This window comes from Dysidea avara, chromosome 5 (genome assembly GCF_963678975.1).
Source record: "Dysidea avara chromosome 5, odDysAvar1.4, whole genome shotgun sequence".
Lineage (NCBI taxonomy): Eukaryota > Metazoa > Porifera > Demospongiae > Dictyoceratida > Dysideidae > Dysidea > Dysidea avara.
In genome coordinates this window covers 905,494-977,582 of record NC_089276.1, presented here as the reverse complement: position 1 = coordinate 977,582, position 72,089 = coordinate 905,494, and the positions used below count along the sequence as shown (strand labels likewise).

Genomic DNA, 72,089 nt, shown 5'->3' with positions numbered 1-72,089 from the left:
ATTGCTTCTGAATTTCCCATATACATATACGATGGAACCTGTCTAAGCTGGTCACCTTCGGGCCAAAATTTCTTGGTCTTAATATATAGGCAAGTGGCTGCTTTTGACAGGTGAATCAGTGTATAAATGTCCCTTTTGTGGAATTTATAGTTGTCCCTTATAGAGAGGTGGCCTTTCTATACAGGTGGCCGTAAGGCAGGTTCCACTGTAGCATGTCTGATCAAGAGCCCAAGGACAATTGTATACATGTAATATACATCAGATAAAACATTTGTGTAACTTCTGTATTCGCCTCGCACTATAACATCTTTTCTAAGTTTGTATATCTTTTGGTATATAATTATTTCGAATACCATGATATCTGTAGTATAATATGTTAATACAACATCTCGTCTCCCACTTGGAAGCAGTAATAGCAATTTCTCATGTTTTTACATCATTATTAGACTATGATATAGCTCATTTAGAGGGTTACTAAATCACTTAGTCACCTGACATGCTCAACATGCTACTGTTGTACCTGTTTTTAAAAAGGGAGATCGTAAATTACCATCTAACTACCGCCCAATATCCTTAACATCAATCTGTTGTAAAGTTCTAGAGCACATCATCTATTCTTCCATCAGCTCTCATTTGGAAAATCATCAACTTATTCGAGAAGAACAGCATGGTTTTCAGAAAAATAAGTCCTGTGAAACACAACTGATCTACACAATTCATGAATTTGCAACAATACTTAATGATGGTGGAGAAGTGGATGCTTTATTTCTTGACTTTAGCAAAGCTTTCGATAAAGTTCCACATGTAAGACTTCTTCAAAAACTTGAGCATTACAGAATTTGTCCACAACTTGTCAATTGGATAAAAGATTTTCTTGGACAAAGACAACAGCAAGTAATTCTGAATGGTGTAACTAGTGAGAAGTGTGAAGTTATCTCTGGCGTACCACAAGGTACAGTACTTGGCCCTTTACTATTTACTTGTTTTATTAACGACCTACCAGCTCTAGTGAACTCTCAGATACGACTCTACGCAGATGATATACTTATTTTTAGACCGATTTACTCAAATGAAGACACTTTAGTATTGCAGAGAGACCTTGATGCCATAGTGAGGTGGAGTGAAGACTGGCAAATGTTTTTCAACCTTAGCAAATGTGTACACCTCAAGATTACTAACAGGATATTAACAACTAACTCAACATATTTTCTGAAACAACATCAAATTTGTAGATCTACCAGTGCCACTTACCTGGGAGTAACAATAGATGAACACCTCAAATGGACAAACCATATCCAACATGTTACCTGTAAAGCAAACTCAGCCAATGCCTTTTTGCGTCGTAATATTAGCTCTTGCACTCAACAAACTAAGAAGCTGTGTTATCTAGCAATGGTACGTCCTATCTTAGAGTATGCATCAACTGTCTGGTCTCCATACACTAACAGTAACATCTACAAGTTAGAAATGGTCCAACGAAGAGCTGCAAGGTTTATTACAAACAATTATTCACCCTGGGCTAGTGTAACTGAGATACTAGATCACCTGAATCTACCAACTCTTGAACAGCGACGGAACAATTTGAAGCTAGTTATGATGTATAAAATGGTGCATAGACAAGTTCACATCGATAATGGAACCTATTTAATCCCAACAGCAAGCCAAACACGAGGTCACGATCAACGATTTTTGCAGCCACACTCCAGAATTGATTCTTACCTTTACTCTTATTACCCCTCTACAATTAAATTATGGAATGACCTATCTAGCAGTGCTGTGGAATCACCTACCTTAAACACATTTAAACAATGTATTAATTGTAGCTAAGTACAATCACTATAATTTATTCTTAATTTAATCTGTTGTACTATATACTCCATATGGAGGTTTCTGTACAGTAAACAAATAATAATAATAAAATAATAATTTAGTCACCTACACATGTTCATTTAGTAACCCGCCCTCAGGCAATTTTGTACGTGAAAAATAATTATAACACGAAAGGTACACTGGAGTACTTGATAATACTGTAATACAATTCTTCTCCGTGTTCTGCGAATAATTCTGGAGAAATAGTAGACTAAGCGGCATATCTACTATAGCTCTAGCTGTTACTCTGGTTACCGGTCGAATAATTATTTTTGTGGGCGCTGTAAGGACTTCAGGAAGAAACCGTTCTGCTGTTCTGCATTGCTCTTTCACCCCACCCTAATGCTCTCAGTGGCTATAAAGGTATGTACTTTAAACCATAATCTAAATAAGTTAGACACCGCGACCAACGGGAACTAAGCGATTTAGTAACCCCTCTGGCCCTTAGTAGCGCCCTCGCTGCGCTCGGGACGCTACAGCCTGGGGCCATCAGGGTTACTAAATCGCTTAGTTCCCTTGGTCTTGGTGTCTAACTATTATTTAGTACTGGTAAGTAATTCCTTGTGATTAGCATGCTGAAGGAGTATGCACATGTATTTCAGCTTGCAATCTTCTTGAAAATTGGTCCAACAATCCATAGCAACTGTTGCTAGGCAACAAAATTTAAAGCTGACCTAGTTATATGCCTTTTAGTGGTTGCTTAGCAACCGTTGCTATGGTGTCAAAACATTTTTAAGAATTAGTAGTGGTTGCCTGGCAACGGTTGCTAGGCAACAATATTGCTGCCAGGTAACATGTAGTGGTTACTATGGTAGCAATAGTTGTCAAGTCGGACATACCTAACTGGTAAAACAACTAAGCACTATAAATAAATTTTAGCCAATCAGATGTGTATATCAAATGTACAAGTGATATACTGATTCTATTGGCTGGTTTGCTGTAGTATATCAAAAATATACCACAAGCTACTATTGGAGTTTTTGTACAGGACACGATATCGATGTTGTATTAGTGTTAGTAATTAGTGTTCCAGTAATACGTATAGCTATATACATCGAGTTTTACAAGCTAAAAAATTTGTAGTGAATTTCACTACTAATTTTACCACATTACTCACTGTTTTACATAGTGACATTCACTACTTTTTGTAGTGACCTTCACTACATAGTAGTTAACGTTACTACACAGTAGTGATGGTCACTACAAAATTAGTAGTAAACGTCACTACACAAAAATGGTGAGTATTATGGCAGACATTAGTAGTGACCTTCATTAGTTTGTGTTTACTGTGTATACATGGCTATTCCATTAGCATAAAGTACATTGTGTATATGCCTGTTACTTCCATGTTAGCATAAACCAATAACTGAACAGTCATGTCATGACAATTCCTTCAACTTCAAAAATCACATACAGTAAGGTCATGTTTGTACGGAGTAACTATATTGCACTAGAGTGAGAGGTATGTAGTTCTAATGTTTGCAGAAATAAAAGTTATTGAGACTAAATTGGTAGCTTCAACTTGGAGCAGCATGCATGTACATTATTGGGTGAATAAATAAAACAGTCAACTATTTAACAAGACCTCAGTACTGAAATCTTCTTCCATTACTGCATGGTGGTACATTATATAACTGGGAATAAACCGTCGATCATTTTGGATCATTATATTGCATACATTAGAGCTGGGTAGCTACGGAGGGAAATTCATAGCCATTCTATACCAGTGTCAGTTCTGACAGTCTACATGAACTACAACAATTAAGTTCAAATTAAATACAGAAAACTGAAATATTAAATTATATAGTTTTGATGGTATAACAGGAAGGTCATTAAATTATTATGACTATACTTCCTGTTTGATGAGTGGATATTACACATTCTCAGTTAAATGCCACATATGGTTGGTGCACGTTCTGTGTGGAATTTTCCTTATAGTTTAGAAACTTAAACTTGTATATTTATAAAATATTCAGTTTACAATTTTCCCTGTGACAAAATCTCACAAAAATATAATCTGCAGCTGTATGGTCATTATTTCATGTGGTGAACATGTAGCTATACCCCATAGTTACCATACACATAATCCACACTCCAGCTTTCATGCTCCTAGTTTGTTTTTTGTCATGAAGTGTATTCTTGGTTTGAGGTTCAATGCCTGGGTGGTGACGCAGACTGCTACTGTTGAACAAATAACTGTATTGTAGCAACCTGGCCACATATTTTTACTGCATGCAGTGGGGCTCAGCTGAAGAACAGCCAGTTGTCTTCCTGAACAAATAAGTTGCAAAAAATAGTAATCTTTTCATTTTATATGTACCTCTGTACCTTCATATCTAATGAATCTCTATAATAGCTAATGCCATATATAGCTCCTTTGCAAATTACTATTTTAATCCTCTAAAGACCTTGTTGTGTTACATATTGAGTAGCTAGCTAGTTCATGTCATATTATGTACTTCAGTCCTTCTTAGTGTATCAACTTGTTTACTACTGGAAGTTATTTCTGAGATATTCCGGATCATCACAGTTTCCCTACCTGTTTTTAAGTTGCAACTTTATATGTCCTGTTTTTAATGTTTACTGCATTTGATGTTTACTGCACATACAGTTCGATCCCTTTAATTATAGGTCTAGATGTGACTTGAGCAGAATTAGTGGAGTGATTTGATCAACACAGTGGTGTCATGTTAATCCACTAATCAATTCTATCATAGCCTGTAAATTATTCCACCATTGTTTTCACAATTGCAAGTTGGTTAATGGGGCACAACCAGGTATCAAAATTGGGACCTTCAACTATTCAGCCTTACAATTATCAGGCTGCATGATACAGCAATAACTGTGTTGCCTTGCACACACACACACACACACACACACACACATATACACACACACGTACAGACCAGCTGATAATTGCTTTCTGATAATTGCCAAAATGACGTAAGGAAATATAAAACAGTCCCCATTTAGTACCAGGGTAGGCTGCCTTCACATTAAGCACCAGGTCCCAGTTAGCATGCACTAGTAGACTGGAGAAATACCAGCATTCTTTAACCAGCATTGACGCTTTTCACATTGGAATGCCCTGAGGTAATGCTTATATAGTCGATGGCAGATGAGACAAACTATCATACTATTGCTGCTCCCTGCCGTACGTCTGGATCTGATGCTATCACACCTATGTCTTGAGGTCTCTTGAAATATCAACTACATTGATAAACAACTCTAGCTGCACTGGTCCAGGAAATGAAGGGGATGCCACACACAAATGACTCCATGCACTGATCTCTTTCTTGCACTACCACATACCAGTCACCTTTATTAATATGAAAATGTTTCAAATCTTGCCTCACCCTATCCCACCAATGAAGTTTAACCCCATGTGGTGGAAAACATTGAGGCAACCACCCAAATAGCAAGACGATGGTCACCCATTCTAGCTTGATGGTCCAGCCAATGAAGCCTATGATTGGAAATGATGTCTGCTAAAGACACTGGCATACCCATCCTGTCCTCATTACTAATGTGCTTTGCAATTTGCTGAGCCCTAGAAGTGCCCAAAATGTTTCTCAAACAGCAATGATGGAAAACCTCCAATGAATGTAAATCTCTCTGCTTAATAGACCACATATCCACCACATAAAGAAGAACTCCCATTACTACAGCCTGATACACAACGTTCTTAGTCAATATGGACAAAGAACCGTTGCAAAAATAGATTTATGTAAAGTTTCAAACACCACAGCAGCACAGAACACTCTAGATGGCAACTCTGCACTCACACCACCATGGCATTCCACTACAGACCCTAGCTAATGAAAGGATGTCACAGATTCAATAATACCATCACCAATATGAATAGGGTCCAAATCACACTGAGTCACATTCTTCCCAGCACAAAAAACTTGGTCTTAGTGACACTGATATTCAGTTCACGAGCTCTCATCACTTTATTCAACTCAACAGTAGCTATCTTTGTAGGTGCCATGATTTCAGCATTATCTGCAAAACAAAACTCTGCAATACAGGATGAAAAGGGCACTTTGGTTCTCTTTCCAACAAGTTTCCCACCACACTTATACAGTATAGTTTAACTCCTAGATATTGGCAACAAAGGGGGCATCTCTCGCACTCCTGGGGAACATTCCCAGCATCCCAAACACATCAAGCAGGTGCTTCAACAACTCATCAAAACAAACATTAATCATCTCCTGTTAATGCCACCACCTAGCTTATTTTCTGAAACTAAAGAACAACACAAATTTGATCTCATCCAAGGAAGGGATGTCAGCCAAATCACCATGAACAGTAGAATTAGGAAAGGAATTGACCAAATCCACAGAGAAAACACCAGATATGTTCAAAACAGATCAAAGTGATGTTGCCATCTATCCATTGCAGTATAGATCTAGAGCAAAAGTCACAATCAAGTCTCTTTATAGCTTTGTGTTTATATCAGTTGGTTGTAAGCCAGTCTTTCCTCTTTTATACACTTCCAAGCATCACTAACAGCACCCTTTATAACTTTACCTTCAATCTCCGTAGCATTCTGTTGAAACCAATCGAGGACAGCCTTCACTGCAGTTATAGTCTTACTGTTGTAAAGAGACCATTCTCATGTCTCACTAGCTATATATACAATTGAATTGTCAACAACAGACACTTGATAATTTTAGAGAGGTTTAATCGTCATAGTTGATATCACAATGTTCATTATAACAGAACACCCTAATTGCTGGCAAAAAAAGATTATAATCAGTGACTATAAATTTGACAATTGTAAGCACTAATTTCAATTTAATTACAGCATCATAAACCATTGCAATATGCTATTCAATAAAGTTAATTGATTACCTCTTTCACTTTGAACGATTGTCTCCAGCACAAGCAAGCCTCTATTCAAGCATGTTTATACATGACCTCAAGCTCATGGTCAGTATATTCCTGTGATACAATTTCATATGAGTTTTCAACATATGTAAACATTGACATGCACTGACCTTGATGTGCATGGTCAGTTTCAATAATAATTAAGCTACAGCAAAACAGCTGCAGTATAATACATGATTATTTTTGTTTAGTTAATTTTGTGGTCACAATGGAACCTGAAATTTCCTTATGTTATGTTATTGTAATGTTGCATACTGTATGTGGTGAAAATTAATTTACTTTATTGGAAATTACTGTAATGGGGCACTTGGCTATGGTAAAATAAATGGAAGCATATATTGCATTTATCCGGGATGTCATCGGCCACCCCAGGTGTAAACTGTAGCAATGTTCCCTGGGCCCCACAAGATGCAGTGTCTCCTTGCCACCTATTACTGTAGGCCGGACTTCTATTCTGCCTCTGAACAGCCCTACATGGGATTTCTGTTTAAGAAGAAGCAAGATTTTACACCTATACCTAGCTATATTGGAGAACATTGATCATACAGCTAATACGACTCATCATTGTATATCTGTACACAACATTTCGTTCAGTCTTGCTGGACTTATTCTGGTAACTAAAGAAATATGTAGCATGTGATCTATTCATTTCCAAAGGTCAATAGTCATGTAATATTGTCTTTGTTTGGTTTTAATGTAATCTCACAATACCTCTCCCAAATAATCCACATTGTGTACATTTGTTAGGAAATAGTATTATCATTGATCATTCATACATGCAATCCATATATGCTGAGCTACATATGTATGAAAAGCCCAAGGGACTACCATCTAGCTGCACTGCATTCCCACTGTAATGTATTAATGGTTTGTTATCCAACTACTCAGACTGTGAATTAGTCTGGTTAAAGCATTTTGATCACTTTGTGTAAACAAGCAACTGGGACCTTAGCTAGTGTACATGTACACTATAATTTTGTTTGCATGTGATATTAGACTTGTAAAGACGTGCAAACTTAGATAGTACCCTATAAGGAGGCCAGAAAACTCACTATAGAATGTCAGGAATGCATCTTTTGGGGTTGCACCAAATATCCTATATAATCCATGTTATGTTATTTTTCCATTACCACATTATGTGCACTGATATGGGACTTCAAACAGCAGTTTGAATTGTAACTGTATGTTGTTTCTTTGACCCACCAACCAAATCTACACAAAGGATGGATATACAACTAAACTTCCTGGCTTGACCCCTCTGGCTTGACCCCTATAGCTTGTGCTAACTGCCCATGCTGTAAAATTAGCTAAATAAATAAACATCTTTAGCATCATGGAACTAATTTGTGGAATGTTTTGCCAACAGTCCTTATATGACCCAACAACATTTACTTAATTTCAAAATAGTTATTTAATAACTTGCATTAATGCTAGTTTGTACATAAGTGATTACTGTATATCGTGTGTGTGTGTCTGTGTCTGTGTGTGTCTGTGTGTGTCTGTGTCTGTGTGTGTGTGTTTATATGTTGTGTGCAGGGCGTAGCTGAAGAACAGCTTTGGTTGATGCTGCCTCCCTGTTAAAATAACAATTATTGATCAAGCCGGCATATACATACCATATCATATACATAGCTAAACTTCTATAACAGTGTGAAACTTGAAGTTTTTTTGTCAACCTAAGCTACATTAGCAGTTCTGACCTTTACAAAACAAGTTCTCGACACATAACAAGTTCATGAAATGCATTCTGTAATAATAACAAGGGAATTAAGCTAAATGCATCAAACAGTTTCAGCTAAATGATCACGTCAATTAATTGAGCTAAACTATAGGATTTGCATTAAATGAAGGGGATATGTACAGCTACATCACATTAAGGACAGGATATTGCTATACACCTGTATATGTTTGGTGAGCAATAAAAAATGATAATGACACACATACGGAAAGCTGCGAAACCTGTAAACAAACTATAGCTAGCTAGCTATAAAAGAACGTGAAAATTAGTACTAGTCACTTGAAATTGAGAACCTTGATCATTTGCTGCTTAGAAGCAACAACAAGACAATGTACTCCTTCACTCTACAACTTTTCACTGCAGCCTTTCTGGCTATTACTACCATCGTGTGGTCCTCACCAGTACATAGAAGGGAAATCGAGCCCCTGCCTACCTCGCTGCCAACAGTTCCTGTTTCGTTTAAGGTATCAAAGGAAGCAATTGATCAACTCGTAGATATTGAAGATGAGTCTAATGGTTTGCTAACACTATGGAAAAAAGCACGGAGTCTTGCAGACAAATTTTGGCTAACTGCAGAGGTATGAAAATAAATCTTATGTTTGCGCATGCGTGTACGTTCACGTGAATTATTTTCAGTACCAACGATTGGAATTTAAAGTATGCAGAGGTCGCGTCTTTAACAGCAAGGCTACAGCCGAAGCGTGCAAAGGCCAAGGCTATTCCACTCTTAGCCAAACACGTTTAACTGAATACTACAACGAATTTGTCATTCAGCTAAAATTGGCGGAATACAACTACAATGAGTCCATCTCAATGGAGATCAAAGAGAATTACACCACAGCCGCGTTGGACACTGAAGCAGTTGTCATCAAAATATTAAACGAAAGCATTTTGCCAGCCCTTGAATTTATGGTAAGTTGCAGCTGATGGCTATAATTTGTACGGCTGATTTACCTGACATCATTTTCTACATAGTTACAGCTGGGCTCCACTGACACAGATTGCTCTACCACAGAAGCATTAGCTAACAGGATAATATTGCAGTATGCCAACTGTACAGCAGTCCAAACATCAAACATGGTCCTCAGCCAGACTGCACTCAGCTTGTATCAACAAATGAACTCTGTTCATGAGAAACACATCGACAACACTACTAGGTATGAAGTACAAGTACCAGACAGCACCAAGCAATGGTGTTTAGCCATGTGAACCAGGAAGCATGAGTGTCAAGTTTGTGTGTGTGTGTGTGTGTGTGTTCAGTAACTTATTTGTTCACCTAATCCGTCAACAATTTCACGACGAACGACTTATTTATTATTTATTTATTGTAATCATGTACATCAACTCTTTTCATAATTAAATTTTATTACATATTTTCTATACAAGACTTCTGAATCATTACTAGTAGATGGTTATGGCTTCTAAAGAAAGTCCCATTTCTAAAATCATATGAGAAACCAGGTGTATACTGTTTAATAACTTCATGACGTAGAGGTAGAGATTAAATATACAAATATTAATATATATGAGTCCCAGGGGCGTAGGGAGGGGGGGTTCCGGGGGGTTCAGGAACCCCCCCTGTAAAATTTAGACTTCTGCAAGCAGGATCCTAACACACCATTTAGTGTGGCAGAACAAAATGAGTGAGCAATATAGTGTAATGGCACAGCACAACAATTGATAAAACTTACATTCATCTCTCAGGGAAGGATTTACAGAGGTAACATGAGTCCTCTTCAAAACTTATTAAAAAGATCGATATACCCTAATAGAGCAGTCAGGTATATACTCTAATAGAGCAGTCAGGTATACTCTAATAGAACATGCATTTAAATATCCATGTCCATATAAAGTTTTTCCGACATTCCAACATTAAATGCAAAACTTAGCATGACCTTATACTGCTATAGCTTTGGTGTGCAGTGTTTAAAGATATAGAGCTCCAGTAATTTATCACTTGTGTTATGCAAAATGAATTCATGCTATGCATACTTGTATAGTTATATTGTTTTGATTGTCATTTGTATCAGTGGATTCATGGCTCCTATACCACAGTGAGATATAACCATCACTTACAGATTACTATATATATGTGTCTCTATGTGTTATGCTGTCTGTTTCCACTAGGTGACTTTATCTAGTACTACCTTCATCCCAGGGGCACTTAATGCATCATAATTAATGTATTTTTTGCATAAAATATAGCAATTTGCTGAGTTTTGATTATTAAATATTGAAAGTCTCTCAGCGGCTGGGGGCTGCACCCCCAGACCCCTGCTTCTAGTAACTCAATGCTGGTACTGGAACCCCCCTTCAAAAAATCCTGGCTACGCCCCTGATGACAGTTGTCTTTTATAGCTATGTAGCTCCAGTTTAGATTGCTTATCTCTTCTAGCTTATATCAATGTGTCACAATTCTGGATTATATGGTATACATTAGTTATGTATACTAGAATGACATGCATTACATAAATGTTCACCTATAGCTACAAATATTAAAATGCAGATGCACAAATTCATGCATATAGATAACATAACATCCATACATATTGTGTGGTGAAAATGATAACATCAAGTTTAAGTGTCCCATGCACTAGTTGGAGCTCTGCTACTACATACTCTCACAGTACTGAAACATGTAGTAGTTTACATCATATCATATGCAGTATAATATTTTCTTAGCATAAGTGTGTTAAATTCAACAGCTCCTCAAATTGTTCATATCTATTTCTAAACAGAAATCTTGTCACGTATCCTGCTACATGAATGAAGAGTATGACACACAAATTATATGCAACCACAAAAACACCACAAACGTGCACATCTGATGAGACTACTACATGGGTACAATTGATTGGAATGTGTACTTTGCATGGTACTAAATTACTGCCAATTATTCAGACAGATAATTATTAACACGCATATAATTCATATGTGCCTGGAGTATCAGTTTCATGATGTTAGCATGTGTAATAACAAGTAAGCCATACTATAATCACATCACTCAACTGGCCCTCTCTAGAATTATGAACTTACTATCATGCACTCTCAACATTTCAGAATTCCACCAGCCAGAATTAACTCTTACCTATTCTGTTTATTTATGTAGTTAAACAGTTTAAATATAGCTGATTGACAATATCTTCGGGCAGATTGTTCCATAATTTAATAGTGGATGGCAAGAAGGAGATACTCCTTGTCTGCAGTATGTATATGTCATAAAGATTGACATATAGAACACACAGACAGTCTAGTTAGCAGTGGCATAACTAATAGTAGAGTAGGTTAGCATCAAAATTTGAGGAAATTGTTACAAAGCGGATAAAAGTACCAATTTTTTCTGAAGGTTTGTTGAAGCATTTGGACCATTTTTAGAAGGGGTGCCACGCCCCCATTATTATTGGTCACTAAATCTAAATACTCTAATAGAGCAGTCAACCACTAACAGATATATTGTAAATATCTCCTTTAATAAGCTGTAGGCTTGTAGCTAATAGTTTATCACAATAAGAACAGTCTAAAATGTCATAACAGACCTTCTATAATCTATAATCTTTCTGGGGAAGATAACCCCAGACCTCAGAATGGCATCCAAATGTGCTGTATTATTCAAACTTCACTGTGTAATTTCATTTTCAAAGTTACCCTATCCCCACATTGCACGTTAAGAATATAGGGATAAGGAAAGCAACACTTCCTTTGGCTTCTCTTAAGTTGTTTATTAAGTGTACAGTAAGTCTAATTTTCAACCCGTTTGCCCTTATTAATAAACTTGCCAGTTTTATGGTAGGACAGCATATCGTAACAGTTTTACATCTTTGGTGTGCTTCCAACTAACGTTTATATGTGACATAATTACGTTGATGATGTAGAAACCTATCATGCTGGGGAGTCTAGTTTGTAAACATTTTTTGAGTTTTTAAAATTACATTCAGTTAGTGCATGTCATGGGGGGGATAATATCCTCCTGGAGTAGGTCCACCCTGTTATGACTATACAGAGCAATTTTACCATGCAATTTTAGATGACACAATAGAGTGTCACTTGAATAGAAAGTCTACAAGGCAACCCAAGATTCAACAAGATGCATGCAGAAACATACAGTATATCTCAGCAAACAAATCTATGTACCTGGTTATAATGGAGGTACTTGAAATGCAAAGTAGTCAACAGACTGAATTGTCCATGTGGTTACTTCAGAGCTTATGATCCTCCATGCAAACAAGTTTACTAGTGAACATTGTATCATGACAATCTATTCTAAAGTGGTGGTGGCTCTGTGGTGCTTAATATGCTACATGGTAATAATACAGCATGTAGACAGGATAGGTTTGCAGACCAATGCAAAGTAAATGCTTGAAAAGTAATATTGTAGTATAGTGCATCTAATTAGCTATGTATAGCCAATTGTGGCTCAAACATTGATATAGATTATTAGTTTACTTAGGGGCTGGTGCTGACACATTCTCTAAAATTTTAAGGCAATTTTGAAAAAGTCTATATGTTACAGACTCTTTTCCACAACCTAAAAAGCAAAGGGAAAAGCAAGAATGTATATTTGGTGGAAAGTGTAGTTATAATAGCCATCCAAAAAAGCTGTCTAAAATTTCATGCATCTCTCCCAGCACCTTTTAAAGTTTTCAACAATGTGAAATATTTAGTATTGTCTCTACTTCAAAATAGTCTTGCCAGCCCAGCCTGTATTTTTATTGTTTTGTCATTTGGTCAGGAAAAAAGATTTGGAATTTGGTCTTTTTTCACCCAAATGACAAAAGAAATAATACAGGCTGGCTGGCGAGACTAACTTTAAAGATGCAAGGGTAGGTTGTTCAACAAATGAACTGAAATATCTACCCTTGCATTCTTATCATAAAGACAATATTAATTATAAATCTTTTACATTGGTCGCAGCTTTAAAAGATGCTGGGAATGATGTATAAACCTAATTACGTGTGGGTTGAAAACAAAATGGCCATCAAGTAGCCCCAGTACAGTACATTACCGGTATGCCATACACTTGAAGGTGGAGTTAGTTTTCCTATCTTATTGAATTATATTTGGCATTCAATATGTACAAACTTGTTAAATGAATCAGTAAATTGTAGTGTAAGTTAATTATCTTTTGCACGTATGCAATTTGCAATGAGTAGTGTTCTCTATGGGTCTAACATTAACAGTCATCACCAAACTGCACTGTGTGTATGAGCTATACACTTTAGCTTGAGACAAAAATTGTGTATTCATAGTCCAAATGCCTGTTGATGCACTGACCACAGCACAGTTATGAACATGCATCTTAAACATTGGTATTAACTGTCACTAACTGGTCTAAGGAGGCTACTCAAATTGTACACATGCAAAATTACAGTGTCATTTGCTAATTCATTTGACAAGTCTGTACATATTGAATGCAGAATATAAAATAGGAAACTACGTAAGGCCACTCCAAGAAAATTTCTTGCTTCCCATTTCATTGACCTCAATATACATGTGGGTGGACGGTTCATTATCCATTATTCATTATAGATATTACCACTAATTTTCGAAATTCATAACTATCTTACAGGTAAGAATGCAGTAGAAATATTTAAACTAAGAACCTGAACAGTGAAAGGCTAGCTAAATGAGCTTTCTGAATGCTAAACTAGTTACTGCTATGCAATCACAGGGAATAAAATGTTCAGTTGACAGTAATAATGAATGACTATGTGGGAAGAGAATCTGCATGTGGGTGGGAAATGGGAAACAATGAAATTTTTTGGAGTGGCCTAAGTGTATTTCACTCTTTATATATACCATGAATGTACTATATTGGGGCTGCTGCTGATGGCCATTTTGTTTTCAGCCCACACATAATTAGGTTTGGTGGGCACCCCTTCTAACATTGATAAGTACACCATAAAGAACTTGTATACCAAAAATGGTGCTTGTATCCACTTCATAACAAAAAATTTGTTAAGCTGCCCAACTATAATTGGCATGCAACGCCATTTGCTAGAATACATCTCTAATAGCCTGTAAATGTTTTATGCATGGACAATCATATATCATTAAGCGTACAAAGAAAAAAAATTAAGAGTTGCTTGCATGAAAAATATAATCTATGCAGATTTATAAGCTTTGCATGCATTTTAATTAAGGTAAGCCATAATAAAATAATGTAAAGTGATTTTCAAGCACTGCATAAAATATAACCACATAACCACATATGACTGTTATGGGACATTTAAGAATACAAGCCTTGTAACCATAATTGTGTATTGGTTATTATCATGTTAGTAGTGCAAAATGGGCATTTCATGCACTTTGTGATACAGTTTTATGAAACTTTCCACACAAATTACACATCAGTATATATTTGAAACAATGCCACTGCATATTTGGCCTTTGGTGATCCAATTTTATATTGAAAATTCTGTATTTAATTCCCTGAGCTTGAGGGATTATTTTATGGTGTATAAACATGGTTTCAAATTAAAGGTGGTGACCTAAGAAACAACTTGACTTTTGTTTGAAGTGAATAGTTAGCCCATTTCATTCCAAAGTTAAGACCATTTTTATTAGTGATATAATTCCTGGAATTTGTTTACCCTTGGGGTATAAATTACCCTTGAGTAGGTAACCTTACAGTATATAATTTCATGGCTAATATAAACGGTCATAACTTTGAAACAAAATCACCTTCAAATAAAAACCAAGTTGTAAAACCATTAATTTGAAACCGATGTAAAATAATACCTCAGGAGGAGAGAGATGCCAAAAAGAATGAATTTTCAATGCAAAGAAGGCTGTAAAGGTCACCATAGGTCAAATCTGTGCTGACACTATATCAAAAAATAAATGTCATAAAGGAGTTGGAAAGTTTCAGAATTGTATCAAAAATGATGCATTGTTTGTACAACACTGCTCTACTAAACATCTAAGAGTTAAAAAGAGCATGTAGCCTTAGCCACCTTTATTGGTTTCCGGCAAATTTTGATCACATTCAAATTCTCATATCCCTTTGATGCACTTTGATGTGTGTGCATACATGTATCACGGAAAATTCAAATGCAATCAAATCCACTGTATGCTAGTCTGAAGGAATCAGTTAGTATTCAGTCAGTCAGTCAGTCAGTCAGTCAGTCAGAGAAAATTCCACTGAGTAAAGATTACTTATGTATATAGCAACCTATTGCCATTGGAAGTATTTCTGGTAGCAATGAAGGCTAGAATAGCTCTTGATTACACATATAAGATGCCATGAAGGTGTTATGAGGCTGGTTTCTGGTCAAATGTCTTTTTGTGAGCAGTGTAAACCTCCATGGTCACTAACATACAGTGTGCTACTGTGCTGTATAATTAAAATACATCATAATGAAGTCATTATATGTTTGTATAGAGCGTTTGTGTTAGATATTCATTGGTGTGTGAAGAGTGAAAGACTGAGGTAACTTACAAAACATGACAATTCCCACAATATGTAATTAGTGATAGTTGTCAACTAAATAAAATAATGTCACTACTAACCTTTTATCTCCCATAGTCAGAATGTTTTGTTGCTGTAATGCACAAATTGTAGTATTTTAATGTATGACCACCACTTAGCCTCTCTTATAGAGTAAAATGTGTCACAGATAAAACAAGTAGCTATATGCAAGAGCTAAATTGTTTTCAAATGTATAGGAACTCTCCATGCAATTACGGGTACTTGTCATATGAGGACAACCTCCCTACAAAAAGAAGTCTACCGTGACTATACAGCTGCAGGTGGACTTTTGATCTATTAATAAATTAGGTAGAATACTGTAGCTATATACAGTTTAGCATATATCGCTAGTTTAAATTATAATCAAACACGAACTTTATCAGTGTAACTATATAGTAATTTTGAATTTTTGATGTTATGTATCGTGTAGTGTGCTAACAGCAGTGTAAGGTGACAAATTAAAGTGTCACTTCCTAATCCAACATCATATATGCAAATGTTTCACATGGTCATATTGAAATTGTTAGAGCCCTAAGGGGTCACAGCATAATTTTTAGTTTCCAATGATTACTTCCCTTCCTTTACAAAACACTTTCACAATATCCTGAAAATTACTTATATATATGATTGCGTAGCTATGATATCGGTGGTGTGCATACTTGACCCAGTGCACTCACAGGATATGTAACAATGCTGACCATAATTGGCCATGATAGCAATAATGTCACTCTCGTCACATAAATTGTTGGAAAGTTTCACAACCCCTTAGTTAGGTCTAACTCCTAGCTTTAACTCATACACTGTTTACTGATTACACAATCCCTTGATAGGGTTTCTGGCTCCAACAGGAAGGTGCCTCTTTTATGTTATTTCAGGTGATTATCACATAGACTGACCTTTAAGATGAAACACAAAAAAAGTGCTAATTTATTATTGGGTTGTTTATAATTTTAACATGTGTAAATAGCCATGGTCATGCGACTAAAATTTCCATAATAGGCTAGGATATATGGACAATATAGTATAGGCTAGTTCAAAAACTAGCTAACTGCTGGCTATGAATAACTTACAGCTATAGCCTTATAGATATATAAATAATTGATATTTGGATAAATTATTATACTGAATAATATGGACGTACCTAAGATCGGAAGTATATTTAGATATTTTTTACAAGAGATCTTGGTATTTATTTGCAGCTGGCCATCCATATGTATGCACAAAATAGATGCAACGGTATTGTACTGAATGTGCCAATAGCAGATTTGGAAAGATTCAGTTAGAGTATACAGTAAATACAACAGACAGAGTCCCTTGGGATATGTGGTAATTTGTTAGAGTGGGTGAGATTCTTCCTTACCAAGAGGTTTCAAAGGGTTGTTGTGAATGGTACTTACTCTAATTGGGCTTCAGTCACTTCTGGAGTGCCGCAGGGATCTGTTTTGGGTCCACTATTGTTCTTGCTTTATGTAGATGATTTAACTACAATACCCAAGGTGTGTAAATTGAAGCTGTTTGCTGATGACGTGTTACTTTATTTTAATGTGAAATCAGTGGGGGATTGCCAGCTGCTGCAGGATGATCTTTCGGCTATATAGTGGCATGGTCTAAACGGTGGCAACTTAATCTGAGTCCCAAAAGTGTGAGGCTTTATCCATCACGAACAAGAGAAAGCCAATTTCCTTTACTTATTTTATTGACAGTCAACCAGTTTAGTGGACCAATCTTGTGAAATACCTGGGTATCCATATAAATGATAAATTGCAGTGGTCTTCCCAGTGTCAATTTGCTGCCTCAAAGGCCACCAGGGTTTTGAATGTTTTACGACGTATTATGTTGGGGTGTGATTCAGAAGCCAAATATAGAGCTTACAAATCTATTGTTAGGCCACTGTTGGAGTACACTTGCGTGGTTTGGTCTCCTCATGCCATGAAAGATGTGAACCTGTTAGAAGCTGTTCAGAGGCGTGCTGCATGGTGGGTTTGTGGCAGTCGCTGGAACCAAACTACGCACTCTTGGTCTATTCCTCATGATGTGTGCTATAGAAAACTGAGTTTACCATCCTTATCTGCCAGGCGGGACTGTTTGTCAGTGTGTGCTCTTCAAGATACTGGTTCTATTAAGTTTTCAAACTATTGTACATACAACACTATGCCTATGCGTAGCCATCATCTTACCCTCATACCCCCACCTTCATCAATCAATGCTAGACGATACTCTTATTTTGTTCGTATTTGTTTTGTGTGGAACAGAGTACCAATCAGTATTCTGGGAATTGAGAGCCGTTCTGTTTCTCGCCACGCTATTTACAGACATTTCTGTTGTAATTTTTAAATGTAAATGAAGGTTAATAGCTCAACCGTGGTTAGCACACAAAGAATCACGCATGCCTCCAGCCAATCACGCACGTGATGCAGAATGCACCTCACCAGCTACGCATTTATACCTGATAAACTACATAAAAATCCTTACATAGCTCGCTGCACACTGCTCTAATAAAGTGACTGCTTTATTAGAGTGACTGCTCTATTAGAGTATCTCGATATTTATCGCGGTTTTCAGCCCCACTCCAAGAAGGATAATTTCGGGGTGATATTTTTCTGAGGGGGGCTAAGCCCCCCCCCCCCCCCCCCCCCCCCCCTTTTTCGCCGCCTATGGTGGCCATTAACTTCTAACAGGTCTTCCAGTACTTAAAAGGCTTCTTAATCTGATTGGCTAATTATCATCACATGTCAGCAATTCTAATTGGCTACTCAAAGCAACACTTTTGCACTTAAAAGGCTTCTATTGTCAGTTTACTTGACTGGCTATTCAATATGTCACTTTCTCTTGTTGTACTTTAAAGGCTTCTGTAATTCTGTTATTTTATTGGCTACTTTACAGTGTAATTACAGAAACAACCCATGTGTTTGCTAGAACAGATCATTATAAATTCAGCTATTACCCCAAATCTATCCGCGATTGGAACAATTTACCAACTGACACAATAGAATCCCAATCTCTACAAGTATTTTTAGATAAATTATAGCTGACTCTTATCTATGTGATATGTAATGTTTTTTCCTTACCTGAACATATCAGTTTGTAACTGTGTTTTCAGTAATCATAATCATAAATGCACTCCTACTATTGAGACTAACATATTATGGCAAACTAAATCACTATGTGATTAATACAAAAATTGCTGAACAAGTAGGCATTAGTGGCTGCAGCTGGTCATAGGACATCTGCATGTGAACAATAATTAATACATTCCTTGAAATGTATTCTCCTTGAAGTATCATGTGTGACAGTATGTACAGGCAGGCATTAGCTACATATACAAAACAGCTAATGCATAATAATTTAAGTTAATATATACTTGTGTAAAAGAACATTTTATCCAGCTAGTGTACTACAGGAATGTAGTTACTCAAGTACACAAGCTAATAATACATTCTGTCTACAACTACACTGTGTTACAGATCTCCCAAAATATTCATATACCAGCACGGCAGTGACTCAGAACTCTTGCTGTACATGTTTATTCTGATGCAAACCATGACAGGTTATGTGACATGCATTAATTGTCTTTACAACACCACAAACACATCTAATGGGATCACTGCATGGGTACCACATTGGAATGTGTACTCTTGTACATACATACAAATTATTACAATACTGAATTGACTATTTACTGAGATTCTATAGTTGTGTATTGTGAAACATAATTACATCCTGGTTGATACAAAGGGACTTCCTGTATTCTGTAGCTACAGTATGTATTACATGTATAGTGGCCAGGTGAACACAGTTATAAGGTAATGCTCACAACTGACTTCAACATTACTACATTTTTCCCACATGGTTTAAAAGTTACAAAGAAATTTGTTAAACTGAACAATACTATAATGATTTAACATAAAAACTGTGACATAATGAATAAAATTCAGGTAAGCTGTAATAAACTATTTCACATATAGGCATATGTAGCTAAATGACTAAAATTGCACAGATAGCTATAGTTACCACAAAAGTAATAATATTACTTACTTAACTCAATACGTATGTAATGTGGTACCCCCCAACACTGCACACATGCAGTTTTATACTTCGTGTATATGCATGTGCATATCTTTAAACACCACAGTAGCTGTATATCTCTTACCAGGCCGACATTTGTAAAACATGTTACAGTGTTGTTTATATTATTCAGCAGTACCAGGGAAGGAAACTATCACAGGATGTGCTAACCAAGTTTCTTGGATATAAGACTACTCAATGTATCAGTTCTTGCTAAGAGTTTATAGAGATGTTTTAGTTTGATTTTTTGGGCCATGAAAGAACTAATCAAAAATGATAAGGCCTTAGTGCTCAGCACTTCAAAATAGTCAAGTTAATAATTTTGTGGTAGTTCACTAATTGACACCTACTTAGTGCAAGGACATGCCAAAGGTCCCCCCACGTGTGGATTTGTTGATGTACAATGGTTATGAATACAGCTACTGCAAACTTCAACACTTGAAGAATAAGTACACAAGCAAATACACAACTATACCTATTCTTACTACAACTACTACATACAAGGGAATGCTATAGTGGCTTGCATATTTATGACATTATTTCTTGATATGACACACAGTAATAAATTTTGTGTCCGAGGTTGTGTCACACATGCTTTTTGTAACACTGTACATATCCTACCATCTGGAATATCTGTAATTAACACTCACAGTAGTGAGTCGCAAGGCCAAGTGAAGCAGAAACACATGCCATAAGCAATAAATTATGTGACCACTACATGTGAGGCCACCATTAACCAACTTGTGAAAACAATGGTGGGATTATTTACAGGTTATGATTAAATTGATTGGTGGGATTAACATGACACCACTGTGTTAGCCAAATCACTCCACTAATTCCGCTCATGTCACATCTAGAACTATAAATGAAGGGATAAAATTGTATGTGCTGTAAACATCAAAAACAGTCTGACATGAAGTTGCAACTTAAGGTAGGGAGACTGTGATAAATGGATAATCTGTGTAATATCTCAGAAATAACTTCCGAAGTTGTTTCTGAGATTACACTTTCCAGTAGTAAACAAGTTCATACACTAAGAAGGACTGAAGTACATATATCAACAGAATGACATGATTTACTAACTAGCTACTCAATATGTAACACAACAAGGTCTTTAGTGGATTAAGATAATAATGTGCAAAGGAGCTATATATCATGATGTTAGCTATCATAGAGAACAACTAGATGCATAAGATATGAAGGTACAGAGGTACACACGATATATTATATGAAAACATTATTAATCTTTTGCAACTTATTTGTTCAGGAAGACAACTGGCTGTTCTTCAGCTGATCTGCCCCAATACAATATGTGGCCAGTTTTACAGTTGTCTAGAATACAGTTATTTGCTCAACAGTAGCAGTCTGCAGTCACCACCCAGGCATTGAACCTCAAACCAAGAATACACTTCATGACAAAACACAAGCTAGGAACATGAAAGCTGGAGTGTGGATTATGTGTATGGTAACTATGGGGTATAGCTACATGTTCACCAGATGAAATAATGACCATACAGCTGCAGATTATATTTTTGTGAGATTTTGTCATAGGGCAACTTTTAAACTGAATATTTTATAAATACAGACAGTTCTCTAAATAATTATAAGGAAAATTCCACACAGAACATACACCGACCATATATTATAATGGAGAATGTGTGGTTAATATCCACTCATCAAACAGGAAGTAAAGTTATAATAAATTAATTACTCAGAATCACCTTCCTGTTATACTATTAAAACTACTATATGATTTAATATTTCAGTTTCCTGTATTTAATTTTAATTGTTGTAGTTCATGTAGACTGTCAGAACTGACACTGGTATAGAATGGTTATTAACTTCCCTCCTTATCTATCCAACTCTAATGTACGTAATTAAAATAATCCAAAATGATGACAGTTTATTCCCAGCTTTATAGTGTACCACCAGTAATGGAAGAAGATTTCAGTATTGAGGTGTTGTAAAATAGTTGACTGTTTTATTTATTCACCCAATAATGTACATGCATGCAGCTCCAAGTTGAGGCTACCAATTCTCAACAACTTTCAGTCCTACAAACATTAGAACAACATACTAGTGCAAGTATAGTTATCTGTACAAACATGACCTCATTATATGTGATTAGCTAAAGTTGAACGAATTGTCATAACATGACTGTTTGTTGGTTTATGCCATCATGGAAGTAACAGGCATATATGCACAATATCTAAAGGAATATCCATGCATACACAGTAACAATGAACTAATGAAAGTCACTGCTAAATGTAGTGAAGGTCACTACTAATGTCTGCCACAATAATCACTATTTTTGTGTAGTGACATTTTGTAGTGACCCTCACTACTGTGTAGTGACATTCACTACACAGGTCACTACAAAAAAGTAGTGAAGGTCACTACAAAAAAGTAGTGAAGGTCACTACAAAAAAGTAGTGAAGGTCACTACAAAAAGTAGTGAATGTCACTATGTAAAATAGTGAGTAATGTGGCAGCAATTAGTAATGAAATTGACTACTATTTTTACAGTATAAAACTCAATGTATATAGCTACATATTACTGGAACATTTATTGCTAACACACACATACAGAAGTTACACACTTGTTTTGTCTGATGTATATTACATGTATATTACATGTATACAATTGTCCTTGGGCCCTTGATCAGACATGGTATATGTATTTGGAAAATTAAGAAGCAATTACACTGTATGAGCAGTGATTGTTATGGAGACAATGGTTTGACACTATAAATACAATTATTGTAAATGACAAGTCATTTCCAACAATCTTAATTCATTCTGGTAAAAGTGGACACATAGCTAAAAGAGTGTAGAAGTAAACCTCCTGACAAGAAGGTGCAGTGTTAAATCATGCAACAATGTGAATCAGGATTTGGACACTGCATATCAACTGTTTGACTCTGATTTTCAACTTTTTGTTGCTAATACTGCCAACAGAAATTTCCTGAAGACTACCCTGCTTGTAGGTCATCTTAATAATCTTTACAGTCCTCCAATCTATAGCTAACTATATATGTAACACATATATGTACTATTAGTACCAAGTTATTGTAAGAGAGGAAGACAATGATTGAATGAATACATAACAGTGACCATATTAACATTAAAACACATCCATATTATGGCAGTAGTTAATTAACAGCCATACCCTGTGGCAAAATCAGATCAATCAATTTAGTTTTAAATGTAAATCAGTGTACCCTGCTCAGGAGCCATTACTTGATTGTAGTCTGGTGCGATGATGTTTCCCTCAGCTCTTCCTGCATAAAGAATGCTAATTATTATTATACTGAAGTTTTTATCAACTCACCTATGGTATATCACTGGTTCCTACTGTGACATACCGAGGAAGATTTTTATATCAATCAACCTACTCAAGAACATACTCATATGTACAGTCACAGAATTTGGAGTTGCCATTGCATGTATCAGTAATTAGCTATAGGTTGTGTTATATATGGGACTTGAAATTATTCTCAACTTATTTCAAGGGTGCGTGAAGGATTTGGAGATGATTTTGCTATGAGTCTTCGGTGGCAAAACATTGTCATACATCTAGCAGAAGTAGTGCACAAATACTTCATGTCTCTCGTGCACTGTAAAATGTAGGCACCTATATTCAGCTGTGAGAGTTTTATGCTAAGTGTTGTCAATGCTTAGTTTATTCACGAACCTGGTAGACAATCACTTAACTAATTCAGTGACCTCCCTTGTTCCATTACTCTGATCCCTTAAAATTCATAATTTCCTTCTATTTCAGTGTACAATTGTATGGGAATTGCACAAAACAATAAAACTATGGTTGCTACTAAATTGTATCTATACCAAAAACATCTAAGCTGTGAAAAAGGGTGTGGCTCTCATAAAAACCAGGATAAAAAGTTGTGAAATCAAATGTGGCAGCCAGCAAATTGTTGCAATGTTGTTAGCCATAACAATGACGATGTAATCACATCATTCCAGCCTATTTTTGGCTGCCACCTCAGATTTCACAACTCCTTCCACCCAGGCCATGATGACCCTATACTTGTGTGTTATACATATAATCTGAAAATACGACATGTTTGGGCAATTGTATATTATATTCCATGCAAGCAAATAGGCTGCAATACGTTGTTTGAAGATTGTCATGAACAGACAGCTGTACTATATCTCATGGGAAAGGGTTTGGAAACTTTTAAGTTACATCTGAATCTTACCCATTATGTGAAACATGCATGGACAGTTGACATGTCCTTCCCCAGTTAACACCATGGCTGCTTCCCATTTGGGCAGGCTTCTTCCACCAGTAGACTAGAGAAATGTAAGTAGAGTTAATATATTTCTTGCTTTAGGAAATAACAGCAACTAGGCACAACCAGGTACCAACATTGGGACCTTCAGCCTTTCAACTGTTCAATCTTACAATTATCAGGCTGCATACTACAATGATAACTGTATTGCCTTGCACACATACATACGCACCAATGTACAGACCAGCTGAATCAAATTATAATTGCTTCTGATTGCCAAAATGACATAAGGAAATAAAAAAAAAACAGTCCCCAGTTAGTACCAGGGTAGACTGCCTTCACAGTAAGCACCCAGTAGACTGGAGAAATGTTAGTAAAGTTTCTAAACTTGAGTTTCTTGCTTTAGGAAACAACTTTAACCTTAAGGCTGCTCTCTCTCACACACACACACACACACACACACACACACACACACACACACACACACACACACACACACACACACACACACACACACACACACACATGTACACACACACACACACACACACACACACACACACACACACACACACACACACACACACACACACACACACACACACACACACACACACACACATGTACACACACACACACACACACACACACACACACACACACACACACACACACACACACACACACACATACACACACACACACACACACACACACACACACACACACACACACACACACACACACACACACACACACACCTGGATTGCAGACCACCTTGACAGATGATGTCTTTCTGCTACCATAGTAGAAGGCAAGTACTGCCACCAATTTCATGATGTGGATACCTGTGCATTGACGTGCCCTGGCAACACTTATATGTTCAATGGCAGATGGGACAAACTATCATAATTATTGTTGCTGCTCCCTGCTGTATCTGAAGCTATCACACCTATGTCTAACTTTATCCTGAGGTCTCTTGAAATATCATTCTACAGTACAGTGTATATTAACAGTGATCACAAAATAACTATGACTGCACTGGTCCAGATAATAAAAGGGATGCCACACACAACTGACTTCACTGATCTCTTTCTTATGCTACCACATACCAGTCACCTTAATTAATATGAAAATGCTTCAAATCTTGCCTCACCCTCTACCGGCAACAAAGTTTAACCCCATGTGGTGGACAATGTTGAGACAACCAGCATCTGACATCCTATGTTACCCAGGGTTTGTAGTGGAATGTATTGTGGTGCCTGAAGCTTTACGTTATTGTAGATCTGTTTTTGTGACATTTCTTTGTCCATATTGAACATATTGATTAAGATTATTGTGTATCATCAGGCTGCAGCAATGGGAGTTCTTTATGTGGTGGAGACATGGCCTATTAAGCAGAGAGATTTACATTCATTGGAGGTTTTCATCAACATTGTTTGAGCAACATTTTGGGCATTTCTAGGGTTCAGCAAATTGATTGCACAATTGCTTGCAAGTACTGTTGGATATTCTTAGCAAACACCGTACCTAATACATCAAGCAGACTGATACCACATCAATTGTCACAAAAAAAAATCTCCCTTCTTATTATAGGTACAGGTACTAAAGAGGTATCTCTCCACTCCTGGGGAACATACCTGGCATCCCAAACACTAGTAAACACTGAGATCAAGGAGGGGATACTTCAACAACTCATCAGAACAAACTTTAATCATCTCTGGGAATATTCCATTAATGGCACCAGCCTTATTTCCTGAAACTAAAGACAACGCATTTCTGACTCATCCAAGGAAGGGACATCAGCCAAATTACCACCAAAAGCAGAATTGGAAAAGGAATTGACCAAAACCACAGAGGAAACACCTGATATTTTCAAAACAGAGTCTAAGTGTTGTTGCCATCTAATACAAGCTCTCCATTATAGAGTAGAGCAAAAGTCAATTTCCTTATGGCTTTGGTTATAAGCCTCTTTCCTCTTTGAAAATCTTTTGTATATACACTTCCAAGCATCACTAGCTAACTGCACCTTTCATAACTTTATCTTCAATCACCTTAGCCTTCTGTTGAAACCTTAGGGTAGCATTCCTCATTGTTGCAGTGACAGTCCTCTCAGCAGATTGGAGCCACTCAGCAAACAGAGCATTATGAGATGTTATCAATGGCTGTAGAGTACTAGCACTATGCTTATACCAGTCTGGTAGTCTCTACCAAGTAGTTCCTTCCCAGCATCCACTAATCCATCATGCAAAACATTCCACATATCCACAACAGACATATCCTTGTCCCACAGAGGAACAATTCTCTCAATAATGAGCTATAGCGAGCTCAATAATATTCTCATTATAAGCAGTACATATATTAGCATCAAAAACGGTACCTCCACTCCTTGGATACTTGCAACACAATTTTGCCCTTAAAAGTTTGTTATCAGTCCAACAATCTGCCCGACAGGTAACAGAAACATCACAATAAAATTTTCTTTGTGTCTGACGCATTAAGATGTAATCAATGCAATGCCATTTCTTACTACCAGGGTGTTGCCAGGGTGTTGCCAGGGTGTTGCCAGGTATGTTTGTACATGTCCTTTTTCACAAACCAGGTGTTCATTACAGTGAGTAAAGCATAAAATGTTTACAAAGATGTACCTGCCTCATACGTAGTTCTTGCCAATTCCATAAAACCTCTTACCCTATTCCACTTGGATTCCTCCAAATTCGAAACACCTGTCCTCACTCTAACTAGTACTAAAGTCCCCTAACACAATAGATCATTCTCACTCACTGAATTGATGGTACAGTACAAATCACATATCCTTTTGTTCTTGTGGTGAGTGGTAGATGGGAGCATGCATGCACACTAATTACAGACAAACAAAAGTCCCGTTTACCTCTTCTGCCTCTGTGATAACTACTTTGAGTCGAGCATACACAATTCTGGAACTTATAGCCTTCCAGCACTCACCAGAATTCCTCCAGGCTGCAGCAACAACAGAACTTATGACAATACCAACAAACCAATTACTCTTACACACATTACATCCATCTACCATGACCTTCCTGGCCATTGCACCATCAAAGCTATAGTGAAATGCCTTTGCTATTTAATTGGAACCATATTACATTTAATGCTCAGCATAGTGTTCACAATTGTTATTGGTATAGAATGATTATGTCTTTATATATAGTCCAATCAACTTTGCTAAAGTGTATGTCATAAATTTTACAACATTTTTATATCCACCTGTCCACAGTAAAGCAATGAAATAGTCTAAAATGACTAGCCTGGACAGCCTTCACTGCAGTTATAGTCTTATTGTTGTAAAGAGATTATTCTCATGTCTCAGTATACATACATTTGAATTGTCAAGAGGTTCAGTTAAATTTCTGTTGATAGAACACTCCTAGCTATGGGAAATTGCTGGCAATAAAACATTATATCAGTGACTAAATTTGACAATTGTAACTGAAAACAATAAAGCTAACTGATTACCTCTTTCACTTTGGAGAAACTAAACGATTGTCTCCATCCTCTATTCAAGCATGTTTACACATGACCTCAAACTCATGGTCAGTATATAAATTCCTGCATGTAGTACAATTGAATCATCAACATACATAAACATTGACATGTGCTGAGGGTCCTTGGCTATGGTAAAATAAATGGAAACATATATGCTGCATTTATCTGGGATGTTATGGGCCACCCTTATAGGTGTCAACTGGAGTAAAATTCTCTGGGACCCACCACCATGCAGTGTCTCTTTGCCATATATTATTATACAGTATGCTGGACATATATTCTGCCTTGATAGTTTCAGGACAGCCCTGCATGAGTTTTCTTATTTAGAAGAAGCAAGATTTTGCACCTATATAAATACCTATATATATTGGAGAATATTGGTCATGCAGCTCATCATATATACCTGTATATAGCTATACACAACATTTTGTTCAGTCTTGCTTGAAACTAAAGAAGATGTATAGCATGTGATCTATTCATTTCCAAAGGTCAATGGCCATATATATTGTCTTTGCTTGATTTTAATATATAATCACACAATATCTCTCCCAAATAATTTGTATTGTATACATTTGTCAGGAAATAGTGTAATATCATTGATCATCCATACATGCAGTCCATATATGCTGAGCTACATATGTACTTGCATGGAAAACCAAAGGGACTCACAGTCTGTTACACATTGTTCTGGTGGTTCTTGTGACAAGTGACCCTTTCATAACCAATTTAGCTATGTAACTTGTTTGTACCATCTAGCTGCACTGCATTCCCTCTGTAATGTATTAATGGCTTGTAATCCAACTACTCAGACTGTGAATTAAGCATTTTAATCATTCTGCGTAAACAAACAACTTGTAACCGTTTTTGTGTATATAATTTGTTTGTATACTTGTGATATTATAGACTTGTAAAGACAAACAGATTGTTGATTATAGCTATAGTACCCTAAGGAGTCCAGAGAACTTGCCGGAGTGCCAGGAATGCATCTTATCAAATATCCTATATAGTCCATGCTATGTTACTGTCCATTTCCAAGTCATCCTATGCAGACTTGTGTAGGCACTGATGAGACTTCAAACAGCAGCTTACATTGTAATTATATGTTGTTTCTTTGACCTACTGGCCAAAAGCTATGGAAAGGATGCATGGATATAGCATGGCTACATACTCCTATATGTTGTAAATTGTCTTTTTTTTCCTGGCTTGACCCCTTGTGCTGAATGCCCAGTGTAACTAAATTATTAAACTTAATTCCTTAGCATGCACATGCACATGTACGTACCATAATAGCTAGCTAGCTAAAGTATGAAATTTGACACCTTCATGTAGTTAGGCTAAATCAACAGTTTGACCTTTATTGCATGAAATACATCCTGTAATAACAAGGGAATAGTGAGCTAAATGCATCTAACAGATGCAGCTATATGATCACATGTAATTCAGCTAAACCTCTAGGATTTGTATTAAATAAAGGGGACATGTACAACTACATCACATTAAGGAAAGGATATTGCTATACACCTATATATGTTTGGTGGGATATTATAGCTTTAAAAACGATAATGACAAACGCGGAAAACTACAAAACCGCGGTATTTATTCTCGGGGTTCCCCTTCGATATTACGCAGTATTATTATAATTTCATAAGAGAACCGTTTTACTACAAACTAGCTAGCCATATAAAAGAACGTGAAGATTAGCAACAGTATAGATTGTAAATTTACTACTCACTTGAACTGAGAAACTTGACTTGAAGCACCGAGGGGAGCACCAAACAAGACGATGTACTCCTTCAGTCTACAACTTTTCACTGCAGCTTTTCTGGCTACTACCACCATCGTGTGGTCCTTACCAGTACAAAGAAGGCAAACTGAGCCCCTGCCTACCTCGCTGCAGACAGCTCCCGCCTCGACTCCTGCAACGTTTAAGGTGTCAAAGGAAGCAATTGATCAACTGAAAGATATTAAAGATAAGTCTAATGGTTTGCTAACACTATGGAAAAAAGCACTGAGTCTTACAAACGAATCCTGGCTAACTGCAGAGGTACGAAACATAATTCTATATTGTTGCGCATGCGTATAATATTAACCGCATGCGAATTATTTTCAGTACCAACGGTTGGAATTTAAAGTATGCAGAGGTCGTGTCTTCAACAGCAAGGCTGCAGCCGAAGTGTGCAAAGGCCAAGGCTATTCCACTCTTAGCCAAACACATTTAACTGAATACTACAACGAATTTGTCATTCAGCTAAAATTGGCGGAATACAACTACAACGAGACCATCTCAACGGAGATCAAGCAGAATTACACAACAGCCGCGTTGGACAATGAAAGAATTGTCATTAAAATATTAAATGAAAGCATCTTGCCAGCCCTTGAATTTATGGTAAGTTGCAACCTATGGCCATAATTTGCACAGCTGATTTACCTGACATCATTTTCTACATAGTTACAGCTGGGCTCCACTGACACAGATTGCTCTACCACAGAAGCATTAGCTAACAAGATAATATTGCAGTATGCCAACTGTACAGCAGTCCAAACATCAAACATGTTCCTTGGCCAGATTGCACTCAGCTTATACCAACAACTGATCTCTGCTCATGAGAAACACATTGACAACACTTCTGAGTATGAAGCACAAGTTCCGGACAACACCAAACAATGGTGCTTAGCCCTGTGAATCAGGAAGCATGAGTGTCAAGTGTGTGTGTATGTGCATGTGCGTGTTCACTAACTTATTTGTTCACCTAATCCATCAACAATGACTTATTTATTATTAATTGTAATCATGTACATCAACTCTTTTTATAATTTTATTACATATTTCTATACATGACTCCTGAATCATTACCAGTAGATGGGTATGGCTTCTAAAGAAAGTCCCATTTCTAAAATCATATGAGAAACCAGGTGTATACTGTTTTAATAACTTCATGACATAGAGGTAGAGATTAAATATACAAATATATACATGACGTATACTGTAGATATTCAAATCACAGCTGTGCACGTTATATATTTCTTAGACACTTTCTTAAACTGCAGGTTGTCAGGGGGTATTTCCACATTTAATAGAGTTTCATTTCTGGCTCCCTGCTATACACACTATCAGCTGTGTTTATAGATGGGATACTTAAATCAATGACGATGATAAGGTATTCAGGTGGACATAACTTGCCAAACTGTCACATAACACTATGGTTACATGTTCCTGCAGTGGTTGGTTGCATGATTGACTAATTCATATGATTGATCATGCTTGGCTACACTCATATCCTCTTGCCATACAGAAAAGATAAAAAACATAACACACATGTGTATATTATTTAATGCAGCATGCACAAAGTTACATTAAACTATAGCTATATAAGACATCCTACGTATATACATGTAGCCAGTTGCATGTTCACTTAGCATTGCATGGTTGCCATTTATAGCTATACGTAGCTCTGTTTTAGATTGCTTTTATCTCATCATGCTTATATCGTGTCACAAGTCTGGTACAATAGGTCTGTATTAGTATAGCAACGTAGCACCCAAAATTGGCAATATTGTGCACTTTTTCATAAAACCATGAAACTTTCCACATAAATAGTACTCCTCATGACATGTAATTTTAGATATAGTGCCATCACTGAGTTGACTGTTGGTGACTTTTACGGCCATTTTTGTGCAGAAATTTGATCATTTTTGTCTTTAACTCCCTGAGGCAGTAATTAACTTGTTAAAAACACGGTACCAAACAAAAGATCTTGCTGATAGAAACAATGTGGGTTTTATTTGAAGTCAATAGATGATTTCATTATTAAGTTATGAGTATTTTTAATAGCTGCAAAATTTGATTAATTTATGCCGGCATAATTATCTGCCAACAGGTAATTCACACCTGGAGGGTAGGTAAATTTATCAAATTTTGCAACTAGTAAAAAATTATATAACTTTGTAATAAAATCACCCATTGACTTCAAATAAAAACCAAGTTGTTTCTATCAACAAAATCTTTTGTTTGGTACCATGTTTTAACAAGTTAATTACTGCCTCAGGGAGTTAAAGACAAAAATGATCAATTTTCTGTACAAAAATGGCAGTAAAGGTCACCAAAGGTCAAATCAGCGATGGCACTATATCTAAAAATACATTTATTGAGGACTACTATTTATGTGGCAAGTTTCATGGCTCTATGAAAAAGTGCACAATTTTTTGGTTGTGCCGCTATACTATATACCAGAGTAACATTCATTACACAAATGTTCACCTATAGCTACAAATATTAGATTGCAGATGCACAAATTCATACATATAGCTAGCAAAACATTCATGCACATTGTGTGATGAAAATGATAACATCATATTTAAGTGTCCCATGTACTAGTTGGAGCTCTGCTACTACATACTCTCACAGTACTGTAACATGTAATAATTTACATCAAATCATATGCAGTATAATATTTTCTTACCATAAGTATATGTTAAACAGCTCCTGAAGTTGTTCATATCTATTTCTAAATGGAACTCTTGTCACGTGTCCTGCATGATGTAAAACATGAATGAAGAGTATGACACACAAATTATATACAACCACAAAAACACCACAAACGTGCACATCTGATGAGACTACTACATGGGTACAATTGATTGGAATGTGTACTTTGCATGGTACTAAATTACTGCCAATTATTCAGACAGATAATTATTAGTGTGCATAATTTGTAGGTGTCTGGAGTATCAGTTACATGATGTTAGCATGTATAATAGTAAGTAAGCCATACTATATTCCTTGTCTGTAATATGTATGTTGAGCACGCAGGCAGTCTAGTAGGTTATTGGAATGCAAGGCCATTTGCTAGAATGTATCTCTAAGCCTGCCAAATGTTTTATGCATGGACAACCATATTTTTAAGACAGGTATGCCTTCAAGCACTGTATAGCATGCAGGTAGGAACAACATTAATAGGAAGTTAGACCGGTGATAGTAATTTAAGTATTTATCTGTATACAATAACCATGCATGCATGACTGTTATTGGGACATTAAGAATGCAAACCTTGCAAGCCATTATTGTGTATTGGTTGTTCTTTTTTATACAAAATCATTGTTTCAAAAGTGTTGATATAGTGGGTGTCTTAAGCTAAAATAGTTTGTAGAAATAATATTAACCTTTTATGTTAAATATCAACTTTTCTATAGCATTTTGGAACATTGCTGTCATTGTAATAAATATTATATAACGCAGAAAATCCCAGGACTGATTGTATGTTTCACTATACACAACCATAGACTCTAACTACTGAATATATACATAGAAGGTTACCATGAGCCTCTGAAACAAGTAGCCTGCATGGAGTTCGAATCATGTGTAGGAGGTATGTTTTCCTTTCTTTGTCCCGTTTTCTGTTTCACTTGATTGTAGCTACTGTAGATTAAGTAATGTTTAAGTCTCTCAGTTCCTGTTTGTTAGGTTAGGTAATCCAAAGGCTGCAACACATGTTGCTGTCAGACCTTCAGTGCTGGTCACTATAAAGCTGTAATAACGATAACAAACCTGCAATACTTGGCTACACTGTGTTATAATTATATATCTGCAAGTGTATAGCTACAGGAGGCATTACTTGTTTTTGTTATACAGAGTGGTAGCATTACAAATGAAGAAAAGCATGAGAAGTGCCTCTACAATCAATTCATTCACTACGGAAAATATGAATGATCCTCATTTTTAAACATGATATAGTCAGCACAGGGAAGCCATTACATGTTACCACGAATCAATATCTCGTGCTGTGTCTGCAAAAAGAAATGGGACACAAAGGTAAGTCCAAGGTGCATGCATTGTACTGACGTACTGCAATTTTCTAAAAGGCACCTGTCAGTCTGAAACAACATGAAACAACTTGAAACAGGCTGTAGGACCTGGTGTCCTTCAGTACTTGTGCTGTAAAGCCTTAAATTTTTTTAAAAATATATAAACATCTATTATATAAGAGTGAAAAATAAAACATGTATAGCCTTAGTATTTATTTAGTTACAGCAAATTTTGATCACATTCAAATTCTCCATAATTATTCCATGTCCCTTTGATGTGTGTGCACATCCACATATCATGGAAATTCAAATGCAATCAAAATCCATGTACTGTGTGGTAGTCTGAAGGAATCAGTTAGTAGTCAGTCAGTCAGTCAGTCAGAGAAAATTCCACTGAGTAAACATATTAAAATTTTGTAGCAACCCGTTGCCATTGGAAGCATGTCTGGTAGCACTAAAGGCTAGAATAGCTCTTGAGATTACACCTATAAGATGCCATGAAGGAATTATGAGGCTGGTTTCTGGTCAAATGTCTTTGTGAGCAGTGCAAACCTCCATGGTCACTAATATACAGTGCTACTGTGCTGTATGATCATAATGAGGTCATTATATGTTTGTACAGAGTGTTTGTGTTAGAGCATAGGCAGTCGGGGTAATTATTCATTGGTGTGTGAAGAATGAAAGACTGAGGTAACTTACAAAACATGATAATTCCCACAATATGTAATTAGTGACAGCTGTCAACAACATTATCCATTTCAATAGTTCATGGTGTTATAAATAAAAAGAACAACTTTTGTCACTGCTGACCCTTTACTTCCCATAGTAAGCTAAGGTGTTTTGTTGCTGTAATGCACAATATTGTGATGTCTTAAGTACGACCACTAAAGCCTCTCTTAGAGTAAAACATGCATGTCTCAAATAAAACAAGTAGCTATATATGCAAGAGCCTTGTTTTCAAGTGTGTGGTGGGAAATCTGCAAATACAGGCACTTATTACATGAGAACAACCTCCCTCATACAACAAGTTAGAATTAAGTCTACTATACAGCTGCAGGTGAGCTTTTGATCTGTTACAATAGGTGGAATAGTGTAGCTATACAGTTTAGCATATATCACTAGTTTATATTATAATCAAACACCAATATAATAATTGTGAAATTTTTGATGTTATGTGCTGTGTAGTATGCTAACAACATGCAGTGTAAGGTGACAAAGTGTGTAAGAGGTTGGAAGTGTTTTGCAATTTCCTGTATTTTTACCTTCCTGTAACAGAAAGCCACTTCTTAATCCAACACCACAATATATTATATGCAATTGTTTTACATGGTAATATTGAAATTGCCGGGTTAGAACTTTTGTATATTTCCCTTAATCACAAATACATTGTATAGTTTAATTAGTTTTATTTCCCTTCCTATACTAAATATGTACACTTTCTCACAATATCCTGAACATTTGAGATGTATGTATATCTTTAAGTATGTGGTATGCATGCTTGACCCAGTGCACTCACAGGATGTCTATAACAATGCTGATCTTAATTGACCTTGAGTCACCTGAGCTTGATTTGTCATTGTATGTTGTGTACAAGACAATCATCCATATAGGCCATTGTCCTTACTTCTCCATGTTGTATGACCCAACTTTTGTAACCTTCTACAACCCCTTAGACAGCACAAAGTTAATTATCTATGTTCTACCAATCCTTCAAAATTTACCAGAAGTGACAAGACTTCTCTTTAAATTTCTTTTATGTGTTGCACCATAACAAAAGGATGTTTGTATATGCTAAAATACATATACAACAGCAGCACAGTACAGTCCACACTTTTTACCATCACCATGCATGCACTGTTTACTGTTTACACAATCCCCTAATAGGGTTTCTGACTAAGGTGCCTCTTTCATTTGATTATCACATAGACTGACCTTTAAGATTAGACACAAAAAAGGTTATTGGATTGTTTGTAGCATTTTATATCAGTATAATTTAATATGTGTCCAAAAATGGTCATGTGACTAAAAATCAGACTAGGGTTTTCACTGCAAAATAGGAAGATACCTCTTTTCATTGTTTCTGGTGATTTTCACACAGATTGACCTTTAAAATAACAAGTGCTACATATGTCATTATTACATTATCTATTGCTTTAAATGTCTGTGTAGTTTTATCACAAATAAATATCCCAAAAGTGGTCACATGACCAAAAATCCCGCAGCAGCTATATCGGATGTGCTCATGCATACTATCTAGTAATACAAGATGTAGAAGCCTTCATTAAGGTAATTTTGCCTTAGATCACCCGAAAATACAATTTTTGAATAGGCTGTCAAATCTAACTATTATGGGACTTTTGGTCATTAGAACACTTTTTGATGTTTACGTGTGTTAAAATTATGTTGATATCGAATGCTACAAACAATTCAATAATAAATTACACTTGTTTGTTTATCTTAAAGGTCAGTCTGTGTGAAAATTGTCAGAAAGAACAGAAATAAGCACCTTCCAATTTTGAGTGGAAGCCTTACCTTTAAGGAAACTAGAAACACATAAATAGATAAAAACGCAGGGAAAACTGCTTTCCAAATAAGGAATCTCTATCTATTCAACTTTAATTCAATGCTGATATCTCAATAATTGAACAGGTATGTTTCCAGTGTGATTAATAGCCTTGTCATGCATTGGCTATTGTTCTAGGTGTTACAGGGAATATATTTGTGGGTGCCAAACACATTAATCTTGTCACTCTATTGAACTCTATGTGGCTCACATAAGGTTGACAATGTCAATTTCACTTCATAAGCTGCTGTGTAGATTCTCTTTGTTGCCCACGGTTCATTACATCTGTTATTTACATATAAACTGCTAATTCTATTATACCATAGGAGCTAGGATCTGACAAGTGGGCCATTGCCCCCCATTCCCTGGCCTTTCTTTTGGACTTACAGGACTAGTTACGTACATTCACATAATCACATTGAATATTCACAGGTAAAGAAAGCCAATGAACAAATGGAAGACAACAGTTATAAATGCGGCACTTTACAATTATAAACTGTACGTTGTGAAGAAAGTAAGGCAAATAAGTTTGCATCAAACTTTGTTGCTTAGCCACTCTACTGTTAGAGAGTGTACTCTCTTTATTTATTCATGCAGCTATACCAAATAAAGTTATAATATACAAATCAACATAACAGAGTTTGCATTCTGGAAAACACTGTTTTATCCCACAACTTCTTTCCTATCACCTGAAATGCAAGTTAAGAGTCACGATCTTAACACTAAAGCTCTGCGTATAATCCCAGGCTCATGCAGTAGTGACTTGATCCTCTGATAATATGCAGCATATAGCTAGACATACACCAAATGACTGAACCATAATACCTGGTCTGTGACTTCCTGACCTACAACCCAAACTTAAACATATTGACTTCTCAACGGTTAAAGGTTTTATTAAAATTGTTATATCCTGCAGTGAAAGTCAAAACCTTATCATGAGGGGCAGATCCAAGGTGTCCACAAGAAGCAAGTGCACTCCTCTCCTAACCTTACAATACAGAACTAATCACAATACTATGGAGAATATACTATCTATGTCAGTGGTGTATCAAAAAGGGGGCACAGGACCGTCTCCCTTCTCCATCCTTGAATCAAAGAAATTTATTTATTTATTTAAAGCTTTATGGTGTAATCACACCAAGGGTCTGAAGGTAACAGGTACCAACAGCCACTATCTACATTACACTCTATACACTACTTATTTACATGCATATACGTACAGTTGAGATTACTTACTACTTAGTTACGTACATTATAAATGTTTCAAGTTGAGGTGGTAGGTACTGGTGTTGCTGGGGTCATCACATAGGAAGAGCCACTAGATCTGTTGATTCTGCCAAATAGCTTACTATTGATGTAAATGTTGTTTCCTTTCAGTTTGACACATTTCTTGTTGGTTCCTTTCTGAGCTAATTCCCATCTAGTTTGTAAATACACTGGTTCAATTTCTTTTTCCTCTCTGGACAGGTAGGGTTTGATTATGATGTCTTTAGGTGCCAAGGATCTGTTAGACAAAATTGATGTTACATCAAAGGTATGTAGGAATTTAACTAGTAATGGTCTAGGCTTAGGATTGGTGGCATTAAACTTTCCCAGACGGTGGAGATCTTGGATGTATGATCTAGACAGAGTAGAATCGACATTAGAAAGAACAGTTAACACAGCATCTAGGTCATGCTTCTGTCTGGTGACCCTGGGAGTATTGGGCTGAGATTCATTGATTCCATAAATAACAATACTTAAAATTTTATTAGGCATTTCCTGTGAATACTTGGAAAGACATTGATAATTAGTTTCCTTAGATCTTGGAGTTTCAGGAATTGAGCTGGTCTTAACAGCATTAGCTTCTAAACTAGAAATTCTTGAATTGAAAGATTCCACAAGGCTTGGAGTTTCAGAAATTATGCTGGTCTTAGCTTCTAGGCTAGAGATTCGTGCAGTTAAAGGTTCAACAAGGCTTGGAGTTTCAGGAATTGTGCTGGTCTTAATGGTTAGATTCTAAAATAGAAATTCTTTCGGTTAAAGATTCCACAAGTGCTTTCAGAGTGTTTATTTCAATTGTTCGTTGTGCAAGCAAGCAGTGGCAACAACGGAAGGGTTCCTCTGACTTAGAGCTGATGAAGTCAAACAGTGTAGATGTCAGACCACTGCACTTACGATGAATCCAAGCATTACATTGGCCCTCGCAGAATACAGCTTCTTCTCCTTCGCTGGTGGCTAAATATTCTTTAATTGGGTCCTCTCAAACCTGACAAATATCTTCAGTAACAAGTTCTTCATTCTTATCTTTCTGTTTCTTGTTGGAGCTAGGTGGAGTAAAGTTAAAGGGTCTTTTCCTCTCCCGTAAGCCTTTCTGGTTTCTTGGAGAAGCAGCTTTCTTTGTAGACGTTGTATCCATGGCTTGAACAGAAGAAAGTTCTAAATGACGCCTGCAAGGCTAGCTGAATCAAACAAAAGTACAATGTATTGCAGAAATAGGACTTGCCTCGTTCAAGTACTATCAGAATTACAATGTTCTGAAGTGCCCTTGCCTGGAATCACGAAGTTAACACGAGTGACATACTAAGGACAATCACTCCCACAATCGAAAAGTTAAATATTTCATAAAAGATTGAGATACACAAATGGAACAGTCAAATATAGACATCCCATGCAACACAGATATTCCTCCAACTGTGTGTGTCCCATTTATAAAAAAAATCCCTAGTAGACTAAGTGTATGATTGACCATGCATAGCACAGTGCTTCAAATGCAAGCTTTTTCATAAACTACTCCTATAGAACGGATGTCACTGGTGCCATTTAATGAATCCTATCGGTATACATATATATAAAGTATCAGTATTAAAATTAATGTCATACATAACTTCTGGGGTCTGTACCCCCACCCTACCCCAACCCATACTTATAAACACCTATAATATCCTAGTACACCTCTTCTTTGCAAAAAAAGGAAAGTTGGCACATATATATAATACACATTCTAACTCTATGCAGGCTATGCAGCTAGTGAAACACCAAAAGTTTGAATGTCAGGTAGTGTAGCTAACTGATCAATTTAGTAAATAAGTCACACTAGATGGATATTTCCACACAGCCAAGAAATACTCTTTAGTACACTGGAAAGTAGGACCCTTAGGTGATTATATCAGTTGTTTGCATTACCAGCTCGTGTTGTGCTCATCAGGAGCGCATAATATAAGCACCAAGAATCTACCATGACTGCATGAGCTCCCATACTGCCATCATCCTCAAAAATATTAAAACAAAAGGTTGTGAGGAACTATATTATAATGTACGAGTATTGTAAAGTCAAAGATGAATATTATTTGCACAATTTGCAGTTAGTTCTTCAATGCTGTGGAGGTGATACTACAGCATTGCATGGACAGATAGCACTAATGGCAGCTAGTGAATAATGAATCTTTTCTCACAGTACTCTCTTTATCATAATTAGTCTACTTAACCAGATCTGTTTAGGTGGGAGAGTAGTTATTGTACTGGCCACCAGTGAGTCTCATTACAGCAACAATAATGGTTATTTTGTACCATGTAGATAGTAGCATGACATTCCAGAACTCAGCTGGTATACTGGGGGAACAGTGTTGATAAAGGAAACTGGGGTAGATGTTTATATCAAATTAAATAACTTCCCCAAGGGTTGGTAACAGAAACAAGCACTTTAACGATACTTGTTTATATGCAGTGGCGTAGCCAGACTTTTCGCCATGCCTGGGCAATGGGTGGGCAAGCCATTTCCCATGCTACACACGTACACATGCCCATCTTCATATGGACATAAATATAACATTTTTAAAATGCATTATGTATCATCCTACACTACTGTATGCAAGATGACGAATATCAACCTAATAGAAGCGAACGCCTAGCTAGCTATTGGCCTTCTAACATATTACATACATCTAGCTGCATGTGTCTTAATACCAGACTACAAAGATTCTTGAATTAAAGCACGAGGCGCTCTATCACGTGATGACTATGCTCTGCCACTATAGTTAGCCTAGAAAAGTGGAAACAAAAAGAAAAGAATTACTGACTGAACAAGTACTCCATACCGTTTGAACTGAGCAGTGTCCACACGGATAGATGGGTGCTAATTTCACAAATACCTCTAGACTGCTTTGCCTCCCGAGTTTTGACCACACCAATAGCTACCGTGATCACTTAATCCAAACGTAAACCGTCCAGACCACTATAGTGAAACCAATTCTTTGTCTTTCACTCCTTGCCACAATGCTGCGTGGTTTTTTGTAATCACGTCATCTTACTTCTATTTATTGCCTCCTCTATTTGTGCACAATCAAGTTACTCGTAGGGAAAATCCCTTGGATAACCCCATCTCTGTTTAGCCAAAAAGAAGGAAACCATCGACGAAAATGGCACGGTGAGTGTTGTATAAGTTGTGCTATACTTATTCTTGTACAGTGATTAGTTAAGTAACTTTAGCAAAATCTCGAGCTATCCAGCCCACGTCTTTATAATTACTCTAGGAGCTGATGGTGGGGCAAAGAAGTCTGATGCCCGGGCAATGCCCTGGCTTGCCCGGGTTTGGCTACGCCACTGTTTATATGTAATTACCTCTCTCATCAAGTGGTAAGGATAAAATCTCCATTAAACTACCATTCAACAAATAACTAGGAAGTTACTACATTAATAATATATTGACTTTTATTTTCGTAGTTTTAAATTCTGCTATCAAAACCTCGGTCCTTGGTTTACTCTTCATACCTGTGTTAGTACTACTCACTACTCCATTACTACATATAATAAGTAGCAGTACTATTTGGATACTTATGAATACTGAACATTTTACATAATAAACACCGGTATAAGGCCAATGAAACTTGATTAGCAGTTTCTCGCTCAGATTTTTGAAAATTTGATGCGAATTCATTATTTTCCAAAAGCACAACACACATGCATCCAAACATGAAGATTTCTGCCAAAAAACAGTGAGATCTACATTGATTACTCTTGCATGAAATAGCTAGTTAAAGTACGTTACTAATCGATATCAAGCGATTTTTCCATTAGAGTGTAGCTGATTGCTCTATTAGAGTAAAAGTGACTGCTTTATTAGAGTATTTCGATCTGAAATACCAATGATGAAATATTCCATGCGGATGTATCAAAAAGTATGCGGGAGATGACGCGAAACTGCTAATCATGGTTCATTGGCCTAACAGTTTTTATTTTCATGGTAATCTGAGATGACCATGACGGACTATGGAGCAGACTCTCCTCCATTTGGCCCCTATTTGGAGATTATTAGTTTCCCATCCACCGCCCGCATCCTTCTTAAGCTACCGCATGGTAAGCCATTATTTACCCGCGCATGCTCAGAAGAACACGTGATACCAAACTTATAATTTTTGTTGATGAACGCTACAATTCGCTATATATCACCAGGAGAACTGTTTTCCTTATCAAATTGCTGCAATGCCAGTTGCAATCGTGCTCTATCGACTTCATCAACGCAGGCTTTCCAGACTGTCGAAAAACAGTTAGCGATCACGAAAAGTAGAATCAGCTGGTGAAGGAAATGTTTGTGGTAAGAAAGAGACAATTTGGACAAGGTCTGTACATCAGTGTGTTAATCTTATACAATAACGGCATAATGCCCGCAGGGGCGTAGCCAGGGTTATTTTGAAGGGGGTTCGGATTTGAAGTGGCCAGAATGTCTTAAGGGGAAGGCCTGGGTGCTTCCCCTAGACCATGTTTGAACGAAAATGCATACACAAAATGTGCCCTTAGGTAGTAACATTAAAAGGTGTTTGTGCATCTAACTAGCTAAAACCTACACACTGCTGTTTATGCAGCTTATAGAAACTATAAACCTATCGTAAAACTAACTAATCTTCACTTCCAGACAGCATACTGACAGCCAACTTCAATTTCCTAGCACACGGAAGCCCTTAACACTTGAGTCCCTTAGTTGGCAATACTTCTTTCCAGCTATATACATTATTCTCGGCCGGTCCTCCTGTTGATAGTCAACTTCAGACTTGGCTTGTACTCCAATATGTTCGAGACATCACGTGACCACAACATGTAATAAATAAACAAACAATTCATCAGGTATATATACATCAACAATTCACAGTTCGTGCTAACCTGACACCTGTATAACACGACCACTCAAGTTTAGCAGCTGCTGCCTTAAGCTTGTAATATGTCTCAACCAACCACTGAACAGTCCTTCGCCATTTCACCCGCGACATTCATCACGTGCGCAATTGATCACGTGATGCAATAGATATGATTTGCAGGGTTCAGCATTAATGTGATGTGACCCTCAAGAGTAGTACAGAGGAGCGCCAGTTGGAAAGTAACTACCGGAGAGCTTCAGGGCTGTAAGATTTGGTGTGATTTTTTAATTTTAAAAAATTCTGCTTCCCCCCCTGCCTACGCCTCTCTCTGGTATTGATGCTACTGATTGGCGGCGTATGTGTACTTCCTTCCAGTCTGCATCTGCTGATTTGTGTGATTCCCTTGCCTCTGTTGCTAGACGGATGGCATCCACTTACGTAAATCCTCATGGCCTTTCACCCCTCTTGGCTTGCCGCCTTATTGCCCTTGACAAGAATCCAGGCGTTCGTCCCATCGGTATAGGTGAGACGAGTCGTCGGATTATATCCAAAGCTATTCTTTTTATGGTGAAGACTGACATTTTGGAGGCTGCAGGCAACCTCCAACTTTGTGCTGGTCAAGAGGCTGGCTGTGAAGCTGCAGTCCATGCTATGCAAAGCCTTTTCCATTCTTCTAACACCCAGGCTGTGCTTTTGGCCGATGCCTCCAACGCTTTTAATTCCTTAAATCGGCATGTTTCTTTACACAATTTACACTTTATCTGCCCTCCACTTGCTGTTATTTATTGATGGTGAATGTCTACTCTCTGAAGAGGGGACCACTCAGGGTGATCCCTTGGCTATGGCCATGTATGCGCTCTCTACTGTTCCTCTTATACAAAAGTTGGATGGCTTGGCCACTCAAGTATGGTTTGCAGATGATGCTGCTGCTGCCGGGTCTCTTGCTGACCTGCTGGTCTGGTGGAAACAGTTGTCTGGTTTGGGTCCTGGTTATGGGTATTACATGAATCCTTCCAAGTCCTGGTTGGTCGTTAAAGAAGATTACTATGACACTGCCTGCACTTTATTTGCTGGTACTTCCCTGCGCATTACAACTGAAGGTCGTCCCTACTTGGGAGCTCCTCTTGGTTCCCCTGAATTTAAATCCATCTTTCTTCAGGAAAGGGTATGTCAATGGCGGAATGACGTTATTCAGCTTTCCAATTTTGCCTCCAGTCAGCCACATGCTGCATATTCCGCTATGATTCACGGCCTGTTATCTTGTTGGACCTTTTTAACTAGGACTGTGTGTGATTTGTCCTCTCAACTCGCTCCCCTTGAGGAGGCTATTCGTCTGCACTTTCTGCCAAAGTTATGTCTCCATGCCCCTAATGACTCTGAACGGGCTATGTTTGCTTTGCCAATCCGTCAAGGGGGCCTTGGTGTATTTGACCCTTGTAAATCTTCCCAAGACAACTATCAGTTTTCCACATCTGTTACATCCCCCCTAGCATCTGCCATCCTGAATCAGCTTTCTTGCTTTGATTCCTCCATCCTACAACAACAGCATGCTCTTAAACAAGAAGCTCTATCCATCAAATGTCAGAATCTCTCAAAGATTTTCAGAGTTTTTCTCGACTTTGTCCAACAATCTCCAACTGTCCCTGAAACTTGCTGGTGAGAAGGGTGGCTTTCCACTTTGCCTTTGGAATGTCATGGATTTGCTCTCCACAAAGGTGGCTTTTGTGATGCGTTAGCTCTCCGTTATGGTTGGTCTCCTAAGAATCTTCCTGTCAGCTGTGTCTGTGGCAGATCCAACAACATTGAACATGCTCTCAGCTGTCCGAACGGAGCCTTCCCTACCATCCGCCACAATGACATCCGAGATTTGACTGCAGAATTAATGTCAGAGGTTTGTCATGATGTATCTACTGAGCCTCCCCTTCAGCCCTTGAGTGGTGAATCTCTCTCCCTACGTACAGCTAACCAAGATGTCGGTGCTCGCTTGGACATCAAGGCTTCTGGATTCTGGGGTTCTCGGTTTGAACCTACTTTTTTTGATGTTAGAATATTTAACCCTTATGCCCCTTCAAACCGTTGTAATCCCTATCGCCAGCATGAAACTTCAAAGCGCCGTCAGTATGAGGAGAGAGTGCGAGAGGTGGAACATGGTAATTTTAGTCCTCTTGTTTTTTTCAACTTCTGGAGGCATGGGTGCCTCCACCACTGTGGCTTACAAGCGTCTGGCCTTCCTCCTATCTTGTAAGTGGAAATCACCCTACTGTAGGGTGATGAGCTGGCTTCGCTGCCGTCTTGGCTTCTCTTTATTGTACTCTGCCATCATGTGCATAAGGGGTTCTCGCTCCTCCTCTGGTCATCCCTTTAAGGGTCATGTTCCACCATCAGTTGACCTTGCACTGGGGGAGGGGCGTCTTGGGGCCGTTTAAGCCCCATTTCCTTTTTTTTTCTATTCTGTGTTCTGTAGGTTCTGTTTCAGTAGCTCTGTAGGTGTAGGAATAGGCTAAACCCATTTTATTTATTTATTATTACTTTATGGCAAGTATGCCAAAGGTCTGCAAGCAACTGGTGCTTGCAGCCTAAAACACAAGTTATACATACATTATAATTACTTTAACTAATTATAACTTAGCTATAGTGTTTGAAAGTTTGATGGTGGCGAGAGATCGTGACATTTGCTGCACGGACATAGATAATGGTAGGTACAGTGATTGTCATCGTCAAAATGAGTTACAAAATGATTCCACATAAATTTCTTTAGTTTAGCCTTGATGGTTGCAATTGATAAATTGGTATTGATTACAGGAAGAGCATTCCACAAACGAGGAAGGCGATGGAAATAAGAGTTTCTATTTAAGTTTGTACTATGGAGACGATGTTTGAGTTTATTATGTGTAGAGGATCTGGTGTGACCCTGAGTAAATGTAATGTACCTATTAATGTCAAAGTTTCTTGTGGGTGACTTAAGTGACTTAATCGCAAACAAAACATCCTGAATCTCGAGGATATACATGAATGGTAGAAGATGAAGTTCTAATAACCTGGATTTGTAGCTGATATTATAATTATTCAAGATGTGTTTGGTTGCTCGACGTTGAATACGCTCAAAACATAAGATGTCCTTGATTAGGTACGGTCGCCATAACTGAGAGCAATAGGTAAGATGAGGACGAACTAAAGTAATATACAGATGTAGCTTGACTGATGGGTAGTGATTGGAACAAAAAGTACGTCGTATCAGAGCCAACGATTTATATGCTTTAGATATTATAGAATTGTAGTGATTTGACCACTTCAGGTCACTGGAGACAATCACTCCCAGGTCTTTTTGAGTCTCCTGACAATTGATTTCTGTGCTGGAAATAAGGTATCTGGTATTGGACGTTGATTTGAAGGGAACATGTACACACTTGGTAAAGTTGATAGTTAGATTGGAAAGGAATGTTTGGTGAATAATAGAGTCAACATCTTGCTGGAGCTTGATGCGGTCCTCATCACACGAGATGGTCATAAAACATTTCATGTCATCAGCAAACTTCAATACTTGACTAACTTCTATACTGGAAGAGATATTGTTCATATAAACTAGAAATAACAGGGGACCTAAAATACTTCCCTGGGGGACACCAGATATAACTGGTAGTACACTGTCAGATAAGGTATTGTTGATAGATACCTGCTGTACTCGGTCAGTGATGTAGCATTTAAACCACGACCATAGGATACCAGTAATGCCAAAAGACCAGAGGTGATTTAGTAGGATACCATGTGAAACAGTGTCGAAGGCTTTACGTATATCCAGGTATATAGTATCAATTTGCGTTGGGCTGTTGGTCAAGAAGTCAAAGAATGTTAAAAGCTGTTGTAAGGTGGAAGCTCCTTTTATAAAGCCAAACTGGCAGGGATTAATTTGAGTTACCAGATGATTTACTATTTTATTATACACTAATCGCTCAAGTACCTTTGATGTGCTGGAAAGCAATGAGATGGGTCTGTAGTTCTTTACCGAAGTTTTATCACCAGCCTTGAAGATAGGTACAATCTTATGGATCTTCCAACTCGAGGGGATGTATGCATATTGGAGAGACATAGAAAAAAGATGGTGCAACGGCTGGCACAAAATTGGAGCACATGTCTGAAGAATTTTTGGAGAAATAAGGTCAATGCCTGGTGCTTTGGTAGGGTCCAAAGATACAAGGGCGTCATATACTTCTTCTATTGTGATTGAAATAAAATCAATGTGATCAGTAGGCTCTAAACGGTTATCAACATTGGATAGATCAGATGAGTCTGAGAAAACTGAATGAAAGTAGCGATTGAACATGTTAGCAGAATCAGTGTCAGATTCGGTGATTTCATTGTCAAACTGTAAAACAGAAGGAAAGTTCTTGGATTGGGTAAGGTTCCTGATATACTTGAAAATGTTGTTGTTGCGGTGAGATGCAAACTCTCTGATGAGGCATGTCTCATAGTTAGTTTTACTGTTAGCAATTTCCTCTTGGAGTGACTCTTGAGATAATTTGATCTTCTCTTCGAGATGTCTAGTAGGATGTTGCTTATACCTGCGGCAAAGAGTGCGCAGGCACTTGATGTGATGTCTAATATTGGCAGTGAACCAGGGTTGGTTATTACAGTGAAATTTGGTAAAAGGAATTAATAGTCTCATAGCATTGGATATAATCAGCTCTAATGTTTCCCAAATGAATTCAACATCGTGTGACAGAAAACAGCTACTCAAGTTGTGATATGACAAATGTTCATAGAGTCCTTGGTAGTCTCCTTTAGAGTAATTGTAAGAATAATAGGTAACTTGTTTGACAGGTGGTTTACTAAACGACAAGTTGAAAGTTATGTTATAATGATCAGACGGGAAAAGTAAAGGGACGGAATGAACCTTTATAGAATCGATACTATCATCCATGTTGGTTAAAAGCAAATCCAGGGTGTTGCCTTTGATATGTGTTGGAAGGTTTATGAGTTGATCAAGACCGTTGTCAAAAACTAAATCACAAAATTGTTGAGATACGTGAGATTGACCTGTTAAGGTATTCCATTCTATATCGGTGAAATTGAAGTCTCCGAGGAAGAGGAAGTGGACATTGTCGATATCTGATGGGTTGTGACAGATGTCAGCAAGAGTACTAAATAGGGAGTCATAATAAGAGGATGATGAGTTAGGGGGGATGTAGATCACACAGCAGGTAATTGGATGTTGCAGGTTCAATTTAACACAAATGATTTCGATATCTACAGGGGATGCCAATAGTTGACACGGAATACTGTTATGGATAGCAAGCATCACACCACCTCCCAGTGATGGTCTATCGTTATGGTACACTGAATAGCCATGTGGAAGAATTTCATTGCTGTATATCTCGCTGGTCAGCCAGGATTCGGACACTCCAATAATATCATACGAATTTGCATAAATCAATGATTGAAATTTGTCAAGTTTATTTACAATACTTCTAGCGTTGATGTAAAATACAGAAGCTAGTCATTGGTTATTGTTGGATGCAGATGAAGCTGCAGTGATCATGGGCTCGGGGTTATTGGAATTAGAAGTCGTTGAGTGTTGGGTATGTGTGGGTATGGAGGTGGAATTACTGTGTGTGGTATCCTGTGAGTAGGAAGGGGTGGGCAGATTGGTATCGATGATATTAACCACAAATGAACCATCTTTAGATTTGTCCAATCTGGCATAAAGTTGTTTGTTGATGTATATATTGGTGCCTCTTAGCCTGATGTACTTCTTATCTGTGCCACTCTGAATTAAGTTCCATCTAGTCTTTAAGAAGGCAGAATCAATAGCTCTTTCTTCTCGTGTCAAATCAGGTTTGACGAGAATCGAGGATGGTGGAGAGCCTCGTTTAGACAAGACCAGTGTGGCATCAAAGGCTCTCAGGAACTTGACCAATAAGGGACGAGGTTTGGAATTGGTAGCATTGAATTTTCCAAGTCTGTGAAAGTCTTGGATACACGATGTGTTAAGTGAGCTGTCCATATTGGACAAGGTATGGTGCAGATTTTCCAGGTCACAATTTAGACGAGTTGCTTTAGGTGTGTTGGGAGGAGATTCCTTGATTCCATATATCACTACATTAAATTTCCTATCAGAAACCATCTGTGGAGGCTTGGGAGGAATGATTGCGCCTTGGGGATGTGTTGGCAGTTGTTTGTTGGTACCATGAAGTGGGGAGTCATTGATAACTTCAACAAGTTTACCAGGTGTAACACTGGCACTATTATCGTCATTGGGTTGTGCTAGTTTCTTTTCAAGTTGTGCCAGCCTTGCTTCCAGTTGAGCATGTTTGTCCTGGACCCCATTAAAAAACTTCAAAGCAAGGGTGACCTTTGGCCGACAGAGACTACAGAAAAACATGATATTGGGGCAGGAGTCGTTACTGAGTAAGTCATAAACTTCCGAGGATACACCGGAGCAGTTACGATGCTCCCATTCGGAACAACATTCACAAAATAAACTATGACTATTTTCTGAAATCTGTTTTTTACATGAAACACACACCTCACTGGGTTTATCCTTCTCGGTAGGAGGGGTAGAACCACCAGCAGATGATAAGTTACGCTTCGCCATGACGATGGGGATGAAGGGCGACCATAGTACGACTCCGTGTCAAAGGTTCACGTTAAACAACGTCAGGAGAATGCTCAAATCACGAAGAACGCAGATCCCGGGTCTATCACTCAAGGAGGAAGACCCTAGCCACAACTTGCGTCACGTGATTTTTTTTTTTTTTTTTTTTATAGAACATCTTAGCGTAGAGTAGAGTGTGGTGGATGGGAGTGCCAACTTGGGCCGGTTCTTCTTTCTTTAAAAAAAAAAAAAAAAAATGCCCTTGAATGGTAATACCCTCCCGCCTGCATCATAATAATTAGAAAGGCTGGATGAGAAACTATATAATCACCGAATAGGGGCCTTAGTTAGCCTAACAGTAGTGTATCATGAAGCAAAAAAATTCCTGATATACCATATCTAATCAAAAACAGCCAAGCTGTAAAAAAAGGAGTGCGGCCCTTGAAAAGGCTATGGTGAAAAAAAGTGAAATCCAAGGTGGCAGCCAAGAAATGGCTGTGATGGTAGGTTAATGGTAAAAATTTTAATAATGACAATTCAGGTGAATTTGGTGCCGCTTGGTCTTCGCACAAAATTCACCTGAATTGTCGTTATTAAAATTTTTACCATTAACCTACCATCACAGCCATTTCTTGGCTGCCACCTTGGATTTCACATCTTTTTTCACCATAGCCTTTTCAAGGGCTGCACTCCTTTTTTTACAGCTTGGCTGTTTTTGATTATATTTCACTTCTTTTTGTATTTGTATACCCCAAAGCTGGCCATAGGGGTTTTTAACCTATATTTTTTTCTCTACCACAGGAAAAAGAAAAAGATGAAGCAGATTTTATACTTTAACTCATTCTGATTTTATCAGTAAATGTACAAATTATATGTATAATGTATAATTATATTTATTACATGTCAATTAATCCCTACAGGATAATTTGCAGTTGATCTCTCTACTGTGTGACTTGAAATGTAGCTGAACTCTCTACAGGGTGATTTGCTTGTACGTAGATGAACTCTTTACAAGATTCTTTCTGCAGGGTGACTTGACTCTAGCTGAACTCTCTGCAGGGTTATCTGTTTGTAGTTGAACTCTCTACAGGGTGATTTGTTTGCAGCTGAACTCTCTACAAGGTAACTTCTTCTAGCTGATCTGTCTACAGGGTGACTTGTTTCTAGCTGGTCTCTCTACAGGGCGATTGGTTTGTAGCTGAATCTCTACAGGGTGATTTGTTTGCAGCTGAACTCTCTACATGGTGGTTTCTTTGTAGCTGAACTCTGTAAAAGGTGACTTCTAGCTGAACTCTCTACAGGGTGATCTTTTCATAGCTGAACTCTCTACAGAGTGATTTGTTTGCAGCTGAACTCTCTACATGTAGCTGTTTGTAGCTGAACTTTCTACAAGGTACAGTATTCTTCTAGCTGATCTCTCTACAGGGTGAATTGTTTGTATCTGAACTCTCTACAGGGTGATCTGTTTGTAGCTGACCTCTCTACAGTTCGTAGCTGACCTCTCTACAGGGTGATTTGTTTGCAGCTGAATTCTCTACATGATGGTTTCTTTGTAGCTGAATTCTCTACAAGGTAACTTCTTCTAGCTGATCTCTCTACAGGATGACTTATTTGTAGCTGAACTATCTGCAGGGTGGTTCTTTGTAGCTGAACTCTCTACAAGGTGATCCTTATAGCTGATCTCTCTACAGGATGACTTGTTTCTAGCTGAACTCTCTAAAGGGTGACTTATTTGCAGCTGAACTCTCTACATGATGGTTTCTTTGTAGCTGAACTCTCTATTAGGTACCTTCTTCTAGCTGATCTGACTACAGGGTGACTTGTTTGTAGCTGATTTCTCTACAGAATAACTTGCAATGTAATATATTGAGTAAATTATAAACGCAGCTGAATGCTTTATTAGGGTGACTGTTCTATTAGAGTATCTCGATCTTGCATTTGCTACACGTAGTTGCCTTTCGAATCATAACTCAGTAGTTTGCAATCCGATTCTTCTGTACTACTGCAAGGACTTTCTATGATGATTATTCCAGCTACATACTGATTTTCAGCTCGTTGCTCTAAGCGGTTTGCCTGGTAGACACGAAAACTAATAGTTTTTTTATTCATAAAAATTGATTGCGTAATTTTGACACAGGTTGGGTTTTGTGCCATATCTCCATGGTCTTTATCCCGATTCCTTTCAAACCACAAAAGCACTTCTACGATGGTTGCTCCATCTACATATCAATTATCAACTGATTCCTCCAAGGGGTTTACCCTGTAGGCGTGACAGACCTTCGACCTTATTTTACGCAAATAATTGGTCATAACTCCGTGAATGTTCATTGGATTTCTACCAAAGTTGGTAGGGAGATCCGCCTTAATGAGCCCTTTAAGTGTGCCAAATTTCAGCTCGATCCGAGCACGAATTCGTGTTTTATGGCGGATTTTGCGAAGTGTGCGAAATGAAGAAGATAAAAACGAAGAAATTAAAACGAAATTTTGTTCGCTCGTATCTCGGAAATGGCTGAAGCGATTGTCTTCAAATTGGTGTGTAGGCTCCTCTAACTGGCCGGCACTTCTCTAGCAAATTTGGTTCCAATCGGATTACGGATCACAGAGCTACATAGGTGTGAAAATTGCGTTTTCTTTCTTCCTGTTGATATACTCGCGGGTGGCGCGCCGGCTTCTTGGGCCGCACGACACACTACCGTGTGTCTTGATTTTGAGGGGGAGAGATTTTGCCGATTGGCAGTTTTTCACTATGTATATTTTATCTCTTGGTTCAACTATATATACATTGGCCTAAAATTATGCATTTAATTATATGGGCCATTTACATGCATCAATGCTTAAGCGTTCTATTCTTGTAGCTGATTGCTGTAATAATTATGTTACCTGGCTGCTTTATTAGGGTAGAATGTTTATTGCAATCTTGATAGGCAATTTATTAGAGTATTTTGATCCTTTTAACAAAATGGCGGCAGGTGTTCTTTATGATTGCTTCAACCCACTAGAATTCCAAACATGCTAATGTAATAATTCCCACCTATCACATTAATATGTAGCTGCTTTTATCTGATGTACCTTCAAGGTCATAATCAAGTGATTTGTGATTGGAAAAGCTAGTAGACTGATTTTCGTGGAGATGGTCACATATTTTGTGACATTTACCTCAATGTCTGACCATAATGGAGTGGTCAGACACAATATCCTAGTTATTAAATGAAGGATAAAGTTATCAAAATACACAGACAGCTGCCAATCCACAAAATTAAAAGCCTATATATATGTATATTACAGTATAACCAAGAGTTATAATATGCACATACCTTGTACACTAAATAAAGTGTGTCTGACACACCAAAAATTTTGCAATATACACAGTATGTGCAAATGTGTGTATATTGCAACATTTTTGATGTGTCAGTACACTGTAAGTGTGTCTGGCACACTTCATTGTTTATAGTGATATAGGATAATTCTATGGTATACTTGCTTCATGTCTAGTAACTCATTGAAAAGCAAGGGCTTTTGGTGTTTGCAAGCATGACTATGCTTGACATTTATTGACTTTCTATTTATAACAATACCAGTAATGTCATTAACTGATCACGACTCGTCGTGGTAGTGAGTTTCATGGTCAAAAAAGCAAGCTTCACAAATATAGTATAATTTCAGTGTGCTACCATATCACAAATTAACTGTTGAGACAAACTGAAGAAATAGTGGAGAGTTGAACAGAAAATAATGTCAAATGCCAAATCGACTATTCAATTAGAGTATTTTGTTAACAAGTGTGTGTTCTATTAAAGTAATTGAGCAAAATTCTGCATATGAAATAATGAGAATGATATGAACACCCAGTAGCATTAGTTTAGATTAGTTAACACAAAATATTAGATATTTTGAGCTGAGTAACTATTGTGTATATACTCACATCAAAATGGTCAATTGAACGCACTACAAACTTTTATTACTTGTGCCTTCTGATTGCATTAATCTAAATTTAGACATATGGGTGAAATAAACTGTACTGCATTCAGAGGCAGTTTTAGGGGGGTTTTGGGGTTTCCAGAACCCCTTTTGGGCTGGGCTTACTTCAGAACAGCCATCCAGTCCTTAAGTTAGCTACACTGATTCTTCCCTGACTACAACTACAACTCCATAGGACATAACGCACAAATCATACTAACCAATGCTCATCTGCTAACTGATACTTTCATTATTCTTTTATTATTATTATTATTTGTTGTATTGTGCAGACCTCAAGAAGAGTGTAGTGCACAAAAGAAACAATAGTACAATTACAATCATACATAATTACTAATTAATTAATTAAATAGTGTCTAGACCAGCTAGGTTGCCTTGAAGTAAAACTCAAGGATCACAAGTATTCTGAGAGCATAAGGTCAAGATACTCTTAGACTAGTAGAACAGTCATCTACTCTAATAGAACAGTCAGTTGAAACATTAATGCTAGTTCCACAATTTATTTGTTTTTAGAATTTATCCAAAACCTATCTGCAATTAGAGATGTATTTTTACAAATTTATGTGTGTAGTTCAAAGGCCTTTCATTTATTGTACAGTACTTAATGACAGTCATTGAGGAATACTGTAGCTAATCATGTACACATGCACCACCTCAAATTTAATCTCAACCTTCAAAATTTTCCTGTGAGACATATATGCCCTAACATTGTGATTTACACACTAAAGTGTAGTTAATGATTCTTAGATATTTCCTGAATGTTAACCACCTCATATGACTTTTACCCCCCTCCCCCAACTTAGCTAGAGTACTGTTCTGTTAAGTTAGAGTACTGTTCTCACCCCTGTTACTGATGTAGTAGTAAACCTTCCAAGGCTACAGAGCAAATAGAAGAGGATATAGAAGGTGATGGCAATAGTGATAATGAGGCAGAAATGCCAAGTACAGGTGTAGCTATGAAGAAGCAAAGAGTTAATCATGACTAGCACTAAATACTTGAAGCTAATCATAAAGATTCAGTAGACCAATCTATCATAGCTAACTACACAACTATTGGTGAAAGCGTGACATATTAAATGCTAGTGAGCATCAGTAGATCAGAAACTCTCAGAAGTAGGTTTCAGACAGTAAGTTTTATTAAATTTCAAGAATTGTAAAATTAAAACCATCCAGTGCAGTGCACGATGTATCTTAAGTGATTCCCCACATCCCACTACTGCCCATGTTTTGGATGGTTGCCCAGTGGCTCCGTCACAGAATAGATATATACACTTACCAGAATAATTTGGTGCTGCAGTGTTTGGCATCCCAACATTTTTGAAAATCTACCATTATTCAAGTTTTTGCTGACCTTCCAAACCTACAAGCCAGTGAGTCACCTCCAGCCACAATTCCACCAGCTGTGATAGTGACTCCTTATCATCCAGACCTTGTTATTCATAATCATGTGTACTGCCATTAATTCAATCGCCTTACTTGAGTTGACCTGTTCATTGGATTCAGAACATGCTCTTCAGTCAGCCAGGTCGTGCAAACAGAGCAAGGTGGAGTATCAGTGTCTATTAACAAAATTGGACTGATTGCTTGAACATTTGCAATTATTACAAACTCTCGAAGTTAGTGTTTTGGTCCAGTAACACTGTTTCTGTGTAAAGAACTTATGGAACGCTATATTTATACACCAGGATCCACTAGTATCTAAAGCAGCGCTAAAGAAAATTTTGGACGACACTTCATGGCAGTGTATTGCAGTTTCCCAGAGAATATTTATGGCTCCAAGTGGTTCTCCTCCCCAGATTGACTTTCTTTGTAGTTCAATGTACATGCATGCACACTTGGCTGCATCCTCAGACCTCCACATCTAAATCCTACTTCCACTGGAAACCCCCTTCTAAAAATCCTAGATCCGCCCCTTCTGCATGATGAATGGAGACAAAGCCTTCTGAAGTATAACTGTCAAATGGTCATGTTAGTAATCAGTAATGCATGGACATGATGAGCTATTGAAAATGTATGCAATTCAGTCATGAATCTATAAGAATGTATTGTTAGAAGTCACTAGATACAGGTTTTGTGCACTCTAAACAAAGCTTTTGAAAATCCTAAAGGAAAAATGGAGCAAAAAAAACTATAGACATGAAGCTATATATTGTAGTGTCTTGGTATATACACAATGACAATATCAAACTTGTATAGTTGTCACCTACTGCAGGGGCGGATCTAGAAATTTCAGAGGGGGTTTCTGGTTCTCTGGAATTGCAACTTCAGCCTAGCTGCAAGTCAAAGACCAAAAAAAAAGATCACTACGTGCTTTTCAATGCTGTGAAGGTGATTTCAAACGTAAAAGTATGAAATTTTTCCAATAGAAAGAGCCATAAAATGTATAACTCTTTGCAATTTTTATCACCCAGACGAATCGTAGGAGCGTGCGCTAGTTCAGAGGGGGTTTCTGGGGTTCCCCCTTAAACCACCCCTGTACTGGAGACTGCACACAGAATGATGCACATCATATTATAGTATTTGAGTAAAATGGAACACTACAAAGCTGGATACAATTAATTATTGTGTCACACATTAAGTTACATCAGTAGCTACATGGGCAATATTGTATGTAGTTACCAAAAGACACACAAAAGGTAAAAGCCTAACAGGCTAAGGTGTGTATATTGCTCAAGTACAGTGGTATATATTGTATGGTCAGTGTGAATCATGTTTGTTATTAAGAATTCAACTGAAGTATGTAGTGTACACACCACTAACACTACTCTTAGTAAGTCAGCATGCCTTTTCACATGATACTACTATACAGCTGTTACTGTTCTTGTGTAGCAAGAAATCATATTCATACTGTCAAAAATCACTCAAATCTCTTGTGATTCACTTATTTTAGTTGCCATAACCAGTGGTAATCTTTTAGTTAAAACTAAATAAAATTGAATTACTTCTGTGTGTAGGTGAGTGAAGTTTTAGCTAGCTCTTACAAATGAGGGATCCACAGAATAATTAGCTCCCTATTAGTTTTCCTCACCTAATCCTTCATATTTCTTTGAATATAGCAACTGTAGAGGCAATTACTAGCAAGCATATGTTACTCTAATAGAGCAGTTGTTACATTTTAGAAGGGTGGCTGAATGTTCTATTAGAGTAAATGGATCTTTTATTCTAGTTTTATATTAGCAGTGTTTGAGAGGTCTCTGCAAGAGTATGTATAGCAAACATACTGCATCTTATTATTCTGGAATTATTCTTGCCACCTATTATTTCCAAAATTATTCTGCAGGTCCCTAATTGTAACTTTAGAATAGTTTCTGACTGCATCATTGTCTGTAGAGCGAATCATTGATTTAGTAGGATTTTTAATCATCTACATACATAAGTAGAACAGAGGAAAAACTAAAACAATATTGAGCATAAAATAATCATTGAGTATAAAGGTCACTAAAGGTCAAATCTGGGATGGTTCCCTTCCCAAAATGACCTTTATGCTACACATAAGCTACAGCGAAATTTTATCATCAGCCAATCTAATGTTGCTGATTTCATCAGACAATAGAAAAGCAGATGCTAGATAACATGTATGTACTTAATGCCAGCAAAACTTTAATGGGGGTGAGAATAGGATCAATAGATATAGAGACGAGTAGTCCAGTAAGATGTTACTATATCTGAATCTTTTCATAAGCATAATAATAGCTATGCATTGTGAAAAGTAGAATTAAAACATAGCTATATAGCTAATTATAATCATAATTAAGCTTTTCTTGCAGCAGTTATACACCTATATGTACCGTGTTTACTCCATACCTCGTATACTTCAATAACAATCGTTCTGTTATATAGACTAGAACTTTAGTATTTATTGGTACACATGTGATGTCTCTCTATATCATTGTGTGGATGGTCCCTTGTCTTGATCTATAAATAATGACATCTGTCAAGTTTTTTGGCGATTCTGATTAGTCATGCATGACTGTGAGTATATGGTGTTTGTGATTGAGTGAGTGAGTGAGCGAGTGACTGACTGACTGACTGACTGACTGATTGACTGACTGACTGACTGACTGACTGACTGACTGACTGACTGACTGACTGACTGACTGACTGACTGACTGACTGACTGACTGACTGACTGACTGACTGACTGACTGACTGAGTGTAGCATGCATGTGTTATGTGAGGCATGTGCAGCATATTATAGCCAAGTAGTATTGGCCTGGTAATTGCAAGATTCCAGGTTCAATGCTTCATCATGCCCAGTTCAATGGTGGATCCAGGATGGGGCATTTGGGGCAAATGCCCCCCTCCTCCTTACCTTGTGGATGAGCCAGCCATACTTCTGATTAAAATACTCAACTTTATGTCAGGCCAAGATCACTTATGAAAATATGCGCATTTTATTACAAATTTGCCTAAAACCAAAGTCAAGCTAGCTGTGAAAAATAATTCACCCAGCACCTTCGCTTACTAAGTGCCTCTATAAATAATTGTCGTGTTGCTGTTGTTTAACATATTCAGAGCCCTTAAAACAGTTTTTAAGAATTCACAACCATCTGCAAAGGCCAAAATGGCAAAAATCAATAGTGAGACACTACTATATAAGAGGTGATTATTTTGCTGCTTCAAAAATGCAGCAACTAACAATTAACTGGCTTTCTCCAACCACCTACAACTTAGCCTGTTTGTGCCCCTCCCCTTGCCAGCTCCTGGATCCGCCCCTGCAGTTGTTGTTGCTTTTGCTTCCGCTTTATTCACATTACTCCAGTCTACCCGCCTGAGACCTGGTGTTCTCACAAAATGGGTGATAGGACTTCAGGTGCTGACTGTGATACATAGTACAGCCTACTGTGGGTTACTATCAGATTAATTTACTTGCATTGACTCACAGCATCTGAGTAGCCCATAAGTGTGGCTATCCGGTGCTGCTTCACTCAGTATGCATGCACAGGGGTGTACACAGGAATTTTGAAAAGGAGTTTCCACTACAGCTAAGTGACTGTTATATTAGAGTAGTTTATATCACCTGACTGCTCTATTAGAGTATCTTGATCTTTTCACCAAAATCATAATTCAGAACAATGCTATAAGTGTTGCTATCATGTGAGAAGTTATTATTTAATTATATAAAAGTTTAAAATGTGTCCTGTTCCATGACAGATTTCAGATTCTGGAAACCTGAAGTTTCAGTTTTTTAATGTTTCAAAGTACTGTGTAAAATCCAAAGGGATTTTCTGAAACCCGGCCTGGAAACCCCCCTCCGTACACCCCTGATGCATGACTGTGCAAGCAGCAGTCGAAGGTTTTTGCTTTTGTGTGTGTGAATGCATGATGCATAAGATGAAAATAATTGCGCATGTCTTTTAACTTTACAGTCAACCTTTTTATTTACATGCAGGAATCTCCTGCATGGAATCCATTTCACCAGCACAGCCTAGAACAAAATATATTGGCTTATATGGTAATGCTTCCCTGTGTAATACCTTATCCCCAGTAACCAATAAAGAACCTCAGAGCTAGCTACATAAATAAATTATTGAAAGTGGAATGAATTGTACAACGATACATAATTATTGTAACTACAATAAATAAAGTGGTTGGCTACGTATAACTAAATTAGTTTAGCACTACTGGATTATGTGAATGAATAAGTTAGTGAATGCACACTTGACACTCGTGCTTCCTGCAGCTGATTCACAGGGCTAAACACCATTGCTTGGTACTGTCCGGTACTTGTACTTCATGCTCAATAGTGTTGTCAATGTGTTTCTCATGAGCAGAGTTCAGTTGTTGATACAAGCTGAGTGCAGTCTGGCCGAGGAACATGTTTGATGTTTGGACTGCTGTACAGTTGGCATACTGCAATATTATCTTGTTAGCTAATGTTTCTGTGGTAGAGCAATCTGCGTCAGTGGAGCCCAGCTGTAACTATGATATGTAGAAAATGATGTCAGATAAATCAGCTGTACAAATTATGGCCATCATATGCGGCAACTTACCATAAATTCAAGGGCTGGCAAGATGCTTTCGTTTAATATTTTGATGACAATTCTTTCACTGTCCAACGCGGCTGTCGTGTAATTCTCTTTGATCTCCATTGAGATGGTCTCATTGTAGTTGTATTCCGCCAATTTTAGCTGAATGACAAATTCGTTGTAGTATTCAGTTAAATGTTGTCTGCTAAAAGTGGAACGATCAAGGTCATTGCACGTATCATCTGCAGGATTGCTGTTGAAGATGCGACCTCTGCATACTTTGCGTTCTAACCGTTGATACTACAAAATACATGATTATAGTCTACGCATGCGCATAACAGATTAGATTCATACGTACTTCTGCAGTTAGCCAAGTCTCGTTTGTAATACTCCTCGCTTTTTTCCATAGATGTAGCAAACCATTGGATTCATCTTGAAGATCTGTGAGTTGATCAACTGCTTCCTGAGATACTTTAAACGTTGCAGGAGCTGTCGACAGCGAGCCTGAGCTACTCGAGGTAGGCATGGGGTCGGCTTGCCTTCTATGTACTGGTAAGGACCACACGATAGTAGCCACAAAGGCTGCAGTGAAAAGTTGTAGAGTGAAGGAGTACATCGTCTTGTTGGCGCTCCCAAACAGCAAGTCAATTAACTAGTCTAAGAGACTGATTGTTAGCTCTAGCTACTGAGCTACGTAGTAATCTTTATAGCTTGTGCTGTGTTGTGTTGCTGCTGATTTTCCAGTCTATTTATACCTGGTGCACCTTGTACAACACGATACAACAACTACGTATTAACATACGTAGAAGGGACAATACCGCAGTCCACATGCACGCGTTACCTGTTTGGCGGTTTTCCGCGTATAGCTATATAATTATTATCGCTCTTGTATTCCATCAAACACGTATATACACATGTTGGTATTAGTCATTCCTTTATTGATGTGATGTAGCTGCATGTTCCGCATCTGTTAGCTAGATACATAGATAGCTACGCATTTAAGGGAGATCCCCTTGAAATTACAAGCCCAGTTATAAAACATGCATGCGTTCTGACTCTTACATGCACCGCAGGCTTTGTCCTTCTCATTAGCTCCTACTGAGTATCGGATAACAAAATCTTTATCTGGTAAGAAGTCAGTCAATTTAGTAATTAGCAAAGCCATGGTAGCTAGCTATATCACGCTAATTTACAAAAGCAAAATCACTAAAAAATATTTTAAATTCTACTACAGTTGCATTATCTGCACAAATTGTTTGAACAATCTGAAGTATAGTCCATGAGAACAATGAATGTTTGTCCTTGAGACTTTGTTACCTATAACTGGCTCTGGTATAGTCTCACTAGAGGTGTAAACTATAGTTTCTATCAAATGGGATGTAAACTATATTGCTTAAATGTTTAAACATTAACAATAAACCTTCCAGCATGTACTTGTCATGGACACCACTTTAAATCATGTCACAGTAGCTAGTATTGGGAGAACTATACTATTGGAAGGACTTCTCAACCATGGAATTGGTTTGGTCACTATAGGTCAGGAAGGACAAGATCCCAACTGTTGCCTATATAGCTACATGCTGTGGGTGGCCAGAGAATCAAGTCATTATACAGACTCCAGGAGTTTTGCTTCAGCAGTAGTGTTAAGACTGCATGTGACTTCCTGCATTCAGACTTTCCTAGTGAGATATAGTGATTTTTAACAAGTCTCAGTAGCTAGCTAAAACTTGTTGAGCATGTTGGAAAACATCATAATGATACTGAAACTGACAACATTATAAATGTTACTAACAGTATTCCAGCCAATGAACGTATACTATACTGTGTACTCTCGTACATAAATAAATAAATAAATAAATAAATAAACATTTACATATTAGAAACTAAAATGGTTGTGCATATTGTGAAACACAATCATGTCCCCTGAAGGGATACTGATTCTGCACATTCCATGCAATGTTGTATCCATCAGATGCGTTTGTGGTATCTTTGTGATTGTACATATACAAAACACGTAGTAGCTATATTACTACAGGAAGAATGCAATTTCCTGTTACACAGTATCAAAACTCTAATACTATACTAACAACTCTACAACATAACAAAACTGTTCAAATTGTATTCATCTATATGGCTGTACATGTATTCATAACACATTACTGCTGGCTAATAGCCTATGAATAACTAATAGCTATGACCATTCCATTGAACTATATAGACAACATTGACTTTTTGTGCCCAAAATTGAGACAGGATCATCGGAGGCTGCAGTAGTCATCAACACTAGTACTAATATCAGTCATAATCATGCAGTGATCTAAAGAACGTAATAGTGTTCAAATACAAACTACTGTTGTATTGAATGTACTATAGTACAGAAAAATTTACGCACAAAAGTTTGGAGTATATGCAGTATATGCACGTTATAACAAGTATACAGCCACTTGTATAAGATTCACTCAGTTCAAGCCTTTTAAATCACACAAAGTATACAACTTATCACGATGTACAATATGCTGATGACAAGATTCAAAAGTTCACCTCACTGCATGGTTGGCCATGACCCTATTTCACCCATAAGGCTGTTGTACATCATGAATGGATTCATATATGTATTACTAGCATCTGTTCTGCTATAGTCTGACAAAAACAGCAATGGGGTAACTTACTGACATTAAACGTCATATGTACATAATTGCTTGTATGTGCATGAAACTAAGCCTCAAACATATTCGTGAAGAAGAAAATAACAGGTATGCTAACCTCTCAGCTACAAAACAGTACTAGTGGGAGTATGAAATTTAAAATTCTTTGTATTGTCCTATGTATATAGTACAAGAATGCAGTACTATACCTCAGAATCAGTACATATATCAGTATGTAAGTCCACAACTACCTATATTATATAGTTACACATGTTCTATAGCCAATCAGAGCTCTTCTCTTGTTATATATCCTGATGAAAAACATGAAAGAATGCACCGATCATGTGATTTGTGTTGTCTTTTTGTGGGTATACAGGCCATGCCAGTGGTGAAAAGTTAAATTTTATGCTTCGCAAGTTCTTAACATGAACGTCACATTATTACATTGTAAAAGTGAAAGTTCATTATGAGTTTGAAAGGGAAATAAGAGCAGATTGTGATTCCTTCAGATCAATTTCCATGCTGCCATAGATGAGATCACATTAAGCATTTAGATGGTGACATGTACGTGTATGTAGCTATAATGTATATATGATGATCAAAGAAAATATTGTGATACATCTTCAGTGACTAATTTATAGAGTCATATTGTGGTATAGTCTGATGATCAATGTCTTCTGGCCCGGCTTAGCTACAGGTGTTTAGCGTTATATAACAGTAGTTTATCTTCATTCTAACTACATTTTAATCACCTGTTGGTAGTTTAGTGGGATTATCCTTCCCACCTGATATCTACTAAGAGAGTTTTGCAGTAAACAAGTATCGTTAGAGTGCTTGTTCCTGTTACCAACTGTTGGGGAAGTTATATAGTTTGATATAAACATCTACCCCAGCTTCCTTTATCAACAACACTGTTCCCCCAGTACCAGCTGAGTTCTGGAATGTCATGTTATTATCTATACAAGCCAGCCATTATTATTGCTGTAATGAGATTCACTGGTGACCAGTACAACAACTACTCTCCCACTTAGCTACACATCTACTACAGTTCTGGCAACAAGCAGACCCGTTTTGATAGAGGGTGTACTTCAAAGAGATTCACTGCTCACTAGCACCCATTGAAGTGCTGTCTGTCTCCATATACCACAGTAGCAACTGCATAACATCTAACTACAACTGTGAAAATGACATTCATATTGGACTGTAGTCAAATCTGTCCACCTACTCTGTCTGTAAACAGTTTAAAGCTGATTATGACAAGACTAAGCAGAGTGAAAGTACTCATACGTAAGTTTACGACACAACGTAATGTAAGTAGTTAATGTAAACAGTTTGCAACCAACAAAGTGTCCACTCTGTCACCAATTGTGGGACCCACTTTTCAAGTATATATATGATATACTATAGGATTCCATCACCACAGTACCTCATGCACTGTGTGGATATCAAGAACACATCAAAAAGAATGTGTATACATGCTACTGACCATCTTTTTAGTCCATGCAAAATATATAAAAGATGGAAATGGTTGCCCTGAATATCTACGAATAGCACAATTAACGGTTTGGGATTGCTGCAAGTTATGCAGCATACTGCTTCGCGGAGGAAACTAATTGACTGTTCATACTCAAGTACAAACACTCTATGCAAACACATTTGCTCGATTAATATTGTCCTTTTTGTAAATTATGAATGCTACAACCAAATTAAAAGTGCTTTTATTTCCAATAATCCTCAGCGTGTTTCAGGATGTTTTGTTGTTGTAATGACAGTACTAGCTACATGACAGAAGGCTGTCCATGCAGGACCGTTGCATCTATACTGGAGGTCCATCATGGAATAGTGTATATGGCAGTTTGTGTATAGAGAAAGCTTTTCACTATAGTTGAGGTTATCAGAAGTGAACTTGAACACTCCAATATTCTCACTATATGTATTGTGTTGCTAACAACAGTGTGAAGTGACAATGTGTCAAATTTAATTTCATACTGGGAAGAGTTAAGAGGAAAGTTCAAAGTGGTTTTACCTTCTTTGACTACACAAATCAACACTAGGTTATTGTGATATTGCTTTTCAGGTTTCAATGACCAAACATGGCATTGTCTTCAACTTTCAAGTACATGCAAGCATCTTTATCACATGTTCGTATAATATATATTTGTGTATGGACATGTGGTGTTTGTCTGTGTGGTGCACATGTCCCACCATTTTTGGGCTGTAAGACATGATATCATGTGCAGCTGCCATCTTATTTAGTAGCTTAATAATATTTCATGAATATCTGCAAACGGTCTTGTTGTATAAAGTTATCATGCATTAAAGCAATTTTTGCCATCTAAACTTCACAATGAACTAATTATAATGTGTTATTTCCCAAACCTCAAACATTTGTCATCCAAAATTTATCATTACAAGATTACACCTCAACACAAACTGATCATTACTGGTGAGTACATTTTCATTGGAAAAAATTCCCTCAGTTTGTAGCAGCCAAATCAATTTCCTAGCTTGGTGTGAGGGAATTTCCCTCCTGTGTAAACAATGTTAATTATTATGTCAGGTCAAATCAACTCACAGATATACCCAATGGTTCCTAGACTATTACTGTTAGAACTAAAGTGGCTCCATCAATCTTATCACAGGATGTGGCTTATAAATGAACATTCACTTGCAATTTGTAATTAACCGTTTCTCATAATAATTATATGGATGTTCAATTCATAATTATAATCATCATTCAATATTTGTCTTCTCTATACAATAATAGCTTGATCATAAGTGATATCACATTATGATAATTATAATAAGTAAAGATATCAATGAAATACTACATGTATGCATGTTACTAGCTTATATTATATGATACAAGCAAAGAGAGAATGTATGCACACCATACACAAGTTAACAAATATTCACAGAGAGAGTCCCATGTTTATCCTAATAATATAATGTATTGGAAAGGAAGGAAGGAAAGGAAAAGTGACAACTATATCTACAAATGTAAACTGAAAAAGTATGAATTACTTTGTGTTGAAATAGGAAGTGATTTAACTTCAGTATCAAAATTAAAAATTGACAATCTCTTTGACACTTTGTCACTTACACTAGCTGTTGTTACATATACTATAAGAATATGTTTAATGTCTATTTTCTACCTCATAATTAAAGGCATTAATACTATCTGTTTAATTAAACTTATAAACCAACTGCATACACCTGCAGCAACGAGACTGGTCTGGATAACCTTCTGATCACCTTACACTGAGTGTAGACTATTCTCATGTTACAAGTGTCAGTCTTGGAGAGATCCGGTATCACCCACAAGGGTCTTGTTTTATCTCTAATTTTGTTATAGTATATTCATGCTGTGTGGCTTTGGTTGTCATAGCTAAGGGTCTGTTGAGATTACACAATATAATACAACAGCAAACATCCTGGCTCCATAGCTATGGAGAACTGCTATAAGGTTACCAGTGACAAAATTTGAAAATTTGCAACTGAGTAGTACTTTAGATTTGGTTAACAATTTCTAGGTTTGGTCAGTATGCAGAATAACAATTTTAATCAAATCTTTACCTGTTGAGAAGCCAGAATTGATTAATTAATTACTTAATTAATATTCATTAGTAGCTAGTTAGCAAAGTCCTAAAAAGGTTTATAGCAAGACAAATTCAAAACAAGTTTACTTTTTAAATCTTTAAATTCTTCTACAGTTATATTTTCTGCCGGCATTAATCAGTTTGAAGATAGTTTCAATTTTAAGTATATAATCCATGGGAAAATGAGTTGAAATGAATGTTTGTCCAACAAAGTTGAACTTGTTGAGCTAGCAGTAGCTCAGTAGTCCAGTAGTAGAGTAAATTATGTCACTGTAGCTAGCATTTCTGAAATACTATTGGGAGAACTTCCCATGCAACCATGGAAGTGGTGAGCTAGGATACTATAGGTCAGGAAGTTTCAAGTCCCAGCTGTTGCCTAGCTACTTATGCTGCGTAAACAGCTACTGATCATGACTCCAGGTTCAGCATGCAGTGTTAACACTTAATGAAAAAGACAAGTGATTCTAATGGAATATCAGCAGTTTAGATACTAATTTCATTAAAACCAGAACCAAACTCAATATTTACTGTGCTCCATAGTATTTGTGAAATATATATAGTGTGATTATTATTTAACGCTATACACATACTAAATAAGATGGCTGCTGCACATGATGACTTAAAGCCCAAAAGATGGTGGAGTCATGCTTAGACAAACACCACACAAAATATATATTATACATACATGTGATTATCTTTAAGGCCACACCAAGAAAATTCCTTGTTTCCCATTTCATTGACCTCAAAAATACATGAGGGCAGGCAATTCATTATCCATTATTCATTATAGATATTTCCACTTATTTTTGAAATTCATAACTAACTTACAGGTAAGAATACAGTAGAAATATTTAAACTAAGAACCTGAACAATGAATAACTAGCTAAATGAGCTTTCTGATGCTAAACTAGTTACTGCTATGCAACCCGGCCAAGCAATGAATAAAATGTTCAGTTGACAATAATGAATGACCATGTGGGAAGAGAATCTGCATGCGGGTGGGAAATGGGAAACAATGAATTTTCTTGGAGTGGCCTAATAAAGATGCTTTGTATGTAAGTGAAAGTTAATATGTACATGTTTGGTTCCTGAAACCTGAAACCAAACAATTTCAATGTCACAATTATATATGTAAAGCATCAAGTGACTTTCTGTGTGATCAAGGAAGGGTCAATTTTCCCTCTTAACACTGAGACACTTCCCAGTATCAAATTACATTTGACACTTTGTCACTTCACACTGTTGTCAGCAACACAATGCATAGTAGTATATAGAATATTGGAGTGTTCAAGTTCACCTCTGATAACTCTTTAGTTTAAACTATGGTGAATATCTTTCAATACCCAAACTGCCATATACAGTATTCCACCTCCAGCAACCCAGAGTAGAGCACAATAACTGTCCTACATGGACAACCTTCTGTCATGTAGTGCTGTCTTACTATTGTAGAGAAGTTGTGTACAGTGTATTCAAGATTCGTGTAAATTGCTTGTTAGGTCTGTCAAGAGAGCCCAATTTGTTTGCTAAAACAATGAAACATCCTGGAACATTCTAATTATGAGAATTACTGAGAATAAAAGACTACTGATGACAATCACAAGCAGCACTTTCTGTTCAATTGGTTATAATAAACAATATTGAGGTCATGTATAAATATGTTTGCATAGAGTGTTTGTGCTTGAGCATATTGGTCAATTAGTTTCCACAGAGTACATGAAGTACTGTGGTGATGGAACCCTGGAACCCTTGGAGCCACCTGTTCATTTTGGTAGCACCCAAACGCATTATCATACAAGGGCTAAGCCATTTTTAGTGTCTCCGTATTGATACAATTTTACCTTCTCGCAGATGTTTTTTAGATATAATGCATCCCATTGGTGGAACATTGTACCAGCTTCCCTCCATAGTACCAATAACAGATGCCATTTGATAGATTATGTAATGATTATTTTGCTTACGTATTGTCTTGTTTTGTAGTTGTATTGTACGTATGTACTATAATGCCTCCTGCAAGGAAGAACAGCTTTAGCCGATTGTGTGGAGTTAAAATACGTAACTCTATCTAACTATCCTTTAGTATAATAATTTGTTGAACAGTGGGTTCCACATTTGGAAAGTGGACACTTTGTTGGTTGCAAACTGTTTACATTAACTACTTGCATTACGTTGTGTCGTAAACTTACGTATGAGTACTTTCACTCTACATAATCTTGTCATAAACTGTTTACAGACAGAGTAGGTGGATAGATTTGACTACATGAAGTTGGACATGAATGAATTTTTTGTAATTAGATGTTATGCAGTTGCCACTGTGTTATATGCTGACAGACAACACTTCAATGGGTGCTGGTGAGCAATGAATCCTTTTGAAGTACACCCTCTATCAAAACATCCAATGAATCCCTTTGAAGTACACCCTCTATCAAAACATCCAGCCAGAGCTATAGTAGATATGTAGATAGGTGGGAGAGTAGTTGTTGTACTGGTCACCAGTGAATCTCATTACAGCAATAATAATGGCTGGCTTGTATGGATAGTAACATGACATCCAGAACTCAGCTGGTACTGGGGGAACAGTGTTGTTGATAAAGGAAGCTGGGGTATAGATGTTTATATCAAACTATATAACTTCCCCAACAGTTGGTAACAGGAACAAGCACTCTAACGATACTTGTTTACTGCAAAACTCTCTCAGTAGATATCAGGTGGGAGGGATAATCCCATTAAACTACTAACATTATGCATAGCAATGGATATGTGATTCGGTACAAACTATATAATTATTTCAGACTTAACGTCTGTAACGAACTGTACCAGAAGACGTTGATCATCAAACTAAAATGACTTTATAAATTAGCTATGCATATCTCACTGAAGACATATCTTTGATCATAACGTACACTATAACTATACATGTCACCCTCTGAATGCTTAATGTGATCTCACATCCATGGCAGCATTGAAATAGATCCACACAATCTGCTCAGTACTTCCCTGTCAAGCTCATAATGAATTTTCACTTTACAACATAATAATGTTCATAAGTATAAATGTAGCTTTTCACCACTAGCATCTCTATCCCCTATAAAGACAACATATGATTGATGTACTCTTTCATATTTTGATAATTTTATTATTATTATCAACTTTTGTCAGTCAAATGACAAGGGTTACACTGATGGTTGGGCCTACAAACGTGCTCCCAATAGGACAAATAAACAAGAATATACAAGAGTATACAAGATACAAAAATCATACACAAATACAAAACACCATGAATAAAATAGCACAAAATTGCCTGAGGGCAACACGGAATAGTTTGGAGTTGGTTATCTGTAAGATCTTGGCAGGTATGTTGTTCAAAAGGAATGGCGAGTTGATGAAAAATTTAAAAATGGTAGGGGTTATTGGTGGATATAGCTACCTAGAGATGTCTAGAGCTGATGGATTTGATGGATGACAATTAACTGTAGAGAATTACTCTGAGAAAGAAATTGCTGATTGATGATGCAAGATGTTGTGTACTTGGCAGATAGTAAAGTAGTTCTGCCTGTGATGTAATGAATGCCACTCCAATTGATTTATGCAAAGGTCAGATGACTTTGAAATTTGTTTGCAGACAGGATTCCATTGACTTCCACAAACCCATCTGGCAGCCTACGCACTTTGATGTCACCAGATGAGTGCAGGTACCACATGCACACTGGAGAAGTATACTCCAGTATGGGGCGGACCATACTCCAGTATGGGGCGGACCATACTCCAGTATGGGGCGGACCATACTCCAGTATGGGGCGGACAATACACTTATAGGCAACAGCTTTAACAAAAGATGGACATGAGTAAGAGAATGCTGAAGAATATTTAAGGATCTAACTACCTTTGCAGTGGTATGCTTGACATGGTCTGACCATTTGAGATGAGAGTTGATAAATATGCCTAGATAATAGTAGACAACAGATTTGGTGGATACTAAAAGATGGTTATTCAGACTATAGCTGGCACGAACGCTTATAAGAAATACAGATAGTCTCACATTTACAAAATTAATTAAGTTGTCATATACAAGACCATTTAAAAACTTGAGACAAGTTATCCTGAAGCATATCTTGGTCAGACAGAGATATGATTTCCTTGTAGAGTGTTGACATTATCAAAAGCTAAAGTATATACTTTGAAGCAAATTGAGTTTGAAGAGCTTTGGGACTGATATTTAAGAAGGTACTGGAGCTGGACAGTTAGGATATTTGTTTGGAAATGTCTTGGGAAAAATTGACAGTTAGGAATATCTCGAAGTTATTTCAGTATTGACTGTTATAAATTGGTTTTGAGGAGAGGGGGGGGGGGTATTGGAGCTAGGACAACTTTGACATTGGTGATATATCCAAAATCCTTTATTAATTGAAGGTTTATTTTCTGTAGTGCAAAGCCTGTTTGCTCACATAGGTGTTGGACAAACACACACATGCATACAGCAGACACACAGTTCTTGCATAGCAATGTAACTGATGAATTATGAAATGATTGGTGAATTACAAAATACATTTATTTGCATGTATTATTACAAAATGAAAGCTATAGCATGTTGTGTGGTTAATTTACTTTATAAAGAGTTGGTTATTTCAAGGGATAGTATTTCCTAGCACCTGGAATTAAGTAACACCACATCAACTTGTTGGCTGCCTATTACAATCCTATCAGCTGACTTAGTAAGGAAGGCTATTCAATTTTTTTTCTCTGTAAAGTGCACAGCCTTCTTGTTTACAAGCCAGTTAAAAATCAATAAGATTAAAATTAATGTGATGGGCCGACCAGTGCCATATATATACATATTATTAAGTATGTAAATTAATTCATTCAATTTAGCTGCAATCTCACTAATGGACCTATTATTATGTATTCTGTGTCTTGGGAATAAACACTTGGGAATATCCCAAAGTTCTCGCATTATATAAAGACAGTTAGGGCTGGGATTTGGGTAGTATTGGAACTAGAACAGCTTGGACGTCATTTTGGGATATATCCGAAGTGTCATGGGACAAATAAACACTTGGGAATATCCCAAAGGTCTCTCAGCACTGTACTAGGTTAGGGCTGGAGGGGGGGTACTAAAGCTAGGACAGCTTAGACAATTCCGAAGCGTCTTGGGGCAAATGGACAATCAAAGGTCTCTCAGGACTGTTAAGACCGGAATTTGAGGTATGAGACATATGATTGAGGACAATTGGATGAAAAGACATTCTGTGGCAATCCTGGCTATATGGTGCATATGGGTGGTCAGACAGCTACTGACTTCAGAATTTTTTTAGGTTCAGTATACTAGTGTTAAGACTGTGGCTCCCTACATTCAAACTTTAGTCTTCCCTAATGAGATAGTGATTCTAATTTAAGATCAGTTTAGACTCATTAAAGCTGGAACTGATGTAAAGAACTGCATGACAATATATACCATGCTCCGTATATATGACATTATTTTATGCATTACATGCCATCCCTTTGTGATCACATCTATCACAACAGGGAAACAGGTCTGAGGGACTAGGTCTGAGGGACTGATATAAGTGCTGCCATTTCACGTTAACTATGCTATAAAGTGAAAGATTGCCATGGGACTGTTCAAATTATATTCATCTTTGACTGTGCATGTATTCATAACATGTCATCAATCTCTGCCGGCTATGAATAACTTACAGCTAGAATTTCAACTTCAGCTATAGCCTTAAATAAATAATTTAGTACTGTACATTAAGTACCTAAGATTGTAACAGCTGGTCAGCATGCACGTACTATCAGTTACTGAATATACTAAACAGATCTAGAAAGGTTGTAAAATATACATAGTTGACCATGAGTTGCTCATCTCCATAACCCATTCCCACTGTATATCATGCATGACATCGCATCTGTTTTTCTGGTCTGACAAAAACAGTAGTAGTAGTAGTAAAATAGGTGTATACTAACCAAAACATTACACAATTCGTTATATATACAAAAATTGGTGATTTGGTCATAGGACATCTGCATGTGAACAATAATTAATGCATTCCTTGAATAAATTCCTTTTTGAAGCATCATGTGTGTGTACAAATATAACAGGGATTTAGCTATATTTACAAAACAGCTAGTGCATGCCGGATAGTGGGAATTTAAAATCCTTTGTGTAAAAGAATGTTTTATCCAGCTCATGTACTACAGGAATGTAGTAACTCAAGTACATAAGCTAATAACACATTCCTTCAAGACAGTCTATACAAATCTTGCAAAAGCATTCATACCTGCGAGGCAGTGATCTATAGCTAATCAGAACTCTTGTTCTACATGTATATCCTGATGCAAACTATGACATGTACACTGTTTATGTGATATGTGTTGTCTTTAAAATCCCACAAGCACCACAAACACATCTGATGGGATCACTGCATGGGTACCACATTGGAATGTGTGCTCTTGTACATACATATAAATTATTACAATACTGAATTGACTACTTAGACTCCATAGTTGTGTATTGTGAAACTGAACCATAATCACATCCTGATTGATTGATACAAAGGGACTTTCTGTATTCTGTAGCTACAATATGTGATACATGTAGTGGCCAGATAAACAGTTATATAGCAATGCTCACAACATCAATGAATAAGGTCATGTAATAAACTATTTCACATACAGGCATTTGTAGCTAAACAAAAATTGTACAGATAGCTAGAATTGGGAGAGACAATCATTACTGAATATAGTGTAAAAATTTATATCAAAAATTGGTTACGTTAGGTTCACAAAAACAAGTTTTGTCATCTATAACAAGATTATTCATCCATTTTTGAATCCTTCTTCCCCAAATCTCAACATTATTTTTCCTAAACCATACCACACCATGGCACAACCTGCTGATCCAAGACTGTAGAGTATGCTTAACAATTAATAAGACTGCACTCTGTATGGTAAAGGCTGTCCAGGCCAGTCATTTAGTTTTACTTTGGACTGCTGTAGGTGGAACAGTACAGTATACTCATTAACAGATGA

General features: G+C 37.2%; 1 protein-coding gene and 3 long non-coding RNA genes across 4 annotated transcripts; 1 reads left to right on the top strand and 3 right to left on the bottom strand.

The window, feature by feature from the left end:
- Positions 1-23,207: 23,207 nt before the first annotated feature.
- On the bottom strand, positions 23,208-25,175 carry LOC136256016 (uncharacterized). Its single transcript, XR_010701281.1, has 4 exons — positions 25,048-25,175; positions 24,254-24,347; positions 23,365-23,424; positions 23,208-23,314 (listed from the first exon to the last, which is right to left on the bottom strand). It is a non-coding gene; the product is annotated as an uncharacterized lncRNA (long non-coding RNA).
- Positions 25,176-30,959: 5,784 nt separating this feature from the next.
- On the bottom strand, positions 30,960-33,255 carry LOC136256271 (uncharacterized). The gene is made up of 3 exons (XR_010701411.1): positions 33,123-33,255; positions 32,269-32,338; positions 30,960-31,089 (listed from the first exon to the last, which is right to left on the bottom strand). It is a non-coding gene; the product is annotated as an uncharacterized lncRNA (long non-coding RNA).
- Positions 33,256-40,467: 7,212 nt separating this feature from the next.
- Positions 40,468-50,039, top strand: LOC136256853 (uncharacterized). Its single transcript, XR_010701677.1, has 3 exons — positions 40,468-40,578; positions 49,677-49,855; positions 49,904-50,039. It is a non-coding gene; the product is annotated as an uncharacterized lncRNA (long non-coding RNA).
- An 8,315-nt stretch (positions 50,040-58,354) lies between these two features.
- LOC136257014 (uncharacterized) lies at positions 58,355-59,515 on the bottom strand. The gene is made up of 3 exons (XM_066050103.1): positions 59,178-59,515; positions 58,844-59,119; positions 58,355-58,772 (listed from the first exon to the last, which is right to left on the bottom strand). Exons 1-3 carry the CDS (start codon positions 59,433-59,435, stop codon positions 58,539-58,541), a joined length of 768 nt encoding a protein of 255 aa, XP_065906175.1. The 5' UTR covers positions 59,436-59,515; the 3' UTR covers positions 58,355-58,538.
- Positions 59,516-72,089: the final 12,574 nt, after the last annotated feature.

Coding starts and splice junctions, on each gene's coding strand:
- LOC136257014 (XM_066050103.1), bottom strand. CDS start 59,435: ATGTACTCCTTCACTCTACAACTTTTCACTGCAGCCTTTGTGGCTACT. Junction 59,120..59,177: donor AGACTTGGCTAACTGCAGAA/GTACGTATGAAT, acceptor TGTATTTTGTAG/TATCAACGGTTAGAACGCAA. Junction 58,773..58,843: donor TGCCAGCCCTTGAATTTATG/GTAAGTTGCCGC, acceptor TACATATCATAG/TTACAGCTGGGCTCCACTGA.